The 72,089-nt window shown below is 39.0% G+C and overlaps 4 protein-coding genes across 6 annotated transcripts in view; all 4 read right to left on the bottom strand.

Annotated features, from left to right (window-relative positions):
* Window positions 1-14,001: 14,001 nt before the first annotated feature.
* Window positions 14,002-26,647, bottom strand: LOC143860765 (zinc finger CCCH domain-containing protein 1-like). The gene is made up of 3 exons (XM_077371580.1): window positions 26,346-26,647; window positions 25,423-26,249; window positions 14,002-14,316 (listed from the first exon to the last, which is right to left on the bottom strand). Exons 1-3 carry the CDS (start codon window positions 26,380-26,382, stop codon window positions 14,215-14,217), a joined length of 966 nt encoding a protein of 321 aa, XP_077227695.1. The 5' UTR covers window positions 26,383-26,647; the 3' UTR covers window positions 14,002-14,214.
* Window positions 26,648-28,717: 2,070 nt separating this feature from the next.
* On the bottom strand, window positions 28,718-47,717 carry LOC143860556 (DEAD-box ATP-dependent RNA helicase 31-like). The gene is made up of 10 exons (XM_077371246.1): window positions 46,198-47,717; window positions 41,484-41,590; window positions 39,647-39,702; window positions 39,339-39,563; window positions 39,026-39,232; window positions 38,849-38,935; window positions 38,659-38,754; window positions 38,343-38,558; window positions 35,935-36,117; window positions 28,718-29,285 (listed from the first exon to the last, which is right to left on the bottom strand). The coding sequence occupies exons 1-10, from the start codon at window positions 47,403-47,405 to the stop codon at window positions 29,058-29,060; spliced, it is 2,613 nt and encodes an 870-aa protein (XP_077227361.1). The 5' UTR covers window positions 47,406-47,717; the 3' UTR covers window positions 28,718-29,057.
* A 3,836-nt stretch (window positions 47,718-51,553) lies between these two features.
* LOC143860619 (Integrase-type DNA-binding superfamily protein) lies at window positions 51,554-53,651 on the bottom strand. Its single transcript, XM_077371353.1, has one exon. The coding sequence runs from the start codon at window positions 53,014-53,016 to the stop codon at window positions 52,096-52,098; it is 921 nt and encodes a 306-aa protein (XP_077227468.1). The 5' UTR covers window positions 53,017-53,651; the 3' UTR covers window positions 51,554-52,095.
* Window positions 53,652-72,016: 18,365 nt separating this feature from the next.
* LOC143861981 (putative trehalose-phosphate phosphatase 6) overlaps window positions 72,017-72,089 on the bottom strand; it is a 14,874-nt gene continuing 14,801 nt past the window's right edge. For all 3 annotated transcript variants that reach the window (XM_077372964.1, XM_077372965.1, XM_077372966.1), the window contains exon 11: window positions 72,017-72,089. This exon is cut by the window's right edge and continues 455 nt beyond it. The gene's annotated coding sequence lies outside the window, so the exon portion shown is untranslated.

The raw sequence follows: 72,089 nt of genomic DNA, 5'->3' as shown, positions 1-72,089 counted from the left end.
CAAAAACAGAGCAAGTAATTATTTTTAACATTTTCTATTCCTATGCCTCCAAAATTTACTTCAAACCTCAAGGAATTTATAACTCAGACAAAACTTTTAAGAATGTGTAGACACCCCATTTTGACCGAACCCCTAACACCTCATTTTGATTAGAAGCATACCAAATTAGTGTTATGGGGTTCCAAATTATACCCTAAGGTATGTTAGGATATCCCATAGGTCCCCGTAAAATTTTGTCGAAAATCGAACGTGTTTGCTTAGTGAACGAACCGAAGCAATGAGCGTGGTGCAAATCCATAAGGGGAGTAGTCTACCTAGTTTAGGGGGTGGCCTGGAAAGAAAGAAAATCAATGTGTTAAAAAAGTAGAGGGGTGTCACTGGGCAGCTAAAAGGCCTAATTTTATTTCTTTAATTTTCCGTTAAAACTTTTACCAATGGGCCACCTTTTCTTATAAAAAACAAGTTTAAAGATGCAAATAGGGGTGCAACTTATCCAAATGAGGGCCGTCCGAAGAGGGGGTAAATATATCAATTTGTCTTTTACGATTAGACACCCCCCATAGACCAAAAGTGCAATGGTGAATACGCTAAATGGGGCTGTCTGAGGCAAAGTAGGGAGGGTAAAATGGATTACTTTACTACATATATACCGTCGACCAAGGCTTCAAGGGGGGGATGGGGGTTCTTTTTCATAAAAAAAAATTCAGCAGAGAAGAGGGAGAGAGCAACAACGAGATCTGAGAGGGAGAAAACTCTCTTCTCCGGCCCCATTCCTTGCCGGAATCCGGCTAACCTCCGCCCACCCCTACTATTAGATCTACCTCCTTTACCCCCACTATCACCTTATTTTATACCTTCATCTTCTTCTATCTTTACTCCAGCCCTAGATCTAAATCCCACTCCTCATCTTCTCCGGGAGACTCGCCGAAATCCGGCCGTACACCATTGAATTCGACCGTTTTAAATCTAGATCTATGTTTTCCCCTACCTCCGTCCATCCACCACCATCTTAAAGCTTAGATCCATCCATTTTTTCAGCTGAAACCCTCTTTTCCATTATCGCCTTCATCGCTACAACTTCCGGAAGATTTCCATGGAATCCGGTCACCTTGTTCCTTGAGTCCAATCTTTACCTCACCAATGCATTTCCGCTTTTAGATCTGTAAGAAGGAGGAGTTCTTCTATATTAGGGTTTATGGAGCTTGTGAAAGAGTTTTTTCTTGCAGAAAAAGGGGGATTCTCATTTTGTTAAAACAGAGAGAGAGAGAGAGAGAGAGAGAGAGAGAGAGAGTGAGAGTGAGAGAGAGAGAGAGTGCAGAGATCACCTTCTCCGGTCAAAATTGCCGGATTGCGACGAAGATCCGTTCGTTTCTGCTCTTCAAACTGCTGTGTTGTTTCCTCTTGCAAGATTATTTCTTCTTCTATGGCTCATTTTCAGTTTTAATTTCATTAAACCCTAACCTGAGCTCCATCATTTCCAATCATCTTCTCCGTCGGATCTCGTTGGATTCCGATCATCCTTGCCGGCGGTGATAGTTCAGAAAAGTTAATTGTAGATTGGCTTGCTAAGGATTCAGGTTATAATTACAATTCACTGGCTGAAAGTTGCGGATTTGTTGATTCTAAGGTGCAGTGAAGGTACTCTTGTATTTTGCCCCCTGTTTTGGTATTTCAATGTTACACTGATTCTAAACAATGATTTTTTTTAATTAATGATTATTATATGTTTGAAGAAGGATTGAACAAAATGACATGCTTGCCTGCCCTCAGTAGAATGTTTACCTTCGGCTAAAATTCAGTCTATTGGATTGTAGGGTGGTTTATAGTTTGTGTAGAAATATTGACTCTTAATAGAAATGCTTTTCTTAATTGGAATAGTCATATGTTTGTTCCTTTATATGCAGCTTCGTTCTCGCATTTTTTCTAGTTTCATTACTCATGTTTATGAGCTGCTTTCTTGTGTTAATTAGTTCAGAAGCTTTGGCTTCATTAGATATGCTTATGAACTATGTCGTGGCTTATAAGTATATGACCTGGATTTGTGTTTTGTTTCAGTTTCATTACTTATGATTTCTTTTAGATTTTTACATAAATTGATGCACTGTGTATTTGAATCACAATTCAGCCCAACATATATCAGGTGGTTATTCTTCTTGTATATGTGTGAAATCATGTCTGTCCATGCATATCTGTGCTGTCCTATGCTAACAATTGTGATGTTGTTGCTATGGAAATTTTAGATACACTTCTCTTGTCCATAGATGTGTTAAGCCCTTCCCTCCACTTCGTTCTTTACAAATTCATTTCTATTTCAGTCTAGCTCAAAACAGGAAGTTTAATCCCATGTATGTTCGAGTTATAGCTTATCACTGTTACTTGCTTAGTAGCTATTGGTTTTTATTTTTTGCATTCCTGGGAGTCTTGCTTATGTATGTATGCTTGGGTTTTAATCTGTTAGGGGAATATGAGTCTCATCGGCATAATTTTTGACTTTTCATATATTCTATCTAACTGTAAGGGCGATGAAGGCGTTGGCCCATCATTTTAGGGGACTTACTAAGTCCTAGTAGCATTCTCCCCTCTTTTATTTAGTAGGCTAGCCCAGCCTTTTAGATGTCTTTAGACACTTGTCCCTTCATTGCGAGGGCGATGAAGGTGATAGCCCAAGCCCATCTTTTAGGGACCTACTCGGTCATAGTAGCACTCCCCTCTTTTGTTTAGTAGGCTTACCCAGCCTTTTAGATGTTATAATCTTTTTTTTTTAGAACCATTCCCTCATTGCAAGGGCAATGATAAGTTTACTTAGAACCCCATAGGAGATATGCTTTGTCTCATTTGTTTTAGGGATGTTTTTCTCTTTAGAATTGTTTCATCTGATTGATGTTTCATTTGTTTGTGATCATGCTAGTTTACTTGTTTGTGACCACGCTGGTGTACCTGTTTGTGAGCACACTAGTTTACTTGTTTGTGAATCACCCTTGTGTACTTGTTTAGTGTCTTTATCTCGGAATATGTTCCGAACTACGTTGGCTTGATCCCTTTCCATAGGGTACGTAGTGCAGCTTGTGATTCACATACCAGGTCCAGCCAAACTTTTAAAAATAAACATTTTAAACATTCAAAAAATACAAAACTTCTTCAAAACCTTATTTAAAAAGATCTTCCTCTAGAGTTAGGAGTCTGTCCTAGCTGTTTGGGGTGTATTAGAGTTAGGAGGCTGTCTTGATTTGTATTGATTTGGTGTGTCCTGTCGTGTGAGTGTCCCTAGAGTTAGGAGGCCTCGAGTTGATCGGTTAGACATTTAGTCAAACCGGTAGCTAGACTAGGAAGCATATAGTCAGCCCATGGTTTTCCTTAGGTTGCACAGCCTAAATACACATAGGATGTAGGGCCCACCTGCATTAGCTTAAGGCTAACTAACTTGCATTAGTTAGGGCATATAGAGAGTCCTAAAAATTACAATTCACCTGAACTTAAGAAATCATGCAAAAAGCTTTAAAAATCAGTCGAGTCTAGTGGATCGAGTCTAGGATAGCGGTTCTAGATGGTTAGGCATCATAGTTTAGAATAGGGCATCGAACTACGTTGACTCCGATTCTTCCCGAGGCCGGGATACGTAGAGCAGCTGGGATGGATGGCCATCTTGATCCGAGTCAAGTCGCATTAGAGTTAGGATTTGTCTTATCCTGTCATATATATAGGATTGATTTGTGCTTTATGTTTTGATGTGTCTTCTTACTTTCTTGTACTGATACTATACCTTTAGCTGTAGCCTGCATGTGTATGTCCACCAGAATTTAGACACCCATTAGGCATATCACTCATAACCTAGCTTTGCTTAGGTGACACATTTTTCATTTTATTTTGTGTATGCTTATTTCTTTATTCTCAGGAAATGCATGCTTAGGTAGACGATTCCTGAGAATTGTTCCTATTTCATATGATTTTTACCCAAAATTCTTTGGATTTAATAATAAATGGCATAAGAGACCAAGTGCTTGCACTCGGACGAATTGGAGGCGCTCTTCGGACCTTCTCCATTCGCCACGAACCCATTCATTTCTGGTTATCCATGGTATACAGAGCATATTTTTTTAGGGATCCATGGCCGTATACCATGGGTGGCGACTCTGAGTTTTGTTTTTGTTTCGAGAGTTCCTTGGTAGAGCTCTCCTTCACGTGTGGATGATCCAAGAGGCCGTTGGGGGCTCGTCCCCCACCTCTCTCCCGGATCGGGGTCCACAGAATGCCATCAACTACTCAACTCGGCCATGCTCTGACTTTATCAATTTTTATTATAAGCTCATAGCAATGGCGATAGAAGAGGCTATAACAATGGATTGATAACATTTAAAAGAAAAGTTACCTATACTATCTGTATCCAAATAGGTTGCAAAACCTCACATCAACAATCAAACAACAGAACAACTCCAATTTTGTTACCCAATAATGCATACATTAGATCAACCAATCAATATAACATCAAATCATGCACAAAAAATAAAAAATAAAAATAAAATAAATCAGATATCAAATCCTATTCATCATGATATAAATTTTAGATAAAACATCAGATCTTATCTAAAATGATACGTGTAACTAATCAAACATCTATTCTCATATAAAATGCTATGAACAACAGATCGAATGCCTAATTACACATATTTGATACAATAACACCATATATGAGAGCATCAAAATCATAACATGAATTAAAACCTATCCTAAAGTATGAATATCGGCAAATAAATTTAATTAAAAATTTATACGAGATAATAATATAACATTACTTTAAGCTTCGAATGATAAACATTAAAGAGATCATGAAAATATCATCTCAGATCTAAGCAAAAATTGTGAGATTATATAGAACAAGTAATCTTTTCTGCTTTATGAAAAATTTCAGAAAACAAAAACTGAATTTACAATATTTTCGGTACATTCTTCACAAGAAATTAAAAAAATATATACCTGAATTTACGAGAGAGATTGACAATGAATCAACAGCAAGCTAGTCATAGCTCTGATCTTGATTGCTTTTTTTTCTCTAATTAGGCGAAATTTCTCCTTGCTTTCTTCTCCTCCTTTGCCAATTCGAACAACCAAAGCAAAACAAAAATAGATCCAAGATACTAATGAAAGGAGCAACAAGAAGCTTAAAGACAAAAATTGGATCTAGAACTCAGATCTGAGCTTGAAATTAACCAAACTTAGCTATTACTCTCTGAAATCTAAAGTTTTAACAAGCCGATCTAAAAAAAAAATCTTAAGCCTTAATCTAGGTTTCAAGATAAGGAAAAGATAGAGATGATTTTGATGGTAACAAAGGGAAGAACCGATGAAAAGAAAATGAATACAAGCAGCACTGGCTGGATTCCGGCCAGACTCCGACGATAATGATCAGAGAAGACGAACGGAATGGGTTACGATTTCAGATCTGCTCTCTCGCTATTTCTTTCTCTCTCTGGAAAAAAATAAGAAAATGAAAACCCTAGATCTGAAATGAAAGCCCCCTCAAATGAGAGCCCTCACTGCTATTTATAGATGTATCCCATAATTTTTGGTCCTTCAAATTATCTTGGACAACCCTTTAAAATATATTTTTACACTTGCTTTCAGATAAATGTGGTGGTCCACAAGAAGAATTTTTAATGAAAATAAAAGACAAATTCGCGCCCCCTTAGTTGTCTGGGACAACCTTCTTACTACAAAAGATGCTAACTGGACAACTCCCAGACAAGATAAACTACCCCCCTTCTGCAACATTATATATGCACTATCTCATTAACTTCACTCGTTCGCTAAGCGAACCTCAACAGACTTTTACGAAATTTTAAAGGGACATATTAGGGATCCTAACTTACCTTATGGCATAACATGGGACACTAATTCTATTATTTGAAAAGGTTTTTAGTTAAACCACCTAATTGGGGTTCGGTCAAAATGGGGTGTCTACACCAGCGAGCCGAGTGCGGGTCCAAGCCCAATGACCCGTAAAAGTTTCCTGCGTCACTTTGACCCGGCCCATTTGACCCGTTTCCCCATGATTTAGAGGGAAATGATGTGATTATGAAAGTTTTTATATATAGTGTAAGTCCTTATGGTGAGTATTGTTTTTTCAAAAAGTACTGTATGGCTTACATCGTACGATGATCCAAACCGTACATTTGATGGGCCACAATGTAAGTAGGTTGTGTGCCAAAATTCATTTCCATAGGATAATTACAACCCTCCAATCAATAAATGTTTCCTAAATATGCCGTTCCCCTAAACTGCAGGGCTAGGATCATTGCATTGAAATGTGTTTTTTGGGAACATCCTATTTACGATGTGGCCCATCAATTGGACGGTTTGGATCATCCTATGGTGTAAGTTAAACAGTTCTTTTTTTTTAACAGGGAGTGTAAGAAATATGTTTTTGGTTTGCAAGCTTTGTCACAAAATTCTTGTTACAATATATATGGTGTAAGCCCATGTAGTGAACTATTTTTTAATAAGCCGGTAGGGGTCCCCACAAAACCCCAACTAACCTATCAAAAACTGGAGTGAATATTTTACGGCTTACACCATAGAATGATCCAAACCGTCCATTTGATCATTCCCAAAGGATGATCGCATCCCTACATTCTATAGATAAATGACATATTTTGGAAACCTCGTAACTGTGTTGGGATCATCCTATGGAAATGATTTTTGGCATACAACCTATGGTGTAAGTCCGTACAATCAAGTATTTTTCAAAAGAATTGTACGCCCTGTATCATAGGATGATCCAAACCGTCCATTTAATGCGCCACAATATAAATTGATTGTTCCCAAAAAACAATGTACATATGATAATTCCATGCCCTTCTTTTAGAAAATCCTATTAGCTGAGGGCATTTATGTCATTTTGATGCTAGAAGTTTGGAGGGCTACGATCAGCCGATGGAAATGATTTTATGGGCACAACCGATTGATGTTGTGTTCCATCACATGGACGGTTTGGATCAACCTACCACCCTCTATAGATCGGAGGGCTAGGATCAACCTAGGCCTCAACCCAACCCAACCCGACCCGAGTTACACCCCTAACGATGATGAAAAAACTACTTTTCCTTATTCACTATGTGAGGGTCAAATTACGGAAAGTTTGATATTACGAAAGACAATTTTTTTCCAAACAACGAAAAAAACTTATCATAAAAGTAATGGAATACAGTAGGTCAGCCCTTACGAAACAACAAAAGACACTCAGGAACGAAGAGGATTGATCTTCCCTCTAAGAAGATCGATCACGTTAGGAACCAATTCGGGTTTGTATAAATATGTGGGATACAATTTGAGACATAACTATTACAATTTTATCCTAAACATTGCCGCTGTTTAAATTTTCTAAGCTTTTCTAAGCCTTTAGACCCACTGTTTATTTGATTTCCTTGATATTTTGTGTTTTCATTTGATATTGACAAAGGCTTAGTTGAGTTGAATTGAGTTGTGTATTGAACTCGAGATTGACATTTTTCACAGCATTTTGCTTTATTTTACATTATTTTGTGGCTTTTCCATTCTCTAGCACCCAAATTGTAATCATATATTAGAAATTAAGCACGTAATTTGGAATGCTTGATGATTGGAAAGAAGGAAGAGTAGTTGTTACTTCTTGGCTATTGAAGAGGCAAAGTTAGAGAATTTTGATAGAGCAAAGCCCCAAAATGCAATGTCTGAAACCATTTATAATCCCACATGCATACGATACCAACAAAAAAAATTTATTACTCACCACTTGACATTTCGTAAGGGATGACCTACTCTATTCCATTACTTTTCATGGAGGAGTTAGAAGGACAAAAAAAATGAATTGCCAAAGTGCCCGTCAAATAGAAAATGAATTCCGAAGTTTTTGTACAAACTTCTTGTTTTACTTAAAATTCACAACCATCTCTCCTATTCTGGACAAGTAGATTCAATCCCCTATAGTTGAAAGCTTTGAAGACTATGTGGCTCTCCACCTTGTGATTTGTTTTATGTGTTCGGACCATCTCGTCCCTTTTTTTTTTGCAATAAAGTTGGCTACCATTTTTTTTAAAAATGAATTGCCAAAGTGCTCGTCAAATAGAAAATGGATTCTAAAGTCTTTGTACAAACTTCTTGTTAATACACATGTTGAAATAAACAAATTGAAATAAACAACGAAAGACACTTTTTTTCATGAAAATGTCAAATTACTTTTCCTTATTCACTGTGCTTTTTTTTAAACCAAACTGATCATAAAGAAACTTTTATCTTTTTACCTTTTCTTTCCATGCAAAATTGTACGTAAAACAAATTTTATGCCCATTTTTAAGGTTTGTAAAACAAATTTTATGCTCATTTTATTTTTACGCCCATTTTAGGGAGCCTGGCTATTAGTCATTGCTCTTCTACCACTTCATCAGTCAATTGATATGCAACTACACATTTGTGGTACCTCATGCTCGGAGCATCTTCATCTTAGGCTTCTTTCTATCTTGCTTTTCAGAAGTTGCCAAGTGGGCTCCATAGCGATTGTTATGTTAGCATAGTATGAATTAAAATTCATACGCATTATTATCTTGTTTGCTAAGACTCTTAGTCGCACGTGCAAATGCACGTGCCTTTTTTACTAGTTACATTAAAGCAAAAACAATACTGCTCAGACTTCATCCTATTTCCTTTTAGCTATCCCCAAACCATTTGATACTGCTATTGGATGGGCTACTTCTAAGGCAGACGTGATGACCCTTCAACTCTACCTACGAAGATTGAAATATACTGAATTTCCCAACATTGCCTCCAGACTTACATACTTGTAAAAAAAGATAGAGCGAATCTACGGAAATGCCTAAGCAAAGGAACAACTCCCTCAAGCTATGGCTGAAGGAAGAAACTAGAAAGCAAACACACTGCTAAATAGAATAATGTCTTGCAAGATTTCACTATCCCTAACTTTCCATTCCATTTTCCTTTTCAAACTAAAATTGGTCATCTGAGTTAGGGACTCTCAGAACTTAGTACCTAATAAAAGAACTCCCCGTCCGAACCACTTATACGCCTAAAAAACAGTAGGACGACCGCCATACTTCACCCCTACCAAGTGTTCCTTCTGTCCTTAAACAAGGATAAATATTCTCCCCTTCTTGTCCGATGATTGAGATCGTAGATGATTCGTAATCTGCCTTAACCAATAAACTTATTCCAATTGAGTATTGATTTTTAACCGAGTACTGATTTTTAACTTAGGACCCCCTTATTCGTGGTTCCCTATGTCAAGACCAACCTCCTCGATTCCTTTCTCCCTTTCCTTGGCATCCCTTTCATGTATGGGAAAATACATTTCTCCAGTTTTTTCCATATTTTCATCATAAGCAATTCCGAGAACATCGCCTATTCTTAAAAACTTACTAAATTGTTTCGGCTCTTGAGATTCAAGAGACCTTAATATATCACTAAGGCGTCTGCTTTTTCCTTGGATATCCCCATCAGGTCCTCTCACCTCCTTGACGATGGATTCGATATCTAGAGCTAGAATTCCTTGATAATCAAGATTATCCTTGTCCACAGATGCTTCCCTCTCCTCCAAATCCGAAATAACCAACTAATTTTTCTCCTCCCATAGTCTCCTACGGGTACGCCTCTCTTTGTCTAGAATCTTGCTGAACATAGGAAGTTCCAGAAGGGGCACATGAAGATCCATCTCACTGTTAGATTGAGAGGAGAGGAGGCAATCGGAGAAGAGCAACTCGCCTCTTTCCTCTGCTGCGCCCATTGCTTCTTAAGAGGGCTTAAGAGGATTTCCGCTGGAGTATGCGATACCTTTCAAGCTAACTTTTCATTAAAAGAAATATCTTTCAAGAGGTCGAGGTCACCCTCCTCAAAAGAGAAGGGACTTTCAGGAGTCCGAGATAAATCATTTCGAACCATCGGAGGGTAATAAGCCAGCAAGGGAAATCTGGAGGCCGATTCCTAAGCCACTTTCTTATAAGGGAACCTTTAAGCTTTTTGTTCAACGCAGATAATCCCCCTCGAGTTGCTAGGACGCGTGCATCTTTTCTAGATTTTCCAAAAGAAATACCTTTTGTTTTTTTTCGTAGACACTTCTCAAACAGGTTTTTACTCTCGCTAAGATGTCGAGATTTTAATTTTAAGGAATTCCTTTCATGGGCCGAAATAAGATTACAGCTGTCTGCAACGACCTTTCTACCCGCTTTTTTTTCACCATAAAGCATTGCTTTTGAGGCTTTGTGGGCCCGCTTCCCTCCATCCCTGATTTCAAGGCCCCTCAAGACAGCTTCCCTACTCTCTGACAGATTAGCCGACTCAGGTTCTGCATTCTCGTGATAACCAAGATCTAATTCAAAATTTGAACTAGGGCCCGCCAACGGCTCCCTGACATCATCGGAGCTCTCAACACTACTCACGACGACCTTTCCCGGCTCTGCCCCCATCGCCGGCAAGCCCTTTTCAGCGGATTGGGATTCAAAACCGACAAAAAGAATTAAGTTGTCTTTACTGTTGGATTCTCCCACTACTGACATCGCCATGCTATTTATACCTCCTTTAGAAACCACCTTAGCTCCCACCAAATAAACAAAGAAATCAATTCTTAAATTCAGGGAAGAGGGAATGGATTTCCAGAGGGATGTCAAGATTAAAGCAGAAGCATAAGTCAAACAATGGTCATGGTTGCCATAAAGTTCAGTTTGAATAACCTGACCCAATTGATTCCCAAGAATCGTCATTTTTGTAGTGGCCCATGCGTGAAGAGGAATATCGTAGAATCTGACCCTGATAGTTATGGCACCAGGATTATATGTCGAGAACCAAGGATTCAGAGAAGAAAAATGTAAGCTCAATGGTTCTCACGTTGGCAATCTTCTATGTTTTGATGATTCCAAACACAAGTTGAAATGTGTTGTATTTCTAACGTGTTTGATGTTTAAGTGCATGTATTGAAGAATCAAGCATTTCAAACACTTAGATCAAGGAAAACGACATGGATCGAGGCTTGTACATCCTTGAACACCATTTGAAGCCAAAGGATGAAGAAGGCTTGGAGCATTCACGGAGAGATCTTGAAGAGCCAAAGAAATGGAGGTGATCCATGCAAGAGTTCAAGACTTAAAGATGTGCTTCAAAAGTAGAAGATTTGAAGGCTTAAGTCTTGTGTTAGATTGTACATCTAATCCCTATTAGGTACCCCACCTTGAGGCATAATGGAGTCACCAAACAACTGACCCAAATTGGAATAACAATCCCATCTATGTGTAATTTGGAAGCCCATGAAGCCCAAAAATTATCAGCATAAAAAATCTAGGAAATCTGCTGATTTAGGCTTCTCGGAACTCAGAGAATATTCTCGGAGCTCTGAGCTCGGAACTCCGAGAAAGTTCTCGGAATTCCGAGAAATGGTCCAGGGACTATTTTCCAACTTCTGTTTCAAGTCCCGGAACTCCGAGAAAATCTCTCGGAACTCCGAGAACACTGTGTCGGCAAAAACAATTATAGCATTTTGAAAAAATTCACAGAATTACGACTATGCCCCTGTAACGGTCATATGTGGGTTTTCTCTATATATATGTGTGTTCTCTATGCCTTAGAACACATCTCTCTCATTCCTAAACATGTTCTAAACATATTAGAGAGTGGTAATCACCCTTGTGCCTCAATTTGGGAATCTAAAGGGATTAGACCTAGGCTTGAATTTGTACATCATTTCAAGAGTGGAATTTGTGTGAGCTTGAGAGCTATCTACCCTTGAAGAGGGAAGTTGTAATTTTCTATTTTCTTTCATTGTATTTGGGCAAGTGTTCGGAGAAGCGTAGCCCTCTCTCCGTGGTGAGGATTGCCACCAAGGTTAAAGCGATTGTAATTGGCACCGGTCTTCGCCAAGGTTAAGAAGATCAACATAGTGAAGCCATCAACGGGTTTGGTTTGGTGGAGTGAAGTAGGCCTTGTGTGTTTGAGGACCGAACCACTTTAAATCTCGGGTGCACTCTTTCTCGTCTCTTGCTCCTTTCTTGCATTGCACTTTAGCTTTAACTTACTTGCTTAAATTGTTTTATTTTTTGATCTCGTCATCCTTCATTAGAGAGTTTTAATAATTGGGTTGAAATTTCAGAAGGTAAATTTTATTTTTATAAACCTAATCTCCTTTTAGGTTGCCACTTGGGCCTATCATTGGAATTTCAAAAAATATTCACCCAACGCCTCTGCACCCCGCCTAAGAATAGAAGTAGCCTGACACTCTGATTCAAAACTAAATAAAACATCCTTGGCACTAATAGAGAAAGGCTTTAGTAGATGCTGAAGGTTCCATTGTTTTTTCACCCATTCCCACACGTCTTCAAGCATCTAAAATCCCAATTTAAGGTGGCCAATAAGGCAGCGGTTCAAATATCCTTTTCTTTCCTCTATTAATCAATCTAGGATATCAATTGCTAAGTCTCTGCTGGTGGCAGCCTCAGCCTTGGATTTCTTAGGCCTCCATACCAGATTAGGATTATTGTTACTTTTAGGATCACCCTCTCTATTTCTCTTAATTGAGCATTTTCTACACATAGACCGGGTTCCAAAGTTTCGGTAGCTACATTTTGGACACATCCAATCAGTAGCATTTGCCATCATCCGTCTATTAGATTCAGTAGGTCGACGACCCGGGGCGCTTCTAGCCCCAAAATCCAACCGTCTCCCCCTCGTATTTCTGTCCTCAATGCTTCCCAGGGATCCTGGGATCTTGGACCGGCCCAATTTGGTCTAACCACATTGATCTCTTGGCCATAAGCGAGTAGCAATCTCCGGTGGCAGGGGTTGGAGATCCCCAGGGAATCAAATATTTCCAAGACTGAGTAACCTCCATCAAGACAAGTAAGAAATAAACCTGATAATCTCTCTAGATTGAGACCACACGAGCAGAAAAACGATTCCGATGGAGGATTAGATTCAATAAATCTCGGAGGGCTGAGATGACAGCTTCTAAAAACATCTCTAATGGTCATCTTCAATTCAACTTGCACTGGTTTTTGCTGCTACATGTCTCTCTCTCTAACAACAAAGCAGTTTATGCTTCTAAGTTCAATCAATCTCAACCGTCCTGTTTTCTCTTTTCTTTCACTAGTAAAAGTGCACGTGCAATCAATTATGAAGAGACTAAAAAAATCAACGTATTGGAATTTCACAAATTTTGTATTAGCAGAACAAAAATTGCTCAATGATATTCTTCAATTAGTGTTTCATTAGAAGTTGGTAAAGAAGTGAATAATCAGTTTGGCAACATAGATGCAGAGAAAGAACTCTATGGCGAGAGAAGTGAAACTTAACTTATGTTGGGTCATCATAGTAAAAAAACAAGATTTATCATTTCGAGATTCAAGAAATTGAATGGGAGTTTTCACTTGCAGTGAAATTCTAAGTTCTGTTGATCAATGAATGGAATTCATAAGAGGCATTTCTGTTCATCAAGCATTTCTTCGACAGCTATTGTATAAAGTTTTGCAAATTGGGCATAAGTTCTTCGACAGCTATTGCTTTATACAGGCAGCATGTGAATTGTGTCTGGAATCCAAGAATTCCAATTTGCTCGTTCTCCTTGCACCCAATCTAAAAAACCTTTTAACAGACATTAGCAACATAAAACTATAACCAATTATTTAAACTCAAGACAATACAATCAAACTCCCACCAACTTAGAGGGAAAAAAAGGTACACAGCATTTTTAGGAATCATAACATTTTTAGTAATCATAGGAAAAGCTATGAACGTCACACACAATTGGCAACATTATAAACACTCATCCTCTTTGAGTAATCAAAAACTTAATTGATCATGGATTCAAGTGGTTTGATCTGTTGAGCAATCAAATCAAGCTCTGTTAATCTTGGTTGATGGACCTGATCGACAAGCATTGCAACTCCATTGTCATTGGCTATGCAATTTGATGGTGGTAGTTGTCACATGATAACATTTCATTTGTCCAAGAACGTAGAATCCAACATTCGCAAGATGGAAGGTACATGGTTTGTTACTTTATACAAACTCTTTAAATCACCTAAGATACCACACAGACATGAAATTTCAATATCGAGCCAATGGACTCAATTAGGAGAAGCTTTTGTTCAATTACAAATGCACATTGATTCATGTAATTAGAAAGTTTAGAAGAGGATAGAAGTTTCCTTTCTAAAACAAAATTTATGTTACATCAATGAAAATCACCCTTCATTTTTTCTCTGCCATCTTTTTCCTGATCTCATGAGCCGTGTTGAAGATGCCCAGGGTTGGCTTGTTGCAAACAAAACACTTCTTGTTCTTTGAGTGATGCTGTGATCAAAGAGCAAAGCTATCAAAATTCACAAACAGATAAACAAAAGACGGGCAAAGGGAAGGATATGAGCAACTTAATGAATTTTGAACTTTGAGTCACATAAACAAGATCTGAATATTATGGACATATGTAAACCTTCAAAAAAAAATATTATGGACATATGTTACAATCCCAATGGAATGCAAACAAATGGGCAAAGCAGTTCATTGAGTCACTCCAACTTAGAATTATGGTTGAAAAGGGATAACAAAGTACCACATTTAGGCTCTGTTTGTTTCAGTTTATGACACCCTTAACCTATTATTGGACTCAAATTTAAATGTAATTCTGAATCCAATAATAGGTTTAGGGCTGACAATTGATTGTTATAATCTGAAATGAACAGGGCCTTAGCTCATCAGATTCTTCCAAGACGGTGAAAGTTATCCTGCTTAGAATTTTGGGGAATAGTGATAAATTCAGGATGACAGCATTTCCTAGAAACAAACTCATTTTAAAAGTGACCCATAGATTTGCACTCTGAGCGGGCAATTTCTACAGCCCATGCAGCATGGAAATGTCTTGAATAGGCACGCTATTATAATATTGAAGCAGGCAAGAAAATAAAGCGAAACAGAGTTTTAAATGAAGATAAAATATCCATCCCAAATGATCCTCCAATTTTGAATTTGGCTCAAATGAACCTTGGGATTTTGAAATAACAAAATAAACTTAAGCTGACCGTTTAGAGCAAATGTGCAGTTTACTCGGCAAAAATGGTTCGTGATTTGGTCATCTATGGAACATTCTTCTGTCAATTTTGGAATTGAATGTATTTTAATATAAGATGAAGCTAAGGAATAGTTATGTGACTCTCAGAAGTAGGAATTTCTCTATTGCACAGCTCTCTCGGCAGGATATGCAGAAAACAAAGGAAAGGCCATCTGGAAGGGCAGACATTCAATGCTAGCTGCTCCTTGGGCACTTCGGCGTTGTTTTTTATGAGATGGCCCAAGCTAACACTAAAAAGCTTTATTTTTATTTTCTCAATATCATGACAGGGACTAATATGGAATAACCAGATCTGCTAGACAGTGACGTAAGGCTATAATCAAGAGTGATTGAATAGTAAGGTCTTTTAGATAGTGACAATAGGTATATTCTAGTTTACATGTTCAAGATTGCTTTCATTATTATCAAATGAGTTATAGTATGAGTTTGTTTTAGCGGCTTCTTTGTATTGCACTATCTTTTCCCTAGGGCTGATTAATAGATGATAATGCCTATATTTTTACCATGCATCAAAGCATATTTTTGCCCAGTGAGTTAGGCTCAGAAACCAAACACTTTTTCAGCTGAAACCCTTCAAGATGTTAGTGAGCTGTGTGGAGATTCGCAGATGCCTCTGTGGCACTGGAACTGTTATTATTGGTAGATGTTTAACATTATTGATCAAGAAAAAGAAAGTTGCCCATCGTCAGTTCTACTCTCACTGTAAAAATGGAAGGACATTCCGGCTACGAAACTTATTGGCTGTTGTGTTTTTTTTTTTTTTGAATGATAGAAGACTTTATTAATAGGGAGAAGGAGAAAGATCCGAGACCGAGGTAGTCTATACAAAGTTATAAAAGCAGAGAGGAGTTGCCCATTGTCAGTTGTAGTCTCACTGAAAAAGGGAAGCAGCTGTACTCAACCAACCCCTAAGCCTGTCCCAACCTAGTTGGGGTCGGCTATTATAAAGGGCGGCCCAGTGCATGAGGATCCCGCCATTGCGGGGTTCTAGGGAGGGCTAGATGCACGCAGCATTACCCCTGCTTTGCAGAGAGAAGCAGTTGTAGTCTCACTGAAAAGGGGAAGGACAAGCTGGCTATGAAACTTATTGGCTGTTGTTGTTGTTTTTTAATGATAGAAGATAAACTCATTGGCTGTTTTTTTTTTTTGAATGATAGAAGATTTTATTAATAGGGAAAAGGAGGGGGAAAGATCCCAAGACCCAGGTAGTCTATACAAAGTTATAAAAGCAGCGAGGAGGAGTTGCCCATTGTTAGTTGTAGTCTCACTGAAAAAGGGAAGGACAAGCTGGCTATGAAACTTATTGACTGTTGTTGTAGTTTTTTAATGATAGAAGATAAACTCATTGGCTGTTTTTTTTTTTTTTTGGAATGATAGAAGATTTTATTAATAGGGAAAAGGAGAGGGAAAGATCCCGAGACCGAGGTAGTCTATACAAAGTTATAAAAGCAGAGCGAAGGAGTTGCCAATTGTCAGTTGTAGTCTCACTGAAAAGGGGAAGGACAAGATGGCTATGAAACTTGTTGGTTGTGTTGTTTTTTTTTTTTTTGAATGATAGAAGCTTTTATTGATAGGGAAAAGGATGGTGAAAGATCCCGAGACCTAGGCGGTCTATACAGAGTTATAAAAATAGAGAGAAGGATTTGCCCATTGTCATTTGTAGTCCTATTTTATTAAGGATTTGCTATCCTTATCCCCAGAAGAACCGCCACTGACTCTGCGTCGTTTGATTCAGTGATTCCAATTGGCCCTGAAAACACCCATATGGCGGAACCACTCCCATCTCTTAAAACACCACCCACTCCTGTGGGCCCTGGATCGCCCATACTTGACCCATCAAAGTAGAGTTTCAAGAGACCTAGATGGGGGGGGATTCCATCCTGGGGATGGCATCTCGGCGAACCGACTACTTGCACGTATCTCTCTCCATCCATGCCATAAATCGAAAGCCGAAATGAACTTAAAGTTGGGGAAGATCCTCAACAATGAAATGGTCAAGTTGATCACCTTAGAGAAAATGAATTGTGAGCTCTTAACCAATGTTCCCTGGAACACGGTTCATTTCGGTACGTGGTACGGGTACGGGGTACGATGGTAGCCCGGTACGCAGTACGATGAGGGTATGCTATGTTGGTTCGCTATTCGGGGCCGCGGGTCAGTTTGGAGCACTAATTCGGACTCTCTCTCTCTCTCTCTCTCTCTCTCTCACACACACACACACACACACACACACACACACACATATATATATATATATATATATATATATATATATATATAATTTCATATATTTTTATAAGAATATTATTCCATAGTACACATTACATACATTTAATACAAAAAATATAAAAACCTCATGTATGTCATTCATATTTTTTCATAAAGAAAGTTCCCGTTGGCATATATGAATATCCTTCCATAGTCCATACTACATCCATATAATAAACTCAACTCAACTCAACATCCATCTAATAAACAAAATATAAAAAAACCTCATGTATGCCATACATATTTTATTAAAAAAGAAAGCTCTAGTTTTAATCCAACCCAAAATATATAAAATTTGTAGCTCTTTCTCCGTCTCTCCCTTAGTCTATATGCATCTCTCTCTTTCTCTCCCGCGGGTCGTTGCGGCCAGCGGGTCATAATTTTTGACGATCCAGGTCGTTAGCGAACCACGTTTGGGATCGTGCGACCCCGGATCGCGGGTCAGAGGGCGGATGACGAATCCGGTAACTATGCTCTTAACCACGCATTTGAAGACCCGGGCATTCCTTTCCTTCCATAGAATTCATATAGTGGCTAACAAGACTACCTTCCAAAGAATTTTTCCCTTCTGCCACAAAGGACAAAGAACCAACACTCTAGAAGATCAACTAGGCGAGTTGGAAATACCGAGGCCAAACCAAATCTCCTAAGGATTTTACTCCACACTTCTCTGGCAATCTACATCGAAAGAACATATGGTTCACCATCTCACCAACCTCTACACAAAGGGCAAAGTGGTCAATGATGAGCATAGACCATTACGCAAGCGATCCATGATGAGGGTCCAGTCGAACATGCAAACCCTGGGAGTAAAAATACTCCACACTTTGGCTTGAAGCGAGTATACAGGGCTACAGACGATGTGATGGTAGAAAGATTTGACGGAGAAGACCAAAGGAGTTTCAGATCCAAACACTTTTATCCGAAGAGTTCTTTTAATATAGAGGGATTCCAATATCTCCAAACATCGGGCCAGCTGAGCTGATCAAATTATCTAACAAAGAAGTTACGTCTAAAGTTTACCTTCCATGAGATTCTTCCCTCCGTCCACTCGAAGCAATCCTTGACAGAGACATCCTTATCCGAGGCTACCCTGAAAAAACTCTGGGGATCGTTCCATTTGTGTAGTTTCTTCACACCACTTATCATAGCAAAACTTTATCCTCTCATCCATGTAGAATCTGAATCGAATCCCTTCGCTATTTTTTTTTTTTTTGCCACAAAATGTTCCTCCAAATTGTCAATCCAAGGAATCTATATCTATTATCCGATATCCAATGGTCAGGGACGACCCATACTTGTTTTTAATAACCTTGACCCACAGTTCATTTCTCTCCTTCCCATACCAACATAGCCACTTCCCGAGGAGTGCATTGTTAACACCTTTCAATTTTCTGATGTTGAGGCCTCTAGCTCTTATAGGTTTGCACACCTCTTCCCAACAAACAAGGTGCATCTCTTATCGTTGGAGCAACCCCATACGAAAATTCTTTGGATCTGCTCAGTACGCTTAATAAGGCTCATGAGGCATTTGAAAACGGATAGAGGTAGATCGGTATATTGGCTAACACAGCTTTGATTAGAGTAAATCTACCTCCTAGTGAAAGAAAATTCCTCTTCAAGGTGACCAATCTTCTCTCCACCCTTTCAACTATCGGATCCCAAGGCCTTTTCCAAGGCCTTCCCACACCCAGTGGTAGGCCAAGGAATGTTGTCGAGTATTGGTCCACTGAGCTCCCAAGTAGCCCTGCTAGCCCATTATTCACCTCATCAGAGATATGTATGCCAAGGAGTGTGGACTTTCAAAAATTAGACCTCTGACCCGTCACCACTTCATAACACCGTAGAATAGCCTTTAGTCTTAACGCATAATCTACTTCAGGAGAGCTAAATACCAAAGTGCGCCTACAAATTGATGATGCGAAACCCCCAGCCGTTGATGTCCTATTCGGAAGCCGCAATCAATCCTTGATTTTTCCCCTTGTCAATCATTCTACTAAGTGTCTCTGCAATAAGAAGCAATAAGAAACTGGAAAGGAGATCTCCCTGTCTTAGCCCTCCGGTTGATTAAAGAAAAAAAACCTTTAGACGAACCATTCATCAAGATGGAAAACTAAGCCGAGGATAAACATGTCTTCCTTGATGTTCGTATTCGTCATTTTGTCTTGAACTAAGTCTTGATATCTTTCCTTTCTACTAAGATCTAAACTTCAATTTTCCATGTTCAAAGAGGAATTGGTTCAGAGGTGTGATCTTGACCTGATCTGTGTTCTTTTCTTGACTCAAAATTGTTGCTTGAATAATCCTCAGACATAGATCTTCAAGATCCATAGAGAACTTGCAAAGATCTGATCGAGATCTATGGAATCCTAAAACTACTTCAACAGACAATTTCATACTTGAGATTCCTAAGAGATCTGAGAGTTGAGGTTCGATCCCAGCTTACCTACCAAAAAAGAGAGAATCGAGAGTTATTTCACTAGAACACAAGCAGATCTCAATATCTGCTTCTGACCATGAGCTTCCTTTTCTGGCTCAGTAAGTCCATGAAATTAACACGACAACTAAATGCAAGATTTGTGGATCCTGTTTGTTTTATTTTTGGCAACTATCATTCGCATTGAAGCTCAACCTTGCTGTCTCAAGAATTCCTTTTGATCCTCACGGTTTTTAATCTATATGTTGAAGATAGTGGAAATAGAATTTGGAGAGTTATCGTAATTTTGGGGTTGACCTCCTCGGTCGTCCTTGTTATGAATGAAATTTGCAACCATTAAAAAAAAAAAAAAATTTGGAGTTATATGCAAGTTCTAGAACAGGTCTCAATTTAATTTCCTGTTTCCTCTGTCCTGGAACTTTGGGAATAAATTTGTCCATGACTCTTTCTCCACTCTAAGTAAGATCAGTTTCATGATCGGTCACTAATTCAAAAAAGAGTTCAAATATTTTTTTAACTCAGCAAGCTCCTGTATTACATCGACTGGACTAAAAGGCCTGAGCTTCAAATTTTTAGAATGTCCAAAACCAGACTGATGCGTAGCAGAGTCCTATTGGAATTCGAGTGGCACATTGAAGACTCGGGAACTTAAATCGTTTATCTTACATCCTCAGCATCAGTTCAGGAATATTTCAAACTTCTTAAAGACACAAGCAATTCAATACCTAGTATTTGCGAGTTGCGTCGGATTCACCACATTCGATGCTCATAGCTCAACAACCAGCCGACTATATTCTTGCAAGCGCCAATGGAAACCTGCTTCGAGTTGGACCAGATCTAGTATTTGCGAGTTGTGTCGGATTCACCACATTCGATGCTCATAGCTCAACCACCAGCCGACTATATTTCTTGTAAGTGCCAATGGAAACCTGCTTCGAGTTGGACCAGATCTATTAAATTCCAATTCGATGCTGAAATTTTGTCCGTCCAAGTCCCAGTGGTAAATCCAAACCAGTTCGGGTGATTTCAGCTACTTCAGTGATGCACAATTTCAAGACTGAGTTGTGTTCGGCCAGTTAGCACAATTCTCAGCAACACACACACTACAAATTCAAATGAGTTGATTTGAATTTCAAGGCAACCAGAAGCTCTACTGATTTAATTTTACGAAGGACCTACAGCAGCTACCTTGCTCTTGGGATGGATTAAAGTCCTTATTTCGGCTACACTCTTTCAATTTTCTGGATTTGGTAGCAAAGAGTACACAAAATTAACAGCAAGGGGCTCTAACATCCCAGCAGAAGTTTGAGTGACAATTTCAGAAGTTCTGAAAAAAGTACAGTGCTTGGTTGGGACTGTTTTTTTTTTAAAGTAAAAGGGCTCAAGCTTCTGAGCAGTGAAATCAGCTAAGTATCAGGACCATCACAGCCTCTGACGAGTTCAGCAACTCTTTGAGTGGACAGAACAAGTCCCCTGGTGATGCTGGACAGTGACCAAGCAATTAGCCAAGCAGAGTTGGTAGAAGTTCCTGTTTTTGTACATCAATCACCTCCTTCCAGCAGGCCCAAGTGATTTGAATTTCAGGTCAAGTGAAGGAACCGAAGCTGCATGAAGAGTGAGACCTTCAGTCTATGTTGGAACTGATCAAGGTGTTCAAAACTGCAGCAAAGCAGTTCAGACATCTACTACGAATAAGTTCTTGATTTGATCCAGAGTTTGATTCAGGTTTGACATGGAGAATACATTTCAGTTCCAGATTGGGCTTAGGTCACAGCAGTAGCTCAATCGTGGGACAACAGCAATTTGTGGATAGAAATTTTACCTCACAGCCAGAGTTCTTTATGCACTCTGAGCAGCAAGCAATCACACGACCACCATTCATCCATCCACAGATGGAGCCTCCGTATGTGCCACCTTTTGAGGTTACTTATACTACCTTGATTGTAATGACGATTGCTTACGGTTGATCCTACACCCTTGAGGCATATCATACATACTATGGTCGGGATCACCGAGAGACCATTTCGCTTATCGGGAGATGTTTACACATTATTCCAGGAGTAGGAGGGCTGGGAGCGTGAACACTTTGACATTGGTGAACCTCCATTCCGTAGATACGAGGAGGTGCGCGGTCTTTTCATGAGGGAGTATGTTCCCAAAGCATATCAGCGGAGACGTGAATCAGAGATCCGTTGCAGGGAGCGTGATGATAGACAGTTGCTTTAGCTGGGGGATTGTCTACGGAAAATGAAGGGTAAGATGAGACAGCAGAGCAGAGTTATCTCTCCTCCTTCACCATGTGATGATGTTAGTATAGAGGAGGAAGAGGCCGAGACCACGACCACTAGCGTTGATTCACTTACCGAGTGGCCAGCAGAGTCAAAGGACATTACCACCACTGATCTAGTAGAGGAGGACCCTATGATCTGTTTAGATAGATACATGGCCAGAGTTTGGTGAGCAGGAACGTCTCATTGAGGAAACGTATTCTGAGAAGGGACATGATGATGAGAACCACAGTGGGACAGAGTGCTACTGAAGCATTGGATGACCAAATCAAGTTGAGTGGTCAGACAAAGTTTGGCCCAGAGCTCACTTTGACAAAGTACCACTTGGAGACGATCGACGATCAGGATCTTATTAGGAAGGGATATGATACTGGTGTAGACGGTACAATGGATGACCACGATGAGTTTAGTGAGCAGATTGTGTATAAGATAGCAGAGAATTGGGCAGAGAATTATACAGTGGTTAATTTGGAGTTCGCCTTGGTAGTGGTGGATCCATTTCTAGAGCAGAGGCCTTTATGGAAGAAGCCATCCATTTATGAGAGATATATAGCAAAAAAAACTTCTATGACATCAGAGACGGAGACAAGACACCATTAGAATTGCTCTCGTACAGACAAGAAGTGGTCGTGATGATATAGGTGATGGGCCCTGAATACATGGGCTTGCAAGAGAAAGCTTTGTATTTGATCCCGGCACCTGCGTTGCACTTTTCTTTGGCCGGGTAGAGATGTATGACATCCCAGCTTGCCCAATGACCTAAGTCTATACCCCTTGTGTCAGAATGGTACTGAGCTTATGGACAAGCTCTTTTCTGAGGGGGAGGATGATGTGGACCGGGTCCCGACGAAAGTGTAAAAGGGGTTAGTATAGAATAGGTGGGTAGTAGGTGATAGTGTGTGGAGGTAGGCTTTGTAAATATGTCGTAGTGTGAGGAAATTTGTGTAAGGGTATACGATTGTAATAAGAATGAAAAGAGAGGGCTGTGAAGTGAGGCATATTGTAAAAGGGGAAGGGCTAGGCATGAATTTGTTAAGCAGCTGTTGAGGGGCTGTTTTAGCAAGGAGGAACTGCCATGTCAGCAGCCGAGTTGGCTGACAACTCAACCATTGGATCTAGTGGGGGACCATAACAACCAGTCCTCTCCTCATGACACACATAGAATAGGGGACCGCATCTGCTGAACTTTTCTCCTATTGACATGTGGTGTGAGAACTCAGGTCCCAGCTGGTCATGAGCTGGCATTGGGACAGCAGGCAGCAAAAGAAACACCCAAGGTCACTACCTCCCTCTATAAATAGAGGATAGGGAACTCATTTCAGTTTTTTTTGGGACATTGTGTTTTATTACCTTCCAAAAAGAATCAGTTTGTTTTGGGACGTTGAGAAATTTAATTTCCTGCTCCAGTTGGAGATGTGTCTGGAGTTTTGAGAAGAGAGCTGGAGAATGGAGTTGAGCTCGAGTGGAGTGAGAGGAGAAATCCCTTTTTTTATTTGAATGGTAAGAGGAGAAATCCCTTAAAAGATCAGGTCTTTCTCTTTTCTCTTTCAGATTGTATTTTCCCGCTGAAACGAGTTTTCCTCCTAATAATACAATTCAGCAGTTTTTCTGTTTACTGTTACATTGAATGTCCTCTTCTTTTTCTTGATCTTCCCTGTATCTTGTGCTCTTACCTATATACTACATATACACAAATCTCTCGTCATCATTCCTCCTTTGACAAGTTTATATTCAATTTCTACCTGTTTTCTTGAACTCCAGTAAGTTCCTTTCTTTCTTATCATTACTATCACTTCTTGTTGCTTATATGAAAATCGTTGATTCTTAGAAATTAATAAGCTTCTACGAGTTTGCAAGATACAGATGAAACAGTTCAAGAATGTCACTAGCCAAACTGAAGAACACTTAAGATCTATCTTTCAAATGGTTCACAAACAGACCTAACGTTTTGCAACACTTCTGCATCTTACTATCACTGTTCCAGAATCTCCTGAGCCCAACCTCTGTATTCAGTCAGGCTAACTAGAATTGCTCATGAATTCTGTATAAAAGTCCTCTCTATTCAGTCAGAGTGTGATCGAGTAAATGAATGGCCACGATAAATCCAGACACATACCATATATAAGGCAGACAAAAATTGAGAATTTGAGAAAGGAAACAAAAAAGTGGATGTAGCCAACCCTGTATCCTTTCATTAATTTGGTCAACAATCAAGAAGACAAAGGAAAAGAACATGAAAGTTCAGCATTTCAATACTGTTTAGAAAAGCATTCCTCAAGAAAACCACGACCGACTTTTCAAGGAAAAAGTGGTCCCTTACCGTCCATTCTATGTATGATCCCCATAAAGAATCCAATTATCCAAAATGGATTGATAGATAATTTCCTACTATACACTTTATTGAAACCATTACAACCTATCCAAGCCCCCAGAAGATATCAAAGACCAAGTCTAAGACACTACTAGCCTACATTGACCCCCATCAACTCAAAAGGTGATTATTATCCCTTATAATTTCTATTTCTAGGAGCTTGAGTGGCCATCCTTTACTAGAAGAAATTTAAATTTCATACCAACACCCCAGTGATCATCCACACTAAGAAATCGTTGCAGCGATAACTAGTTTTTTCAGTGTACGTTTGTCAACCATGATGGATTTATTAGTGTTACATGTTGGATTTCATCATCCCACCACGGATGGAACTTTTTAGTAACTGAAGGTTGGATCGGTGAATGGTTACGAACAAACTAGTTTGATCCATCACTTAGTGAAACCAAACACTCCATCACTTTCATGCGATGGTGCCTTCAGACCCAAAGAATAGGGATTGCACTGCATTAACTCACCCAGAAATCGAAGGCCTTTAATTTGTTTTCTTGGTACACCAGTTACAGATAGAGCAATGATAGGAATTGATTCCAAAGTCGGTACATTGTAACCAGAGAATAAACTTCAAAGAACTGAACGCACGAATCACTATACGTAAATTATACTGCATGAGCTACACAATAATAGCTAATGTGTTAATATAAAAGGGTAGATATTACAGATATAATATGATTCCACAAAAGTAAGCATAGAAATTGATTGTTCAATCTCCTAAACCTAAGTAAAACAATAGCATTAGAAGATACATTCCCAGACCTAAATAAAACAATAACATTAGAAGACATTCCCAGACCTAAATAAAACAATAACAATAGAAGATAAATTCCCAGAGCACACAACAACAATATTCACACTTTCCAAATCATAATTCACAACCACTAATAATAGGGATACAAACCATGAATTTGTCAAAAACAATTAAGCAAAATAATAATAATAATAATCATACCTTTAGAGCACAATGCTCACAGAAATAGTGCTTGCAGTTGGTAACAACAGGATCCTCAAATGGCTGCCTGCATATGAAACACGCAAAGGGCAACGAATTGTCCTCATCATCATCGCTCAGCCCCGCCCCATCCACGTCATCCACACCCATAGCCAAATTCCTCTTCCTCACCATCTCAGCTTCCTCCCATTCCCTCTCCATCTGCCACCCAGACTTATAATCCCCTCTATCATGCATAAACTTACATGAATCCCCAAACCCACAATACCCAGTCTCCTTATAATCCTTACAAATATCCGGCTGGTAATCGAACCGCATTGACGTCCTAATGTGCGCCGAAGCCCTAAGCGGCCCATGTGCCCCGCCCGCCTTCTCGCCAGCTAAAGTCTGCTCTCTTCGAAACCCTGCCTTATAATCTGTGTATCCATTAATTCCTCTGTACACCTTCTCGTCTAGGGTTTTTGTTTTCCCTTTCAGAGAGTCCTCCGCACGCTTGAGAGCCCTCTCTCGGATCGCACGTGCATCTCTGTCGAATTCAGTTTCGGTTTCTAGGGTTGCCGTTGCTCGGCTATCGTGTTGGAGTTGAATTAGGTTTGAAGATTCGAACTGGAAAACCCTAGACTCTTCGTTCGATTCTTCTGATTCTCCTTTCTTCCATGAAGATCCGGCAGATGAGAAGTGGAGCTTGTTGTCGGATTTTTGGGGTTTTTTGGGCTTACGAAAGACTGAAGGACCCTCGGATTTGTCGTTTTCTTCTTCGTCCTCGTCTTCGACCGTCCGTTTTCGGATGTTTTTGTTCTTGGATGGTTTTCGGAAGAAATTGCAGACTGCGAGCAGAGAAGAAGAAGATTGATTTAGATTAACAAATGAAGGGGGTAAAAAAACAGTGGGGTTTGGAATTAGAGGAAGAAGTGTAAATTTACCTGGTTCGGATGACTGGGGTTCCCCGGAATCTGCCATGTGAGTCGAAAGAAAGTTTTCTACTTCTTTGAATTCGACGTTCTTAAAAAGAAAGAGCTAGGGTTTAGAAACACAAAAGAGGATTTTGCGCTCTGATTCGAAGTTTCGGTACTACGAGCTATTAACCCGCGAAGGAGAATCGAAGAAAACCCTAATTTTTGTAAGCTACGAACAAAAACATACGTTGGGATCCTTTTTATGCTCTCGCAAACAGAGAAGATGAGAATAAAAGCAAATTTTATAGTTGTTTAAGTTTTACACCCGGAGGGCGAAACTTCTGTTTAATTTCATGCATGTACCGTGTGAGGGCGTTCCTATTTCTTCCGTGATATACAAGTCAATGTCCGGTTGAGTTGGGTTGGATCCGTATCTAGGCCCGGTTAGTCCCAACCGGTTGTTTCGCTACTTTGGAAAAATATTCCGTGGAATATTTGCGAGGCATGGTTAGCAAAACTCTGTTTTAAACGGAGTTTTAAAATAAATAAAAACCGGGGTGTGGGCCGTTTAATACTTTTACAAAGAATAAAACTCTGTTTTTTCAAGACAAACGTTTTAAACACGTTTTTTTGCCTTCCAATTTTACAACCACCATATTTTGTAAATGACAAAATTTTAAGAGATAACGGTTTCTACACATACACACAGTGTAGATAAGTTATATGCACACTAGCTTAAAATACAATGGAGGGCATATTGTTTGGTTGATCCAAACCATTCATTTGATTGGCCCTAACATAGATAGGGTGTCCACAAAAAATCAGCTCCATAGGATTATCTCAACCTTAAGATTTGTGGTGGTAAAATGGACGTGTATAAACCTTCACAAATCCGTCCATTTTTTGCCTCCACGGTTCGAAGGGTTAGCATGATCCTATGGAGCTGATTTTTTGTGGATACCCTATCTATGTGAGAGCCAATCAAACGAATGGTTTGGATCATACAAACAATGTGGGCCTCCACTGTGTTTTAAGCTAGTGTGTAGATAACTTAGCTACACTTGTGTGTAGAAACCGTTTTCTCAAATTTTAAACTCTTTTTCTTGTGTTTCTGTTTTTTTTTACTGCTTTTTTTGAACCAATACCATATTAAACTCGAAATTTTGCCGTCCCTTTTCTGTTTTGTTTTTTTTTTTTTTTTTTTTCAGAATCACATTTTGATATGGTTGTGACTTGTGAGAGATGGGACGTGGGAGAGGGAGAAACTTGAGAGGATGGGGGAGTATTAAATCTTAAAAACCAAGGAAAACAAAAATTCAATTTTAATTAGTTCATTTTTTTTTTTGAGGAATGATAAACTGAAGGGTGCTCTGCAAAAATACCAACTACAAGGGCGCCCTATTGGTCCTTTTTTAAAAAGTACATTTATTGTTCTATTTGTCTGGCCACTTTCATACATTGTTGTTCCCTTATTTATGCACTTTATTGGGTTTGACCAATGGGGGCGCCCTGGTAGCTGGTTTTTGCAAGGGCTCCCTTCAGTTTGTCACTCCTTTTTTTTCTATATTTTTTACCGATGTGATACAATGGGTCAAGCATTTGATCGCTGATTAAAGGTCGATTGGTTGTCCAGCAGGTGTCTTTTTAGAAATTTTCAACTAAATAAACAGATGAAAATAAATCAGGACCAGAAATACTTTTAGGCAATGTTTGGATGCCAAGAAAAAAATTTCCATGGAATTTTACTTTATCAAGTGTTGAGGGCTATGGAGGTGCATAGTAGGAAAGAGTCGAGAAAGGGCAAGAGCGGGGAGCATATAATTTCTCGAGTGAAAAAGAACTTAAAAGAAGGGGAAAAAAAACTATGGAAAATGATATCAGTACAACCATGTTTCGATATTTTCACTAACTCATCTTGTCCTTTAGTATTTAAAGGGCGGCCAAATGGTCATTGCAGTTCCCAGAAAGCTCTCACAAGCATATTAAAAACCAAAAGACAAGCTGGGTTTGTGCAATTATTAAAACATGGTTGTGCTGATATAATTTCCCAAAACTCAAACATAAAATACAATATATTTTTTTCTTTCACTTCTTACCCTCTCCTCAGCCATGCGAGCTCAAGTCTTTTCATCTCTCCTCCCTAGCCCGCTCTCTCCACTTGAGAAACTAATAATTCGTGGAAAAAATTCGTGGTTGCCAAACATGGCCTAAACTTTTCCCTGCAAAATTTGTTACAAAAATAAAATGCAAGCTAGCATAAAGAAATATTTGAAGGAGTTCCTTTGTTTTAACTGAACAAAACTGACAGCCCATACCTGTCGTCAACATGTTTAATTTCAAAATCAGATATTTCGATCAGAGAAGATAAATTCCATCTACAGAGAGCAAAATACTACGTAAAGGCAGAGAAGCTCATGAATATTCTGTATTCTTCTGAGTAGTATTTCGTCTTTCAAACAACAGTGCAAAAAATCATAACCAAAGGCGAAGAAGATACAATATAATTCTATAAGGAAGATACAACAGAATTAGATCTGTACAAAAAATACCTTCCATAATATCAGAGCATTCAACCTTGACGGGAGCGGCTCCTCGGCAATCAATTTTCGCACTCAAAATCATATGAGATCAATGCCATTTTTTTTTCACTCTTATGAGGTGGTCAATTGCATCAATATCGTCGTCCCTTAAAATTTGTAAGCGGAATTAATAAAAGTCAGGGCTGGACTTTCACCAGCTCTATTTAGAGCGCAAACCTGGGATGTTCTTGAGGCCCATCTTGCCGAGGATGAGCTTGGGTATGGCGGGGGGGTTGTCAAGCCCCATGCTTCGGCTGAACTCGTTTGCTAGCTCCACGAGCCTGACCTTATCTCGGCTGACGTTTTTATTGGAATTGTAGTAGCCAAGCCATGCTTGATACGCTGCTTCTTTGTTCTTCATCTCTACTTGAGATAATGCTCTTTCTACCTGCTTGGACCCACAAAAGAATCGATTATTATGTTATGCTTTAATAAGAGCACAACCTTCAAAAGGAAATATCTATAGGAAAACATGTACATATAAATGAGAAATTGCAACAGTTTAATATCCATTTCCTTCGCCAGCACTCAAGAGTATGTACATAAAACAAAGCAAAGTTTTTCTTCCTATTTTTCGGGCATTTTCAACAGTGATTTCCCCTAAATACATTCAATTTGAGATTTTATGGCATGTGAGTTTTGATGGACACTAAATTTCACTTGGAAGCGTAGGATTGTTATGATGAAATCACATAATAGTATGTTATGTGAGCTTTATTTGATGCCCCGCTTAATGTGTTTCTACAATTTTTCTCTTTGATGGGCAAAAAAAATTACGGTGTTTCTCCAAATTTTTTCCAAATTTTCTAGATGGCCGCAGTTTAGGTTCCTTGATTGATTAACTTGTTGAAGATGTTGAACCACCAACCACTGTGACAATACGAGAGGAGAGATGAGACGTCTGATGTTTTTTTTTTTTTTTTTGAATGGTAACAGAAGTCATTAAAAGAAGACTGAGAAGGTCCCCCTACAAGAACAAAGACACAGATACAAACCAAGAAAGACAGATACAACCCCACAATTATACAATTAGGGCGGTAAAATCAAAAAGCTCTAAAACCTGCTTAGAAACTCCATCTTTTGCCAACTTATCTGCCATAGCATTAGCAGATCTTCTCGCATGCTGATATAAAACCGAAAGCCCTTCCGATATGTCTTTTATCTCATCAAAGAAACGGAGAAATCTCCACGGAAGAATCAAAGTGCCCCTGAGCCATCTTATAACATTAAGCGAATCACCCTCTACAATGCAACTGCCTAACCTATTCCTTTCCATACACAAAAAGCCTTGATGAACTGCTCTTACCTCTGCTTCACTCGAATCAGCTGTTCCGATCGGACCAGAATAAGCCTTAACGACCTCTCCGGCGCAGTCTGTCAGGACACCCCCTATCCCAGCTGGGCCAGGATTACCCAAACTAGAGCCATCAAAATTTAACTTCAAGAGTCCATCAGGGGGAGGACGCAAGGCCGGAATAATAACATCAACCTTTTCCTTACTATTACAGACTACTGTCCAACCCTCCCACAGTTCGAAAGCCGAAACAAATTGGAAAAGCGGAAGAGCCCTAGCCCAAGAGATAGTTAACGCAATGGCCTTGATAAACAAAAAATAAAAAGATTTAGCTTTACCTTCGAAGGCTCTATTATTCCTTTCGATCCACAGAACCCACAAAGTGGCCATCAATGAGAGCCACCATAAAGCCTTTCCTTTTTTCCTCCATGGATTACAGGGCCAGCCTTCAAATAAATCTTTAAGAGTAGAAGGAAAAACCCAATCCATTCCAAACCTTGCTAGAATCCTACCCCATACCTCACAAGCAACTTTGCAGTGGATGAAAATGTGATCCACCGACTCCCCTGATTCGATACACAAAGCATAATGATCAATAATTAGCATATTCCTCTTTCTCAGAAAGTCCATCGTTTGGATCCAATCGCATATCGCTGGCCAGCCGAAGAAACAAACTCGTGGAGGAGCCTTGATTTTCCATACCCTTGCTACCATTGGATTTTCCTGATAAGGAATCAGGCTCTTATAAAAAGACTTAACTGAAAAGAAACCGGAAGAATCTAAAACCCATAGCCTTTTATCCACCCCTGATAAACTGATGTAAGTCTGTTCAAGGACCTGAAAGAAACTGAGTACCGAAGGCATTTCTCTATCAAAGAAATTCCTCCTAAACAGAGGTTTCCAAATAACTTTACCAGCTATTCTCTCAAAACAATTTTTCACTAACGCTGACTTATCACCAGCAACTAAAAAAAGATCGGGGAATAAATCTTTTAAAGGGGAAATAAAGCACCATCGCATGGACCAAAAGGAAATCCTGTCGCCAGAATACACTCTATATCTGACACCTCGATCGAAACTGGAACTTAAACGGAGAATATCCCTCCAAATTGTCACTCCAAGTTTGCAAAAGCAGTTTAAAGAAACCCAGTTACCTGATGCAACACCATATTTTCCTGATATTACTTTAGCCCATAGTCTCGATTGCTCCTCCCCGAACCTCCATAACCATTTCCCCATTAATGCTTGATTAACCTGCTTTATCCTTCTAATACCGAGGCCTCCTCCTTTGACTGGCTTGCAAACATTATCCCAGCTAACTAAAGCCAAAAACCTCTTCTTCTCCGACCCCCCCCCCCCCCCAAAAAAAAAAAAAATCTTCTCTGAATCTGTTCAATACGCTTAACAACATTCATAGGACATTTAAATAAAGATAACTGATAAATGGGAATATTACACAAAACTGCCTTAATCAAGGTTAACCTTCCTCTTTTAGAGACCAACTTCCTTTTCCAAGTATCTTTCCACAATGGGATCCCATGCACATTTGAGAGGTCGTCCCATCCCCAAAGGAAGGCCCAGATAAGAAGAAGGCAGCCTTTCCAATGGGCAACCCATGAGATTGGCTAGGCTAGAGGCTTCTGCCTCTTCGACATTCACAGCATACAACCTTGATTTTGAGAAATTTGATCTTTGCCCTGTTACTATTTCATAACATCGGAGAATCGCCTTAAGGTTGAGAATCTTCGAGACCTAAGGGGAGCTAAAAAGTAACGTATCGTCCGCGAATTGTAAATGTGACACCTCGTCCCATTCTGGCTACACTTTACCCCTGAGACCAGACCCAACGATCTTCCTTTCTCCATCAGCAGACTCAAAGCTTCAGCTACAATCACAAAAAGAAAGGGAGATAAAGGATCCCCTTGGCGTAAACCTCGCGAAGATTTGAAAAAACCTTTTGGAGAGCCATTAATAAGAATGGAGAACCAGGCCGAAGATAAACAACTTCTAACCCAACCCCTCCACTTAATACCGAAACCCATCCTTTCAAGAAAATAATCCAAACAGTGCCATTCCACTCTGTCATAAGCTTTTTCCATGTCCAACTTGCAAATAACACCTTCCTCACCTGATTTTGCCATCCAATCCACCATCTCATTTGCCACCAAAGAGCAATCCAAAATTTGTCTCTGACTAACAAAAGCACACTGATTCTCGGAGATAATAAGAGGAAGGACCACCTTTATACGATCCGCCAATACTTTTGACAAAACCTTATAAAGACAACCCACAAGACTGATAGGCCTAAAGTCAAAAACTTTCACAGCACCTTTAACTTTTGGCAAAAGAGCAATAAAAGTGGCACCGGTTCCTCTTTCCAACTCCATACCATCGTAAAATTCTCGAAAAAATGACAATATATCTCCCTTCACATTCTCCCAACAAGCCTGGAAGAAAGCGAGGCAAAAACCATCCGGCCCCGGAGCTTTGTCACGATTCATCGAAAAAACCCCACACTTCACCTCCTCCTCCGAAAAGGGCCTTTCCAAAACCGAATTATAATTCTCATCAAGAGATTTAAAAACCACCTCATCTAGCCTAGGCCTGACTAATTCTTCCGACGAATATAACGATCTGTAATAGTCCACAATTTCCTTGGAAATCACATCTTTGCTGAAAGATAAAGTTCCCTTAACCTCCAATGCCTCGATTCTATTGTTCCGCCTCCTAGCACTTGCAATGCTGTGAAAGTAAGCAGTGTTTTTATCACCTTCTTTTAACCAATTTACTCTGGACTTCTGCCTCCAAGATATTTCTTCCTGTAATAGAAGAACTTTGTGTTCCTCCTTTACTTTTCCCAGATTATTCAAATCCTCCTCTGAAGCTAACCTTTCCTCGTCAGCCAAAGAAATGTCCTTGATTCGATTTTGTAACCATAATTTTCTCTTATAAATTGCCCCTAACCTTTGGGAGTTCCACTCTTTGAGTCTCTTTTTCACAAATCTGAGTTTCTCCCCTATAATAAAATCTGCCGCCCCTTCAACCTTGCAGGATGCCCACCATCCCCCCATCATCTCATCAAATTTCGAAATTTCTAACCACGCTAAATCGAACCTGAACGGAGAAGGACCCCAGGAATCCAGTCTTGGATCCAACAAAAGCGGGCAATGATCAGAATCGGAATGAACAAGCGCCTTCTGGCACACTTCCGGGAAGAGGGATATCCAATCGGGGCAAAACACAAACGATCTAAACGACTTTTACTGGAATTTTTGGACCAAGAAAATTTAGCCCCCATCATTGGAATATCAAACAATTCATTCTCAGCAATGAAATCTGAGAAATCAACCATATTCTGAGTAGTTCTTCTACACCCCAGCCTTTCTTCGACACATCTAATTTCATTAAAATCTCCCCCCAAACACCAAGGATGATCCCATTTACTTCGAACTATAGTTAGTTCCTCCCACAGCTTTCGCTTCTCCACCCTATCTGTAGGACCATAAATATCGGAGAAAGTAACCACTACCGCTTCTCCCACCTTTCTGAGAACTATTGAAACAGAAAACTGGCCTAGCCAAGAATCTTGGATCTCCCATTTTGATTGATCCCACATAACTATTATGCCTCCTACAGCTCCAACTGCATCCAAAGATAAGCAATCCCAATTCGCATTTCCGCCTAAATTTTTGACTATAGCTCTGTTAACTACCCCCATCTTCATTTCTTGGATACATACTAAGACCGGCTTATTAATTTTTACTATTTCTTTGACCTGAGCCTTTTTTTCTAAAGACCCCAAACCGTTTTCATTCCATGATATCATCTTCATGAAAAATCGGATGACAGAGGTACACTTCCCCTAGGGCAATTTCTTCTATGACCCCTTGCATTTCAAACATCCTGCTTACTAGCTGCAAAGTCTCCATAATTCACATCCGATTTTAATTTTGCTAACTCCCGTAACAACTTCCTGACCCCTTCAATACTTGAAGGATCTGAACAAATCCGCTGATCCATTTCTCTACCCTCCGCAACTCTGAACATAGTCCTCAGTTGATCTTCCGGTCCTGAATAAGAAAAACCCAAAACTCTGCCAGTGGAAATGATATTGTTCACAAAAATCTCTAAAATTTCAGATTTAGGGTCAACCCAGGAAATGGGTCTTAGATTTTTCCTCCACTCCTATGACTAAAGCTAGGCTATCCTTTTCAGAAGTGGCTCGGGTGGGTGACTCACAACCTCTATATGCTTCCTCATCCATATTCTCCCATCTATCGATCTGAGCAAAACCAACCGTCGGATGACTGGAACAAAGAGAATTTAGGCCCTGCTCTGTTGATTCCAACCATAATTGACCATGACAAACGCCCTTGAAAGAATCAAAACCCCTGCGGGCCTCCCCGAAGTTTTGAACCGATTCACTTGGAACAAGAGAAAGATTGCCCTGTTCTGTAGATTCCAACCCATATTGACCCTGACCCACCCCCTGTAATGGAATAAGACCCCCTTGATCATCTCCTAAACTTGGCCCATCATGGGAAACTTCAGAAAAATCGTCGGAAATGTTGACAAATAGACGAGAGTTTCCAGAAGTGTCCTTGTCGCCATGCAACACAATACTAGATTCTGGATGCTTGAGAAAAGGCTCGACAGATACCGACATCCGAATCAACGGTGAAGATGGACTGCACGCACCGCCTTTTAAAAATCCATGATGGACTTCAACCCTTTTCGATGACCACGCCACCTGAAGAGGCGAAAGCCTAGCAATATAATTTTCGGGAAAGCCCATTACATTTCGCGGGCTTCGGGAATCCCACAAAGCAAGATTAAAAGATTCGGACGGAGGGGGACTCTCCAATCGAATCAACGGAGATGCAACAGCATAGGGAGTTGAAAAGAGAAAAGCTGTTTTCCGCCGAATGGGAGAGCATTCACCGCGCGACACGTCACCCAGCCACTGTAGCCCAGAATCTTCGTACATATCGCTTGACACATTTTTCAAATTTCTCACGCTATCACTGTCAATAGGAGACACGTAGCCGGGTTGGTGAAAAGAGGAAGAGGCGCCTGTTAGCCCCACTATTCCCTGTTTGCTACCAAGCGCCGCCATCTTCTCCGACGGACCCATTCCATAGCAACTGAGGGAACCCGACCAAGGTTGCTGAAATAAAGCTGTTGTTTCCTCCGATTGTCGAACATTGTATACAGAAGGGCGAGTGAAATTTCTTGACGCCATCACCCAATATACTGTCTCATCGAGACGTCTGATGTTCGATTCGATGAGAGAGCTTCAGGCCATGCATTCAACTTTTCCTTCTCTTTAAAAATTCACGCTTTAAAAGATTTTGGAAATAGGTTACTGGCTTGGGCATTTACTTACCCGCTCAGCTAGTCATTTCATAGAAAGGACAACAGGCAACTTTGGGGGTCGAGACTTCTCACCTCTGTATGAAGATTCAACATCACAAAAAAATAAAAGGTTACCAGCCCTTTCATTTCAATCTATTCCATTCTGCTGAATAGAATGGCTGTGCAAGGGTGATGAATCTTCATCTGTGGTTAAAGCTAGACACCCTATTCAGTAAACCATATGGACATGCCAACATGTTCAACTTTCCAAGGTCTCTGGATCTTACATCCTGTGTGTGCCCCCCAGGCCCACAGGTATGTATGTTCTAAATTACATTATGGTTTGGTTACTGAATGAAGAGAAATGGAAACTAAATAAAGTACTCACTTTCTTTCTGGTGTCTGGATCAGTTGGAGGGAGTGAAGCCTTTGTTATCGGCAAATCCTTGACACTAGATAAGAAGAAGTCCTCCCATGGTGCTAACAACAATATGCCATTCCCTTCTTTGCCTTTCCGACCAGTTCTACCAAGTCGATGGATATATTGTTCTCTATCAGCAGGTACACCTAACTGCAATATCAATAAAAGTCAAGGGGAAGATTCAATAACCACGTTAGCAAAAACAAGTCATGAAGTTATGAATCTCAGCTGGGATTGTTCCAAATATAGCAGCTCAGCAAAGCAAAAAAAATACAAACGAAAACACATCCCAATTTCATGGCTGGGTGATTTCTAATCTTGCTGAGAATGTGATTTCTATATTTAAGGTGTTTAGATTACATGTCCCATCCAACTCCTGTAAAAGAATAGCTATTGTTTGTTAGGTTTTTTCATGTCCTCAGAAAGTAACCAACTATCCACGGAAATGTTACGTATATACCCTCACACACTGATGTGAGGTTCTATATATCTCTCATGATGACTTGATATCAAGAAGAAGACAATTTTAAATCTGTAACTGTTTTCTTATTTTTTACTCTTTTTTGAATGGCAACTTTTTACCATTTTTATTTAAGAAAACCTATAAGAAAAACTTGATGAGAATAATATCAATAAATTATTGAGATAAAAACCAAAAAAAAAAAGAAAAATTAGGGATTTTAATTGCCTTCTTCTCAACATGAAGTAATTGTTACTATTATTGAGGAATTGTCGCAGTTCTTGTCTCAAATGACACCAGATTCAGCAACAGTAGAACAAGGAGAAAAAAGGGAAAAAGAGAGACCAATGAGGTGGAGACATTTAGAGAGAACAACAGCGGACTTGGTGTCAAAGCTGATGACTGAATTGTGCATTGGAACAAAGATCCCTCCTCCAACCCCACACACCTTCCAAAGCCGATCCCATAAATCCTATAACCTTTGCCAAAACACTTCTCCAGATGAACTCCAGTTTCTGAAGTCAAAGCAATCTTCAACCCATCATATATATATATATATATATATATATATATATATATATATATATATATATATATATATATATAGAGAGAGAGAGAGAGAGAGAGAGAGAGAGAGAGAAAACGGTTCCTACACATGTGTAGATAAGTTATCTACACACTAGTTTAAAATACAGTGGGGGCCACATTATTTGGGTGATCCAAACCATTCATTTTTAAGGCCCTCACATAGATAGGGTCTCCACAAAAAATCAGATCCATAGGATCATCCTAACCATTCGAACTGTGGAGGCAAAAAATGGACTAATTTGTGAAGGTTTAAAGACATCCATTTTACCTCCACAAATCGTAGGGTTGGGATGATCCTATGGATCTGATTTTTTGTAGACACCCTATTTATGTGAGGGCCTTTAAAATGGATGGCTTGGATCACCCAAACAATGTGGGCCCCCACTGTATTTTAAGCTAGTGTGTAGAGAACTCTCTACACATATGTGTAGGAACTGTTTTCTCATATATATATATATATATATATATTATTTTTTTATTTTTTTTTGATGACGTAGGATGTCCCCACCCCCTTCGGGAGTAGGACTATTCAACCCATCATATATCATCAAAACAAAGACAAATAGAGTTATTTACAGTCAAATAGAGCTATTTACAGGCCAGTCTCTCTACACTTGCGATCTGGATATTTTGAACAATTTTGGGTTGTTCGGTTAGGGTTGTGTCTAGTGGTCTAAGATGGGGATGGATTGTGTTTATAGTTGAAGAGGAACAAGAGGGAGAGAATTGTAGCCAAGAAACCAATGAAAAGATAAATGAGGAATCTCCAGTTCCCATGGCGGCCAAAAAACGATATGCCTTTCTGGTAGATGTCTCTCCCTGTCTTTCAATGGTCGATGCAAGAGGAGAGGAGAGGCGTTTTGTGCGCGCGCGCGCACACACACACAGAGATGGCACAAGAACATAAGAGGGGGTGAGGAGTGAGGGGTGAGGGGTGAATTGGCCCAGCCCGTAGGCTCTCACAAAACACCAAGTCATGTGCTCATAATTAACGGGCGAGTAGACGTCAATCTCCATAATACAACTTAAGGAAATGTTAATCAGCACTAATATCATGTCCTGAAACAAAAGTTAAATAACCTACGAATAGTCACATCACACAATTGTACTGTCAGAAGAAAGGTTATTTTACCATCCAAAAAAAAATAGTTTTTTTTTTCCCTTTTGAAATGGCACATGTATTAATAATAGAGAGGGGAGAAAACGTCGAGACCGAGCTGGTCAAAAGTACAAATGAGGAACAAGGAAAAGGAGCAAAAGAGCAAAAAAAAAACGTAGGCCAATGGATTTTGATTTCTAAAGCAATACAAATCATGCACCGAATCACCTGTATGACGAGGGTGACATCTGGATAATCAACTCCACGTGCAGATACATCAGAAGTCACAAGAATGAGGCCTTTAGACTTTCGGAACTCATCAGAAACCCTGGTTCTGTAACTCTGTGGCTTTCTAGAGTGGATCTCCCGCACATTCAGGTTCAACTCGGCAAGAAGATTGGCAACGAGTCTTGTGACCATTGCAGTTGTACAAAATACAAGAACCTGCAATTGTCTCAAAACAAACCAAGTTGTAAATTAAAAAAAGCCTGGAAGGGAATGCAAAATAGATTATGATAACATTAGCCAAAATAATAATGTCTACCTTATAGTCAACATCCTCTGAAATATGTTCTGTCAGAATACCATAAAGTATTGAAAAATGCTTGTCTAGTGGAGCGACTAAATGCATCTGTGTCACCTGAATCACGACCCACATTGAAGTATTTAGAGATAAAGGAAATGAATGGTCTGCAAATTATCTTTTCACTCACACAAATGGTTAGTATGAATACCTGTGAGTGTGTCTCCTCACTACCCTCTTCAACGGTATTAATAAATTCATGGTCTCTTTTCAAAGCAATGTGACAAATTTGACGGACCTGTATATCAACCAGCATATTAGAGCTTCTTTAAGCAACATAAAATTTACCTTTCAAAAAAAAATTACAAAATGTAAAATGGAAAGTTACCTCTTCTGGAACTGTAGCGGAAAATAGAAGTGTCTGTCGCTGCTTTGGAACAGCAGCAATGATTTTCTCAATATCTTTTCGAAATCCCATATCCAATAAATGGTCAGCTTCATCAAGTACCAACACTTTTACACCCATTAGACGAGTTGCGAATCCTGGTGTATTCTCAATATGATCTTTAAGCCTTCCAGGTGTGGCTACAAGAATCTGAGGATTAAAATTAGTGGGAATTAGTATAATAAAGTCCGAGGTACTATTGCAAAATGACATGATTACACTTGTAGTTAGACAGAAACAGAGTAAGAAAAATGACCTGGCAAGGGTTTGCTTGCATGCGTTTTTGTTCTAGAGCTAATCTTGTGCCTCCTATTACAACTTGAACACCAATAGACGAATGATACTTCAACAGTGCATTAGCCTCTGTAGCAGCTTGACTTGCAAGCTCCCGAGTTGGGCATATAATAAGAACGTTTATCGGGGGCCTTTTTTGATCACGGTCAGGAGGAGGCAGTCTTACAACAACTTCAATTGCAGGAAGCTGAAATTGAGAAAAATTTTGCTGTTAGTTAAGGAAAATATCCTCAATTTAGAAATACAGGAGAAGAATGGCATGCCTTTTACCAAAAATGCTACAGTCTTTCCGGTGCCCGTCCTTGCCTTCGCCAAAACATCCTTCCCTACAATATCACAAGCATCACTACCATTACTCTGAAATATGGATCTAAGACACACCAATTGGTTCTTTTATCCCTATAATAGAATTACACATAAAACTTGCCCACGGATTAGGGTCTACAATATCACAAACAACACTACCATTAGTCTGAAATATGGATATCAGACACACTGACTGGTTCTGCCAGACCTATTATGGAATTACACTTAAACTTGCCCAATGCCTACAGATTAGGACTCCTCAAGCAGTCAAAGCATAGCAAGACTCAAATAAGTACAGAAGATTTGACCAGAAACCATTAAAGAATTTAAATCAAACGAGAGAACAGCACATGCTATGCATATACATCATTCATGCATGCTTTTATGACAAAGTTTAGGAGGTAAAATAGAGACAGATGCACAAAGCTATAAATGTAAGGCACTTGAGAGCTACAAACAAATTTACATCTATAAGGTATTTAATAGCTATACAGAAATTTACATTTATAAGGTGTTTAATAGTTAAAAGAAAACTTTAAAATTTTTAAGGGTTCAAAAAACCTCTGGAGACAGTGAAGAAATGTAGCCAAGTCATATGCCCTAAGGAACTTGCCTCAAACCCCGAAGAAATATTGAGGCACATGAAGCATACTCCTCAGGTCTGAGGAAATTGAGGCACATGAGGCCTCACATGTCCATCTAAGATGGCAACATTTTAACTTTAGAAAAAAAAAATTTTCTTTTTTTGAACTTTAACCCATTCTGTGTTTAAGTAAGTGGTTGTACGAAGCCTTTTTTACAAACCAAATCACCATTATTTGACATTTAGACAGGAATTAGTGTTTTCCGAGCAAGGTTTAGAGAGAAATTATTCTCACAGTACTCATCAACCAAATCACCGAGGTCATTGATTGATCATTTATTTTGAAATGGGTCATTGATTGATCATTGTCTTTGTTTTAAGGATAAATGATAATTAACACGAAGATTTTTTCCAAACACTTCAAACAAATGTACAATTCACTTTTATAGTTTATTTATTTCATATCCTGTGATTTCCACTGCATTTAAGTTTTGCAACATGTATAGTTCTTTCAATTCCTATGAAATTGTGAGCAACAGTATAGTTGTGTACCCATTTAGGTGTCCTTTACCAAAGAGAATGCACATGCCTAAGCATCAAAGATTTGATTTTCTTGTTCAGAATGCAATGTTATTCACCAAATGTGGATCGAAAACTACAATCTGGTCAAGTGGTCACGTTCACCATTAGCACTTTCATCCATCTAAGAATTTCTGATACTGGTGAGTTGTGACTAGCCCACTTTTTTCTTAGTGGAATTTTCATCATTGACTGCAGACACATTAGCTCTTGTTAACTGATAACTATAATACAAATCCAAGCATTTTTACTAAATTCTCATAGTGCCCAAGATGATTGAAGTGAAATACATTAAAAGTGACCGTGTCAATGCTTATTTTTCTAGACATTCCAGGCAAATAACAAGTTGAATTCTAAAATTAACTACATTGGGGATTTGGAAACCAAATAATTAAATGTAATACAGTAGATCATAAAGTATTCAACACAATTGGTTGTAAATCATTACAGGAACCAGGATTAAAGAAAATAATTGTATTTACAATTACAAAAATCTAACCATAGAAGTGTTTCCTATAATGCTAACATTAAAAGAAAAAAAAACTTGATCCATACACAAAAAAATTATGCATTCAATCCAGAACCTCAAATTAATTTACGTTCATTAAAGGTTATGAAGTATATTTTAAAGCAATCAACCTTTAAGTATGACGGGCAGAGTTGCCTCCTGCACCATAGTCATCCTATCATATCCAGCTGCTTTAATTCCCTTTAATGACAGGGGAGATATGGAACACTGATCAAACCTGCATGGAATCCATGCAATTAGCGAGGTTAAAGCACAGTTATACACAGTCCAAATGCAAAAAAATGAGTGCTCGGAATCAAAATTTATAGAACATTTGGCAAAAGAATCATAAATTCTTTTTTAATTGCAACAAATTTTATTAAAAAAGGCATCGCCGGGGACCGAGATGGTCAAATACGAGCAAAAATGATTCCAATTTTTACAGATCTTCAAAGAATAAGGAGTCATTTTAGAATCTTGACTGTGCTCGGGAAGATTGGTCAAGATTTTGAGTGAGACAAATTTTTATTGAAGCAAATGATAAAAATCAAACAATTAATCTTCCTAGAACTCATCATTCGGCATGACAAGCTCTCTGAGATTTCTATATATTGTTCGATTTTTAGTATCCATTTCACAAGCAGCATTGACATAAATGAGACAAGAGAAACATATCATAATTAAATTAATTAGCCTCTCTTACACTAGCGATTAATGAGAAAACAATTATGTATGAATCATATGTATAGGATGTTGATCATGTTCAGCAAGCAAAGTGAGTTAAGTAGCAAGTCTAACTGTTAAAGTCAATAATGCGCAGCATATTGACTTCTTGACTGACTTAATGGCATATATTAGGAACATAAACATGAGCACAGCAGCTATTCATAACGATCAAGCTCAAAAACAACATCACAAATGTCATGCTGCTCATGCATGTCTCACTGTGAGTGGCGTACCAGATATATTGATAAATCACGCCTTGCACATAACATAAATAAAAATGCATGTTCTCATAAAATCCTAATTCATAACTACTCACTCCACACGAATAAAGCAATCACATCATGGTAACAATAAATGAAAAAATTTAACTAATAAATAAATTTTCATATTACAATAAAAGGGAAGTATGTCTATAATCCACACAAATACTTGTAAACTCAGACCAAATTCTAATAGAAGATATGTACCCCATTGTTAGTAATGATCTCTTTAGGAAGTATGTATGGCTAAAATCCACATGAATACTTGTAAGCTCAAGCCAAATTCTAGCACACAATTATGCGCATTGCGGAAGCAGAGCGCGGAAAATTCCGACTCTGTTTTCCACTTGTACCCATACAAGTTTACAAAATGATGAAGATGCCCCAATAGGGGTTAAACCCATCCCGATCCTGTCTCTCCCTCTCTCATCTCTCTCGCTCTCTCTCACAGTTGCAAACCCTAGCTCCTACCCCTCCTCCTCCCCGTCATCTTTACCCTAATCTCAATCTCTCTTTCATTTCTGACCTCCTAACCCTAACCCAAAAATTAAACCCTTACCCTAACAGATCCCAGCCACGAAGCCAGAGAAATTCTGTGAAGAAATTACATCGTTCGGTTCTTCAATTACCATTGAGCAGAGGAACACCAGATCTATTATGAAGAGAAGATTGGATCACTGGTTGACAAAAATCAACCTATTTGAGCCCAATGGATCGGCTGTTAGTACTTGTATCAGCGGTATTTTAGTCACTTAATCATCCTTTAAAATGGTATCCGTAGAAAGGCAGTTTTGTCCCAGATGATTATTTTAACAATTGATGGTTGGCATAATCAGATGCCATAATAACCATCAGTTGTTCCATAATCCCAAACGAACAGGGCCTTAGTATGTCTATAATCCACAAATACTTGTAAGCTCAAACCAAATTCTAATACAAGATATGTATCCCATTGGCCATTGTTATGATGATCTCTTTAGGCATAGGAGTTGACTCCTCAAGAGTATTTTCATTCTTTTCAGTGTCAACTTCCACTAAGCTTCTCATGTTGGTCAAAATAATCTGTACCAAAGCTAACATGAAGGAAGGTTGTGGTTTTGTTTGACTTGAAGTTGAGACATATATAACCCTTACAACAATCACTATAGCCAACAAATATCCAGTCCCGCAATGTAGCATAAAAGTAGTATGCATAATCAAGTACTTTTTAAAACTACTCACAGGGATAAGTACCAAGGCCCAAACGTGACAGTGGGGGAAAATATTAATTACATAGACCGCCACTAGAAAGGCTGCTTCTGGAGGCTATGAGAAGCACAGCTGGTAAATATCATCAACAGTGAGTTTCAAAAAGATATATGTATCATCAACAGTGACATTTTGCATTGTGATTTTCTCTAGACCGCTCTATTTTGAGCAGGTGTTTTTTTTTTAATCGAATTTTGAGCAGGTGTATAAGAACATGAAGTTAGAAAAGATAGTCCATTATCATGCAAATGCCCAAACAGTGTAGTGAAGTTACTAGTCTCCACTGCACTCCAAAATTGCCAAACCTTTTCTTGGGATAATTTTCAACAAGATGTGGTGAAAACAATCCTAGAACTCCATAAGCATGCTTCCGAAAAAGTATTCACTTGGCTCTATTACAGTCTCCCACATATAAAATGTGGTATCTTTTACCGGAACAAAACAAGACAAGTCTGGCAGCCCAAACATCCAACTGGGCTAGCCCTTAAGGAAACTTGGCAACTTTAGCAACCGACCTAAGCAATATTTGTGATGTTTTCCATTTCTGAAACCCATGCATATTAAATTCAGATTATCTACAACAAACTGGAGAAAATATTTTACATTCAAGTGTTCATATGATCTTTTGCAGTAAATTTTTTGATGACATTTTAGTACATGTCTGCCTATTTCTTTGCCAGAAAATCATGTGTGCACAACAAGTTTAAAACTCTAAACTTCTCCAAACATTATTACCTCAAGAACAATACGAACCCGTCCACAAAACAAGAACATGAAGTTAGAAAAGATAGTCCATTATCATGCAAATGCCCAAACAGTGTAGTGAACTTACTAGTCTCCACTTCACTCCAAAATTGCCAAACCTTTTCTTGGAATAATTTTCAACAAGATGTGGTGAAAACAATCCTAGAACTCCATAAGCATGCTTCCGAAAAAGTACTCACTTGGCTCTATTACAGTCTCCCACATATAAAATGTGGTATCTTTTACCGGAACAAAACAAGACAAGTCTGGCAGCCCAAACATCCAACTGGGCTAGCCCTTAAGGAAACTTGGCAACTTTAGCAACCGACCTAAGCAATATTTGTGATGTTTTCCATTTCTGAAACCCATGCATATTAAATTCAGATTATCTACAACAAACTGGAGAAAATATTTTACATTCAAGTGTTCATATGATCTTTTGCAGTAAATTTTTTGATGACATTTTAGTACATGTCTGCCTATTTCTTTGCCAGAAAATCATGTGTGCACAACAAGTTTAAAACTCTAAACTTCTCCAAACATTATTACCTCAAGAACAATACGAACCCGTCCACAAAACAAGAACATGAAGTTAGAAAAGATAGTCCATTATCATGCAAATGCCCAAACAGTGTAGTGAACTTACTAGTCTCCACTTCACTCCAAAATTGCCAAACCTTTTCTTGGAATAATTTTCAACAAGATGTGGTGAAAACAATCCTAGAACTCCATAAGCATGCTTCCGAAAAAGTATTCACTTGGCTCTATTACAGTCTCCCACATATAAAATGTGGTATCTTTTACCGGAACAAAACAAGACAAGTCTGGCAGCCCAAACATCCAACTGGGCTAGCCCTTAAGGAAACTTGGCAACTTTAGCAACCGACCTAAGCAATATTTGTGATGTTTTCCATTTCTGAAACCCATGCATATTAAATTCAGATTATCTACAACAAACTGGAGAAAATATTTTACATTCAAGTGTTCATATGATCTTTTGCAGTAAATTTTTTGATGACATTTTAGTACATGTCTGCCTATTTCTTTGCCAGAAAATCATGTGTGCACAACAAGTTTAAAACTCTAAACTTCTCCAAACATTATTACCTCAAGAACAATACGAACCCGTCCACAAAACAAGAACATGAAGTTAGAAAAGATAGTCCATTATCATGCAAATGCCCAAACAGTGTAGTGAACTTACTAGTCTCCACTTCACTCCAAAATTGCCAAACCTTTTCTTGGAATAATTTTCAACAAGATGTGGTGAAAACAATCCTAGAACTCCATAAGCATGCTTCCGAAAAAGTATTCACTTGGCTCTATTACAGTCTCCCACATATAAAATGTGGTATCTTTTACCGGAACAAAACAAGACAAGTCTGGCAGCCCAAACATCCAACTGGGCTAGCCCTTAAGGAAACTTGGCAACTTTAGCAACCGACCTAAGCAATATTTGTGATGTTTTCCATTTCTGAAACCCATGCATATTAAATTCAGATTATCTACAACAAACTGGAGAAAATATTTTACATTCAAGTGTTCATATGATCTTTTGCAGTAAATTTTTTGATGACATTTTAGTACATGTCTGCCTATTTCTTTGCCAGAAAATCATGTGTGCACAACAAGTTTAAAACTCTAAACTTCTCCAAACATTATTACCTCAAGAACAATACGAACCCGTCCACAAAACAAATAAGTTTGACAATAAATTGTTTGTGTGATGGTCTATAGAAAACGGATAATTGCAACTCAAAATCACAAGCATATAAATCAAACAACAAAATTGAGTCAAATTAGAAATTCAAATTTCTACAAGACAATGCTGAATTTCAAGCGCTAAATGCAGAAAGTAGTAACATACCTAGTCTGACTCAGGTAAGAATCGGTTGTTCCGGTCAAAGTCCTTGGTGTTGTCTGTGCACTGTCTTCTTTGGCTGATGCAAGCAATGAATTTGCACTCTTAAACACATCAGTATCACTACCTTCCTCACTCTCTTCACCGCTTAGAATTCCATCTTCAGAACCCGAAGTTATATCCTCGTCATCATCACTGTCTTCCTCCACGACTTGAAGAGCTTGTCTTCCAAAAGCCGTCCTTCCTCCCCGAAAATTGCCACCTTCTCGTCCTTTTCCATATTTCGAATCAGAATCCCTCCCCCCTCTCTTCGTCGGGGGAGAAAATCCAGTTTGGGACCCATTATTCCTCCCTCTTCTTGAAATGATAGCGTCCTCATCAGCCGATTCGCTATCATAATCCCTCGCTCTTCTTTGAATGAAATCATCATCATCAGCCGAATCGCTATCAGGTTGCCTCTTCAAACGTGAAGAACCCCGCAAATTCCTCGACCCTATTGAACTCGAAGAACCCCTCAAATTCCTCGACCCCATTGAGTTTGAAGAGCCACGCCTTTCCCCAATGGGAAAATCATCAGAATCACTATCTCTTCGCCTCTTCGAAGATGAAAATCCCTCTCTTCCACCTCTCTGATCCTTAAATCCCTCTCTTCCACCTCTCTGATCCTTAAATCCCCCTCTTCCACCTCTCTGATCCCTCGTCGACAAAAAGGAATCCCTATCCCTTCCAGTACCCCTACCCCTACCTCCACCTCTACCCCTATCTCTAGTCCTATCATCATCCATATCATCACTTTCGCTACTCAATCCAACACGAAGAGCATCCGTTTTCAGATCACTGACCCAATCACTGAGCTCAGCCTCGTCCTCAATCAGACTCTTCCCTTGCCCGCCTCTCCCGCCGAAACTTCCAATCTGAAATTCTCCTCTCTCCGGCCCTCGGCCACGTGAGAATTCCGGATTCCGACCTGTCCTTCCATTCCTAGACCGCATCGGACGGCTAGAAAACCTCCGAATTCCAGAAACCTCTTTACATTGCACCGGATAGGGTGATTTCGCAGAGAGACATAAGTATTTCATCTTGAAGGGGAAAACCCTAGTGAAAATGGACATTCCACGAGAGGGATGAAATACGGAGCCCAGTTTCGTGCGGGAGAAACCCCCTGCTGAGACTGAGGAGTTGAGCAATCGAAGGGGTAGAAGCTGCGCTGTCATACTAGCTTCGAGAAGAAAAAAAACCCAAACCCTAACCCTAGTTCTTGCTGAAAACTTAAACAAATGAAGAAGAAGATTAACTTGACGGCAAATGAAGGTAAGTTAGGCGTAGTTTTTGGTCCATTTGAATGGAAACTTAGAGAACAACGAAGAAGGGTTCGCTCTTTTTCGGATTTCAGAGAGAGAGATGTGGATGGGATTTTTGGGTTAGGGTTTGGGGTCGCGAGGAAAGGAGAGAGTGTTTTTCACTGCTTTGTTCGTTTTAGGGTTTTGGTAGGGTTTAAGAGCTGCTCGTCGCGATAAGATTTTGGCTCGGCCTATAAACTGCGGAAATGCTAAAAGAAGGTGGCTGTTAGACTCTTTCCTAAAAGTTGCCTTTTGGGGCCCACATTTGGTTTTTGAACATAATCATATCCGTTGATCCTAATGGCAACTAAGATTCCAGCCAATTACAGTTAATACCAACTTGATCGGATGATCTTCGATTCGTGACACCACGAAATATTTAAGATTTCGTTAAGAAATGATAATGGCATGTTTGTTTTTCATTTTAAAAACCCGATTGCGAATCCAAAATTGATTATTGCACTCGAATTTACGAGCTAGGTTCGTTTTGGATTTGAGAATCAATTTTCAGTTCAAAACTAGACTCAAAATTGCGTTTAATAATGCCCCCTGGTTTACTATTGAATAGTCCCATGCCAGTGGTACATGTCGTGTGGGACCAATGATCTCTGCCATTGATCTAGAGAAGACTACTTGATAGACAGCTAAATATTTATTGCATTCAGGCGATCCAATGTAACCAAACCCGCAAAATATCAACCAGTGTTCGTTTCAGATTGTCACAACCGATTGTGAGCCCAATAATTGGTTGGGGGGCTCACAATAGGTTGTCACAATCTGAAACGAACAGGGCCTAAATCCGTCTTTGTCTAGGATTTTAGGATTCAATTTGAGTCCAAAATTGAGAATTGGACTCAAAATGGGGTGTATTCTTCAATTTCAGTATGAGTATTCGTCTAAAATTATTGAGATATTTCGATTGAGAGTAAGAATACCATGCTCGGGTTTTTTTTTTTTTTTTTTTTTCCATTTTATGCAACTGTAACCTTTCATAGAAATAGTTAAAAGAGCCCTATTTTTGCTTTTGCAAATTGCCTTAGACGCCCCCTTTTGTGCTTGTTTAATAAATTAGGGTTGTGCATCTGCATGGGTGAGTGAGCCTATCTCTTTTGTAGGCCTCCCTCCTCCAAAACTCCTTTTCACTTGTACATAAACAGGCTTCTTTGTTTGCTTAGATCGATAGACCGTTGAATAACCCTTAATTATATGTTGTTAGTCCTCAGTTTCAACAGAATCACAATGGTGACTTGGCGAGGGAAAGTGCAATGGAGCTTGCTTGTTCAATGATCCAAACCATTCATTTTTTTGTCGTTGTAGCCTAAATTTGTGGTTTGTAAAATCGACAATACAAAATTGTAAATGACAACGATGCAAAAATCTCTATAAACTAGAAGGTTAGAGCTGTTTAGTGAAAAATGTTTTAGTAGGTGACCCATCCATTGTGCACGAGATTGATAGTTTGAATCACCAAATTTGTGTAGAGAAAGATGGATCTCACGACACTGGAATATTTGCTTCTGAAATAATGAAATCAAAGTTTACGTTTGCCCAAGATTCACAACTGAAGTAGAAGAATAACAATCACCAAGATGTACTTCAATATATACGTTCGAAGAACAAGAATACAACATAAGAACAATAAAAGGATGCCTTCAAAACATAGAGAAAATGGGGCAAATTAGCACTATGCTTCAAACACAAGCATGCACACATGAAATCCTCAATGCAGGTTTCTTTAGTTGAGAATCTATACAAAAAAAGGAAAAATGAGAAAATGGGGATTAGCTTAGTCAATGGAAAATCGAGTTAAAGATCTTGGGACAGGTGGTGGGTCTGAAAAGTGGAGGCTTAATGACTTAAGGAAGTGGTGGGCTTAGAGTTTCAAAGAAGGGTTTGAATTTGAAATAGGAGGAAATTGGGAAATTGAGGGAAAATGAAGCAAACATGTGTGACTCGCATGTGTACAAACCATAGTTTTAAAACTCCCCTGCATCTCCGGCGACTCCTACGAATCGACACCCTTCTACCATGGTTGCGTTTCGTGTTGCACCGCATCCACATTCCGCGTTTCGCCCTACATAGTCAATAAAATCTCCATTGACTCTCCCGAATTATGACCGTGTCAACTCCTTTGACAAAATATTCAGTCGCGTCAGCCGAGTACTCGACTGCGTCGTGCCGAGTCAACTAGGATTTTCTTCAGCCACATTCCGGGCATTCGCATTTTTAAACAACACCGGTACAAAGTAGGCAATACCCTTGAACATAAAATTATATTTTTGCCCTCACAACATCTTTCAAAAATAATATAAAATGAAAACAATACAAATAACCTCCCAAAAAAAAACATTTTAAAATTTAACAAAATGCAGATCCCACAAAAAAAAAAAATAGTATAAACTGGCATTTTTACTACAAAAGCAGAAAAGGGGAAAAATGGACGCACTTCTCATCATAAGTAGAAGATGATATTTTTCCAAGACACTCACCCACTCTCACGTGAGTCACATGTGCTAACTAATTGGTGATCATGTTAAGCACTCATAATTGCCTTGAATGTGAGTTGGCTTCTTCAAGCTATGGCATAATCAAATACGATTTGGATTTTCTCAAGGGAAATGATAAATTCGCCCCTTTTCTTTACATGGGACAGCTAGCTCCAGTGTACTTGGCAATAAGGCCCGTTGAATCCTTCCCACATGAAGTACATCAGCCCCTATGCTGCCATAGATAGTAATTAGATACACTGTAGCTGGCCCTCCCAAGTATAAAAAAAGGGCGGATATATCACTTCCCCTTTCTCTAGAAAAATGATTGAAACCACTCCCACTTCTTTAACATGACAGAAAGAGAAAGCCCAGTGATATTTTTCGGCTACTGATGTGAATTGAAAGGTAATACCTAAAATGGCAAATGGGCCACTTTGTTGTACCTTGATCTAGCTTAATGGTACCAGAGGTCTCACGTAGGTTTTTCTTAAGTAGCACTTGCCATCTTTTTGCAGCCATCAGATTTTTGTTCACCCTTTCACTTTAGGGCTCATTTGGATTGCGGAAATTTCTGGAAAAGTTTGGAAAAGATTTTTTCCACAATTTCTCGCTTTACCATCAGTTGATTGCAAACGAAAAAATTAACTCAAACCACCTCAGTTCAAGTCTTTATGTAGAGGGACCTCCAATTTATTAGCATCAAGGTTTAAAATTTCGGTTTCGGTAACCGTTTCGGACCCCACAAAAAACCAAAATTTGGTAATTTGGTTCCAAATTCCGGACTTAAATTTCAAAATTTCGGACTGAAATTTCTGACTGAAATTTTATAACACTTTTTAAAAATAAATAAATAATGTCATTAAACCGAAATTTTGGACCGAAATCCAATGGCGAAAAATTGAATTTCGGAAATTATCGGTTTCGGTCCACACCGGTATCCGAAATTTCGGATTTCGGTCGAAATTTTAAACCATGATTAGGATATCCCTCTAAAAAGCCCATAACCTCATTTCCTTCAAAATCATGTAAACAAAAAAATCCAAGGAAAGTAATTTTTTACAAAAAAATGTTTTTCTTGCAATCCAAACAAGCCCTGTAATACCGCCACTCCCTTATTTCCAATATAAACACTCCTATCTTACTATCACCCTCTTTCATTAGCTGTTGATAACTTGTAGAGAATTTTAACAGCCTCTAAAAGCTAATTAAAAGAGTATGAAATGAAGAGTAAAGGATCCTTGTTAAGAAATGGGATTGCAGACATCAGTCCCATTTTTTTTTTTAATAGCAAGCAGATATCAATCTCATTACAAGTTATTAGATGGGATTTTTTTGGCTACTAGATGGATCACCATCCACGTGGCTGCTCTACGGTTGAGATGTCGGCCTCGCCGATCGAGATGGGGCAGCACATGGTTTTCTATGTATCACGAGATAAAGAAAATGACCCCTAACCCACCTCATTAGACCACTCATGCATTCCGTTCCAAATGCGTTAAAAAAAAAGATCTGAAAAGCAACAACATTCACTCGTTCAATCCCAAAATGAACTTTTATAAAAGCACACCATAGATTCATACATGTATTTGTTGAATAGTAACTACCACAACACAAAGCGAAAAAAAAAAAAAAAAAAGTGGAAAAACCACCCCATGTCCTTAAAGGCTTAACAACATTAAATGGTTACTGCCCAAAGTTTCAACTTTCAAGGATGCTCAGAGCCAAATTCTAACTACCACACCATATATAATGCTTCACACACGCGCGCACGAGCGCCTACACACACAAGGAACCAAAAAAGTTCTCTGATTACATGTTTGGCAACCATGAGCGGAGTGAGTGGACGAAAAATAAGGAAAGCTAAACTCTATTTTTAGTAGAGTATTTCTTTCCCCTCTCCCACCACTTCTAATATTCCATGGGAAAATTTTCCATGAGGAATGGAAGATTCAAGGGCCCTCTTTTCTGCAAGGGCTGGAGAAGGGCCCTTGAATAGATCCACGTCATTTTTCTATTCAAGGGCCCTTCTCCAGCCCTTGCATAAAGAGGGCCTTGCATCTATCATTCCTAACTTTTTAAGTAGCAAGGACTTGCCAAATTAACTCCGGATCAAAAGAAGGCATCCTTGCCAATGAACAACCGTCGGATTCCGAATGAGCCCCACTCATCTGACCCTCATCCAAGAGATAGGGCGAAAACTCATCTCCTTTACACCACCCCACATCGGATTGAGAGGATGATGACAACATTTCGTTACACCACTCCTTGCCCGAACATGACTGAGATGGGGGGGACTCCTTCCCTTGCTCGTGCCCTCCGCTAGCTTCACTACTTGTACTACTACTAATATTAGGATCTTTACCTTTCCCTTTTCCTTTCTGTTTCCTTAATCTTTGAAAAATCCCTTGAATTTTCGCATCGACAGATGATCTTAGAGTGTTAAGCATGGCACTATCACCAAAACCACACTTAGTTCCATCTATAAGATCAGGGAAATTCAAACGAGCGTATTCTCCACGTAGCTTATATGCTGCCCGATCGTACGCAAATGCGGCCGCCTCGGCCGTATCGTACGTGCCTAACCACACCCTCATCCTATTTTGAGGGAGTCTAATCTCAGCCACCCATTTGCCCCAATGTCTTTGCCTCACTCCTCTATATAACTTCTTCCTACTAGTATTTGTATTTGTATACGAATTCGTAAGTACACTCGTATAGGAAGGGTTATGGATTATATTGGTGGCAGCTAACGGCGTGAGACTAACGGCGCCGTTAGCCCTGCTTTCGTCGCCGAATCTTTGAAGAACATCCCTCTGACGGAGATAGACGGAAGAGCCTAACGGCTCCGGAAGTTGTGGGAGAACGGGATTTGTGGGCGGGAAGTGAGAGAAGATGGAATCTAAAGCGTTCGTTCCTCCGGTTATTAGGATTTCCGACAGTGATGAGCGAATGTCCACGTCACTGGAGAAGGAAAACGGAGTGCTTGTTTCGGCCATGGAAAAAGAAAAAATTGCTGACGTTGCACGGATTTTCTAACGGAATCCGGTGACGGAAAATAGGGAGATAGAGGCAAAAACAGAGAGAGAGAGAGAGAGGGTTGGGATGATTTGCAGATTGCACTGAAAAATATGAGTGCGAAAAGGAACTAAAAATCGATCCTTTTCAATTCTGCAGATCAGGGAAAGGAATTCTAAAAGTGTAATTAGTAGTAGAAACGTCTCAGATCTAGGATTCCAGAGAAAGCTACCTCGATTAAAAGTTAAAAAGATCGGGAAAAAGAAACAAGAAGATTCCGAACAAATGAACAGAGATTTATCCAACTGAACCCTAAAACAACCGATGAAATCGATGGATCAATGAACAGATCAAAGAAAAAACCGAATCTGTGAGGAGAAAGCTCGAGATTAATGAGTGGATTTCGAAGTAAAGGGGGAGATGGGATTGGAGATTTAAAGTCTTGCAAGAAAGCGGAAGATTTGGGGATAAATTGGTGAAAATTCTCGGCGCAAATGGGAAGAGGAGCGTAGAAATCTCAATGGAGAAAACGAGGAGAGAAATTTTAGACGATGAAGATTTTGTTTGAGAGGATCTCAGATTTCTTCTATTCTTATCTGCCTCTCTGCGTTTCTGCTTCTCTGCTACACCCCCTCCTGTTAATTTATAAGAGGCTCCCTTTTTTCTACCTAAAATACCCCCATTACTTCCTCAATATTAGCATGTGGTCTGATTCTAGCCAAAATTACCATAGTAATATGTTATGTAGTTATGTAGATGAACAAAGTACTGTGGTATGCCATCTTTCGCAAGCCAATGAGAAAAAATATTAAAGGCAAACATATGCGTGGAAAGATACCAAAGTAAAGTAAAGTAATAACCTACCAAAAAAAAAGATACCAAAGTAATAGGTGCGAGTCACTCACACTCTCTCTATCTCTCTAAAGTATGGAACTTAGAGCTTAGTAACAAATATCATCATGAATTTGAATTTATTGCATTTTTTATTACAAAAAAGTCATTTTTTTATCTAAGGAATATTACCATGAATTAGAATTTATTACATTTTTTTTATATCAAAAAAATCAATTGTTGATCTAATCTAAAATTTAGGGAATGATAAATTCGCACCCTTATAGGACAATTCGCACCCATTTAAAGGAGGGTATGTGCATGGTTTTAAATTTCGAATCAAATCCGAAATTTTGGATTTTGGTGGAGACCGACACCAAAATCGATAAAAACCAAAACGGTCATTTATTTCGGCTGAAATTTTGGTTTTTCCGAAATTTGACCCAGAAGATCTGTTTTTTTTAATATTAATTTAATATTTCACCGAAATTTCGGTAATTTTGGCTGAAATTTAATATTGAATAAAATATTGGTTTCGGGTTTTGTACTAGATTTTGACCAAAATTTTGAAATTTTAGGGTCCGAAACCAAAATTTTAAACCTTGGGTATGTGACAGATTTTAACCTCTTTTAAAGTCAATTCATGTTAAAGGTGTGCAAATCATCCTACAGGGGTGCGAATTTATCATTGCCCAAAATTTAGTGTAATAATTTGATCTTTCACCATAAACTATAGGCAACCATGGCCCGCAGTAATGCAGTTGCAGATTGGCTCGTGTTGAATAAGAGAGAAATGAATAGGGGTGACTTCACCTGACTGAATATCAACTTATCAAATCCATGCAATGCTAAAGTATATAGATAGTATCTCTCCAATTGCCACCATACGTGTTCCAATTCAAGTGCCTAGTAAAAAAGCAAAGAAAGCATAAGAATGATACTTTGGTAAAGATCATGATAGAGTTGACTAATTCATTACAGAAGGAGAACATTTTCTTTTGTTATCAATAGGTGTAGCCCAAGAATCTCCTCTCAGGTTTAGTTGGGTCTAGTGTATTGCACTGCCTTTTATCAGAAAGAAAAAAAGAAACAGTATTGGCATAATTACTAAGTTTCGAATTTTCAAAGTTCAAATTTTTTTATTTCTTAAAAAGTAATCTTAGTTGAACAAATAATGGGCCCGCCTTGGGATAAAATAGAATATCTTCTAAAATCACATTATTAATCTATATATTCTCGTTCATTTAAAGGCTCTTCAATCATTACAATATGGTTAAGATTACATAATCAAGAGAATTTTGTGGTACCAAAAAAATCTAAGGTGAGGCAAAGATGTGACAATTAGGATTGATTAAAAGTAGCCAGACCCACCACTATAATAATGTTGTGTAATATCTCTGTATGTGTTACAATTGACCAAAAATACCCTTTTAGGGTTAATATTTTAAATAAATGTCATCTTCACTAAAATTATCATTGATGGCCACACACTAAAATGCCAAATGGGGTCTCTCCGCACGGCTAACACAGCATCGGAGGAAAATCTGACTGGCGAAAGGTGATCCCCCCCTAAGTTGGAAACCCGATTCAGTATCTTCATTAGATTTTAGATCTATTTTTTCGAGCAACCAATAGACCATCTCTCTTCGTCTAGACTTTCCATCACATAGTATTGGTCGAGCCAAAACACTTCGATCAGCCTTGGTTGCATTTGACCGCCGAAGTTTGCCAGGTTTTGCTTTTAATATATAACCCTAAAGTAGATTTTTTTTGAAGAAAGAAAAAATGCCAGAATCTACTTCTCATTCCCAGTGGTGGGATTTTGATTTTGCCCAACCAAAATACAATTTTATTAGAATTTTTTGAATTAAATTTATTTTATTTCTTTCATTTCCTTTGAGAGGGAATCAGAATATGAAACGGAATGGGAAGTCGAATTCAAAGGCAGCTTCACTGCCACGAAGAAAGGGTCATTTTTAGTCCATTAGCCAAAGGTGGAGCAGTAGAGATCGGTAATCGATGTGAAATGTGAGGTTTTGAGTGGGTCCACGTTGCGTTGGTTATAAGTTCGCGGTAACTGATAAATTCGCTCCTTTTTCTTACTTGAGATAGCCCCCTCTAGGGCCATGGGAGTGACAAATACTCTAGAGGGGCTGTTCAAAGTAAGAAAAGGGTGAATATATAACTTCGCTATTTCGTCTGCCTCCACGTGGTCCCCACAACCGTACCCTAGCTGTAAAGTGTAAATCGATGCCTTTCCATCGGAGCTAAAAAGCTACTTTTCCTCTTTATTACTCCCAGCTGTTGTATAAAGCTTTTTGATGCACGTCTTTTCTTTTCATTTCTCTTTATCAGCTTTTGCTTCACACCCAGCTCGGCTCGGCTCGGTTGAGCTGACTTAACTTTGTACAAAACCAAGAGGGTTAGAAAGTCCCCGCCCTTGTTAAATCTGAACCGTCCATGATTTGGATCTCATATCATATGTTGGCAGATCACACTTATCGTCCGTTTGTAACGTCCTATGTCACCATCACTCTTTATGCTCTCTATGGTTGCCAGGTTTTTTTTGTTCCCCGGGAGTTATGTGGGAGAAAAAAATACCATGGGAGATAGGTGGAAAAAAAGAGTCCTGGAAGTATCCTGGTAAAATAAAAATCCCATGTTTGGTTATGTGGGAGAAAAAAATACCCTGGGAGATATGGTGGGAAAAAAAAAACCTTTGTTTGGTTGCTTGAACTGTTGGGTAGAAAAAAATTCTTCTCAAGCTTATTTTTGGTTCCTGAGTTTATTTTTGTTTCTAGGGTTATCTTGGGATGGGATGAAAAGGCAATCATTACAAAAGTGGGATTAAAAAATTCACCACACAAGTAATCATTACAAGAGTGGGATTAAAATAAACCTAGTGCTAAAAGGCAACCAAACATGGGATGGGACCAAAATTTAACTTACTCTCCCACAAAACTCCCAGGAACAAAAAAAACCTGGCAACCAAACAGAGCATGGGATTTTATATGGTGGCCAACCTTTATATGAAAAGGTCGGAGAGAGAAAACCATACCACTCTTGATTTTTATCCAACAAAAGCTTTTTTTTTAAACTTTTTGTTGGATAAAAAATAAGAGTGTGGAGTTTTCTCTCTCCACCCTTGTTTCTACACGGTCAACCACCATATAATTTCTCCTCTCTTTAAACCTGGACGGTAAGAAAAGCTACATCTAACATTCTACCTCCACGATTCCTTGTACAAGGGTCTAAAGTTTCAAACTCTGTAAATTGAGGTACGGAAATGATATAGACACCTCTTGTATGAGTTTTTATATGCACTATCTTTCAAAGTTTTAACTCTTCTTTATTGTATTACGGTCTGGTCATACACATGGCATTTGCTGCTGGTGATTGGGAACCTTCGATCTTGTGGGCTACCGCACGATTAATATAAAAATCTTTCATCTATATTTTTCTAATCATGTTTTGTAAGGCTTATTAAAAATCTTTCATCTATATTTTTTTAATCATGTTTTGTAGGGTGTTATGAATCCGGATCGGTGCGTAACGTGATTGATTTTCTTTGAGGGAAGATCGGCCTCTTGACCCACTTCGAGGGAAGGGTATAGAATAAGAGCCCAATGATTACAATGCTTGAAAATAGGAGAATAGATCACACTAGTAACTAACCTAGAGACATGGACTAATGAAACTGAGCCACCTAAACACAAACCCAAGTGGACTTTAACGTGCCAAAGAAACACATCAGCTTTTTATTAAGAGAAAATAAAGGAGGGAAATATGGTAAAGCTAACTACCCATGTCTCCCATATCTCGCTCCAAGTGGGACCCAACTCAAAGCACGTAACATTCCACCCCTCTTGGAATCAACCTTGTCCTCAAGGTTGAAAATTAAGCGCTGGCCCGTTGGCGAAAGATGTGCGCAGAACCTGTTACGTTCACCCAAGAACTTTGGTGAAAATAATCTCTCTTCCCAATTCTAGCAGAATTAGAGAAAAGAAGCCAAGGTTTGGTCTATTTTGAGGAAGACCGGCCTCCAATTGGAACACAAAGTGCTGATGAACACAATGAGCCAAAGTGATTTTACGTCAATAAAAGTCCCCTTCCATTATTCATAACAGTTAATTAACTACACGGAGTTGTAAACGGGTAACTAACTCGACTTCATCAGTTCCTAAATAAAAGGCATATCTAGTGATTCCCTAAACAACCGAACCCATCAGCTCCTAAATAGAAGGCACTAACCCTATCACATACAAACTACTTTGACCAAATCTAATTCTAACGAAATGAGCCCGTTCCAATTTACTTATACTTCTTGACACGTCATCATAGCATAAAAATGAACAAGTCCACCCATTTTATGCACGTATCATTCCTCTCCTCTTAGAATCGACCTTGTCCACAAGGTCGAATCATTGGATAAAATTCTTCAATTCACCAGGGTCCCAAATCCTAATGTGCATGATTTTGTTGAGCAACACAACTGACATTAGACTTCCGTCTTCAAGAGTAACGGCCGTGATCTTTTGAACTCTACTCTCAAAATCCACCGTGATCAAACTAAAAAAGAAATGGATTTTTCATCTTTGTCGGCATCACTCCTCACACGTGTGTGAAGACCCGCCTTAAAAGTTTCCCACATAATCACCTCCCTCTCTCATTCCTTGAGGAGTTGATACCATGACTTAAATTCACCTTCCAAATGGAAAGAGGCCATTGGAACCTTTTCCTCAGGTGTTTGATGAAAATCAAAAAATTGATCGGTCCAACTTGTTGGATCTTTACCACCGTCGAAACACGAAAGGTCCAACTTCACATACATGGGTGTGCATGAGTTAGTGGAATCGGAATGATGAGAGCCACCATTGCCATTAACGCGACCTTCATGGATTCTAACAGGAACGTGAGAAGTCTCTCCAGTTTTCCTAGGAGATTGACTAGCGATTTGCTCCACACGTGCATTCAATTTTTCAAACATCTCCGCCATTCGAATCATTATGTTTTGCTGGCAGTTAAAAGCGACTCCATAGCTTGCTCTAACCGCTCCACGCGCTATCCATGCCTAAGTTCTGATACCACTTTGTTACGTTCACCCAAGAACTTTGGTGAAAATAATCTCTCTTCCCAATTCTAGCAGAATTAGAGAAAAGAAGCCAAGGTTTGGTCTATTTTGAGGAAGACCGGCCTCCAATTGGAAATAAAGTGCTGATGAACACAATGAGCTAAAGTGATTTTACGTCAATAAAAGTCCCCTTCCATTATTCATAACAGTTAATTAAATACATGAAGTTGTAAACGGATAACCAACTCAACTTCATCGGTTCCTAAATAAAAGGCATATCTAGTGATTCCCTAAACAACCGAACCCATCAGCTCCTAAATAGAAGGCACTAACCGTATCACATACAAACTACTTTGACCAAATCTAATTCTAACGAAATGAGCCCATTCCAATTTACTTATACTTCTTGACACGTCATCATAGCATAAAAATTAACAAATCCACCCATTTTATGCATGTATCAGAACCTTTCAAAATTCTTCCATCTTCTCTTTTTTTTTTCCCTTCTCGCTCACTTTCTTCTCTTCTTCAAATCGATCCGATCGTATTTTTCATCAAAGCTCCATCGTCGTGCTTATTTGGAACAATTGAGATTTTACGCACGAATGGTCGTGGATGAGGATCCTCTTGATGACGTACAGGCTGAGAAGAATGACAGATTTTCGGGCGACGAAGGTGATGACTTTGTCGAAATTGGCAACACTTCTTTTTTGCATTTTTCTTTTCTTCTATGTGCTTTTTTCTTTCTTCGTTTCTCCTCTTTTTCTATTTCACCGTCTTTTTTTCATCGTGCAGAACTTCTCAATTGTCATGCTGATTTTTTTCAAACCTTCCGCAAATCGTTTTAGTCTTTCCATCATTTTTCGAAACTAATGCTTTAATCTCCTGTAGATCTTCACGTATGGATTCCCAAAACTCCAAAGACGCAGTCATGGCACAAGATCGACGGCTTTGATACCACTTGTTACGAACCAGGATCTGTTCGTAACGTGATTGATCTTCTTTGAGGGAAGATTGGCCTCTTGACCCATTTCGAGGGAATGGTCGTTCTCCTTTGTGCGCAAGACACTACTGGAATAAATTTCTACGTTCCTTTATTATCATGATAATGGCTCTAATAAAATGAAAGCCTGACGATTATAATGCTTGAAAATAGGAGAATAGATAACACTAGTAACTAATCTAGAGACATGGACCAATGAAACTCATCCACCTAAACACAAACCCAACTAGACTTTAACGGGCCAAAGAAACACATCAGCTTTTTATTAAGAGAAAATAAAGGAGGGAAATATGGTAAAGCTAACTACTCGCTCCAAGTGGGACCCAACTCAAAAGCACGTAACATAGGGCCTGTTCAGATATAGGCCATGTTTTAGCCATATTAGTTCAGCAAATGGTAGCAGAGGGGTAAGGACCGAGGAGAGTGAGAGACGGAGAGAATCGAGAGGGCATGGGCGAGGAGAAGGTAAGAGGTGGCTGAAAAGCAGGGGAAAAGAAAGTTTATATTCAAAAAGAGAGTTTTTTGTTTTCCTTGTTTTTTTATCCATTTGGCCCCATCTCGTCACTCATGCCCTCTCAATTGTCTCCCTCTCCCTCTCCCACTCCCTCTTTCAACAGTTGGTAAGTTAATATTAAATATTCCATGAAAAATATTTCATAGTTGCCAAAATTAGCCATGGTGTAAAAATTTTCTTGGAATTTTTTCCTTAAAAATGTGTTTTCCAAACTTTGTCAACTCATTTTTTCATGGAATTTTTCTCCAAAATTATTTTTCCTAATCTAGCGAAATTTAAATCCCACTAGCCCTCGGAAGTTTTTCATGGAAATAATTTTTTCATAATTATATTTTAGATACAAATCAGCCCCTCAAAAGTATTTATCGATCAAATGCATGGGATCTGGAATTGGCTTGCAACTTGGAAACACCGTGTCACCCCTACAAGAGGTAGGAGGTGGACAGTTTGGATACGTGAAATGAAGAGCATTATTCTTTATTTTTAAATGTTGACCGACAATATGGGTGAGGAAACAATATTATCTCGGTGCCATTATTCCTACTTATGTAACAATCGGTTTGTACTTTTACCTAGTATGGGAAATGGCAACATTCTCCCACATGAGTCGTGTGCGTCTAATTGGGACTATACGTTTCTAGTGGACCGTCATGAGGCAACCCACACCACGTCGTGGGTGTGCGCATGCCATCCACAAGATTAAGCCCTAGAAGTGCGGTCTTGGAGATCAAGGGGCTAGAATCATTTGATCAATGTGAGGCACAATGAGCCGACACACCTAAACATGTTCACGTGGGAACCAACCGTGGTCAAGGGAAAAAATTGTTACATGTTTTTTTATTTTTAAATTTCTTTGACCCCCATCAAAATTGTAACATGCTTATGAAACAAATGTGGGTTGAAGTGACTGATTTTTCCGCGTGGAAAGCGAAGTCATACCCAAGCCAAGCCAAGCCAAGCCAAGTCACAGGTGCCAATCACTAAATCAAATCTCGAATAAAGAAAGGGTGATGATATTTTCACCCCCCTCTGGTACTTGCACACCCTCTTATAACGTTATTTGACATAAAGTTGCTAACTTTTCACGTCAAATCAAGTTATAAGGGGGTGTGCACGTAATGCAGGGAGGTAAAAATATCATCTTCCTAAAGAAATAGGCATACGTCTCTGTTTTGATGGGGTCAAAGCGTCATTTATTTAACTAAAAAGGCAATATAAGAGTGAAAGCTACACCACGAAGGAATGCAAAGACCACGGCAAAGAAAAAAAACCAGCACAACAAACAACCACCGTTATATTTGAAAAACCAGCACAACAAACAACCACTGTTATATTTGAATGCAAAATAGCAAATACTCTCTCTCTCTCTCAAGGTTCCCAAATATCCGTCATATCATGGGCGATACCAAGATATGGTTATTGGTTCAATAGCCCCGATTTTCTACACCGCAAAATTGTACTTCGTGAACACAGTGGGGCCCACTCAATTCAGCTAATGCCATTAAGGGGTCCCACCCTTTGATGGTAAAATGCAAAGGGCTCACAATATTGGCCAATATATTATTACAAATTTTTATTGTAATATCTCTCTCTCTCTAAGCTCTTCAAACTGTAAAGGAGACCTTCACATCAAGGTAGGGACGTTCGCTGACGTGCATTAAAGATGAAAAGGTAGAGTCCAAAAGGCAAATACGGAATCACGATCTCTCTGTCTTTCTCTATACTTTTACCGGGCTCGTGAAGAAGAATAGGTAGCCAAAACTCAAAAGTCGTAAGCATGTGAACAAAACCTACTTTGCCAACAAAAGTCTACGTCTCACACACTGTTGGATTCTTCTAACGTAGAAGACCGACATTGGAAAATATGCTTGCCCTATTCCCTGTCCAAACGACTAGAGGGAGGAGCACTTCATCTTCATCTACTCTTCCAAAACTGCCCTCCACTACACGCTACGACTCATGAAATTGACCTAGCATATATCCATTAAATGAGTTGTCCGAGTCTCAATCTATTTCTATCTATTGTTTGTTGATGTGTGGGAGTTATGTTGGAGTCATGACCCATCCATAGTGGGGCCTAGTTGATGAACGGTCTGGATCATTGGTCTTTTTCACATATATACTCATTATCTACCAATACTATGTACACCGGGAAAAGTTGGGTGGCGCCTGAATTTATTTTAAACATTTTAAATGTAAAAGTTACTCTTTACTATCTAATGCTTTGGATCTTTGGTCTCCTCATAGTGCATTCCCTTTACTTGTAATAAATAACATATTAATTATCGGAAGGAGGTACATTTTTTGACAACTCATAGTTGGGCTCAACATTGTTAGGGTCACTGACTGGATAAGCACGTGCCAGGTACCGAAAGGTTGAAAATCATGATCTTACCTATAACTTAGTACAATGGAGCTTGGAGCTGGAATTAAGAATCGAAATCGGCATTTTATTTTGATTCCTATTTTGATATTTTGTAAATGGATTAAAATTTTCAAAAAAAATAGAACTAGAATACCACCTCTCGAACAAGAAATTGATCACAGCAGTGGGCGGAGCCAGGAAATTACAGTTGGGGGGGCCAAATTAATTTACACTTGTCTGCATTGGTCATTGGGGGGGCCATGGCCACTAAACTAGCTTGGCATGCATGGGTAGCCATGCACCATATAAAGGAATTTTGCAAGTCATGGGGGGCCCTCAAGCTATATGTGCCTCCGCCCCTGATCACAGCATTTCCACCCCCATCCCATCCGCATCTATTCTACCCATGTTTTAATTTCTTCCCCTCTATTTGTTACTTCTAGGTAAGCTGTGATTAACCTCCGACCACTGAGCTAGAGGCCCAATCCCCTTTTCTCCTCTATTCCATTCATCTATTTTAACCAAATATCCAAAATTGGGGAGAATGCTTATTCACACTCGATTTCATCAATCAAAACTTATCCTTCAACTCTTAACCCCGTTCATTGTAGTTTTCGGAGTCCAATATTCAGTTTTGGATTCAAAATCGGTTCTGAAAACAGGGTCTTCATATAAGAATATAATGCAGAGAGAGTGGGTAGGGAGGGCATTTTTGTCATTCCACTAGTGAGGTCAGCATATTTCGATCCAACAAAACAGGAAATTAACCAGTTCGAGGCTGTGCAGTTTTATAGCAACATGGGGGTATTTTCGTAACTTCACGGTCTGTACGAAAAGGTCAGACATTGGAAGTATCTGCCTAAAGTCTTACACCTTACCGTGTGGTCCTGCATCACAGTGGCATGACACGAAGAGTCTTCGAGGCGGCATGAGAGTTCTCCTTATCCCAATAGTGGACTGCCACGTGTATTGTTTTTTTTTTTTTTTCTTCATGCGAGGGTACCCTACGAGGACAAAATTAGAATATCGGAGATCTTTCCCCTCCAACTTGATAACCCACCATCTCACACATGACAAACGAGAAGGTGAAACCTAATCCGGGCCCACCTCGATGACACTAGCGTAATCAATCTCAATCCTCCATTTGAAAGGCCGTAGTGATTAATCATTTAATCATCAGATTGATTAGATGGTCTCCCCTGTTCAAGAGCATACAATATGTAATTAATATTAGGTTTCCATGGTTGAATGATACGAGGACATGCATCTTTGATGATTGTCCCAAAAAGCAATGCTCGTATTTATAGCAAAGTAAGGATATTTTTATTTTCCTATCAAAACATATGCTTTCATCATGCTGATGTTTGATAACATCAGCAAATGAAAAAGTAAGCTTACATGTGGAATGTCACGGAAAATAGTAAAGCAGCGTCCACATGAATGGAAATATAGGTCATTCATGTCTTGGTCTCCACCTAAGATAGGCCGTACCCCAAAAATGGGTCCCACAGGTTGATCCTGACCCTTCAAGTTGTGATGATTTTTATATTACACCCTCCATTTTCAACCTCAACAAATCAAAGGATTAGGACAGTCCGATAGTGCTCACTTTTGGGTCGCGACTTATCTACGGTCTCACCGACATATGAATGGTCTAAATAAATCATTCGTGTGGTCCCATTGTACTTTTTATCGCAATGCACTCACATTCACCATATACAAACTCTAGAAAAGTAGATTGACATCGGGTGATATTGGAATCTTAGCGAGGTGCTCTATACCAAACAGGCTTGTTTTGGGGATCCGAAATTTCATTTGCTTTCTTAGAGTTACTATTTTTTCTTGTTCAGTATAAAGTTCTTACAATGTCTGGAGGAGGAAAGAAAGGAAGGGCTCCTCGAATGAAATTAGTGACCCATCGCTAAAATGAACGGACTTTAGAGTTCGTAGAGAGAGTTTCACTGCACGGAAACAATCATGAAGAATCATTATATCTTGGGAGACAAACGTTGTTAGAAGACCATAATTTTCAGCGTACCAAAGCATTATGATCATTAAATCAGCGATAGATAAAATCCTATTAGATTTTTTGCATAATCTCCAACAAGAATTTCTCATGAAACTGTTCACCGAATAATAATGTGGTGTCAATTTTTAATTTTCCAAAGATTTATTGCATAATTTTCAACAAGAATTTCTCATAAACTGTTCACCCATTAATAACGTGGTGTCAATTTTTCATTTTCCTCTTTTTGCCCATACTATGGGTGTGGTTGACAAAGTCTAAGGATCTTTGAAGATGGTTACTGGTCATGAAAAAAGTGTGCAGTCGGCACCAAATTCGTCCCAGATCAAAAGTGAAAGAGATGAGACCGAGTGGAACAAGGTGTGACTCACATTTATTGGTACCTGGCCCACCATTTTTTGGGGAACACGATTTTCTATTTCTTAGATTAGGTAGTCGGATTGGTCCTGTTTTTAGCCAGGCATTAATTTGGCTGCTTCACTTTCGGCCGTACAAGCTCAACCCTACACGTGGTTTAGGCCCTACGTTTTTAATAATCCTAATTGGGAAGTGATATATTCGCCCCCTTTTCTTCCCTCGACCAGCCCCATTCAGTGTATTTATGATCAGTTAGTTATGGAGCAGCTGTTGCGGATTCATCTGGTGAAGCGAATAAATGGAATTCCCACTCGACAATGATCCTGGTAATGCCCATTCCACGACCATCCAATTAAGGCATCATACCAGTAATAGTTTTGAAAACAAATCCCATGGCCAGGTTTAGTTAAGAAAGAACCACTTTAAGTAAAATAAGAGCAGGTTTCACAATAGATGGTAAAAAATCTACTAGAACATCTCCTGTAACTTAAGCGTAAAAGCGATAACCAATGAATGATTTGGTCTTCCAAGACAAATCTTATCATAATTTTAAAAATGGGGTTAACATATTCACATGGCAAGGGCAGGTTTGTGAATGAAAGATAATTGGATTTTGTTGCAATTTTACGCATTTGTGCGTAAACTTGTAATCTGAAAGTAACCCTTAAGTTCAATTAGATTATGCTAGACCTTGGGAAAATTCATCATTCGTTGGAACTCCTACCCGATTATAAAACGTCATCACTTTCTGGACGGAAGGTTATGTTGGGACCCACCTATATATCGATCGCCGTCCAATTGGATAATAGATTGGATGGGTTGTCTTGATGAATGAAAACAATCATCTAACGGTGTCCACGTGGCATAATTGGGATCGATGATCTGATAGGCCATCACAATGTGATCCACTAGGTCTAGGTTCAATGCTGATTGCAGATGCCAATTGCAAAATTGAGGTCGAACTTGTGATCTGATCATCGTTCATGTGGCAGTGGGTCCATGCCAGATGTGAAGGAAAATGATGCTCATCTGTCCCACCGATAATAGGAGGTTGCTCGAACAAATAATTATGATCAGTAGTTGCCTTGTAGAGTAGCAGGTGAATTAGAACTGAAGAAGCCAACATGTGTAATAGCAGTGAAGTAGTCTCCTTGTAGAGTAGTGGTAAGTAGTTTTTTGGTTGTCAACCGAAGTAGTTCCCTGGTGCAGAGTGTCATTACCAAAATAAGGGGACACTAGGGATGTCACTACCAATATAGTGGTGCAGAGTGTCATTACCCCTAAAAAAAAGAGTGTCATTATCAAAATAAGGGGAAAGTAGTGATGTCATTACTAATACGGAAGGAGAAGTAAGAGAGATAGAGAGAAGATCATTAAATCCTAGGACTCTACTAGCAAAGAAGCTTCTTTTTTCAAGTAATTTGTGGGGTACAAAAGTCATGTCACATGGGCATACAATGTTAGAGATTTTAAAATCGGTTCTTTGGATCGAGGAAAAATAAAAAAGTCCAGAAGCTTATCGGCGGGTGACCGCGGTAGCCCGGTCGACCACAGTTGTTCGAAAATCTATTTGTTGAGGCAAAATAGACGTGGCTTTTCACTTTCGTTTTCAAACTTTTTCGTGTCTTTTTGCTTCTCAACAGCCATGGATGATTTTTAAACTCAAGGGACACTTTGTGGGTAATCCAAAACATTTGAATCGCGAAGCGTTGCAATCAAATGATCATTATTCAAACCAACCTAAGGGATGTCTTGAAGGGATGTTTCTCTCAATGAAAAGAAATCAAATGCTCTATAAAAAGAGCAGAAATCTATCATTTCATTTATAGTTAGTGCTGCATTTTTCTTCTTCTCTTCCAATCTCCTACTCTCTTGTTTTTCAAAGTTGAGTTTTCATAAAACAGTGCACTAAATACTGTTTTCTGCAGAAACAGTTTTAGTGATTTCTCTAAGGCTTGAAGTTCTTAAAAAGGCGCTTTGGGTTTGATTCCGCTTGTGCAAAGCGTCATCAAACATTTGCAGGATCTTCCTATAAGGCTTCATTGTATCTTGGAGGCAATTAGCGGATCCGCTTTGCACACAACCGGTGGGGGCAAAATTTATCTTAAGGAAAGCGATTATGTGCCTTGAAGCAACTCTACAGATTTCTATCATTACCGAATTCCCACCAACATACAAGGCAAGTAGTCTCTTAGTAGTTTGAATCAAAGCATGTAACTGAACTCCACTGACAAATGATGTGATACCTCCAGACCAACCAAAACACTTAGGGTCTGTTTGGATACGAGGATCGAAGAATCTTGGATTTCCTCAAAATTGTAATGGGGGACGAGAGAAGAAAGAGACCAGCCGTCGTTTTCTAATTTCTCGCTCTTCTTTCTGATAGCAAGAGAGCAGGAGACCCTCCTGTGTTTCAAGGTTTTAGAAATCTCAGGTTGGGGGACAGATAGGGGTGGTTATTCGGTTAAATAACCGAAACCGAACCGAAAATTTTAAAAACCGAACCGAAACCGAAGCAATAAAAAATTCAGTTATTTCTGTTATTTCGGTTAACCGAATAGTGTGAGAAAAAGAGGGAAAAAAACAAAATCTCGGTTTCGATTGGAGGGCTAGGATAATCCAATCGAAATAATTTTTTGAGCACACCCTAATTAAGTTGTGATCAATCAAATGGACGGTTTTGATCATCCTACGGAGTGCCCGTATAGCACTTTTCTTTTTTATAAAAATAATGGTTTTTTATCAAAATTTCGGTTATTTCGGTTAACCGATTTTTTTTTTGAGAAAATCGAAACCGAAACCGAATAACCGAATTTCCAAAAAAAAAAAATCGAAACCGAACCGAAAAGGAAAAAAAATCGAACCAAACCGACCGAACCAATTCGGTTCGGTTCGGTTATTCGGTTATAACCGAATAATGAACACCCCTAGGGACAAATTTCTAAAACCTGGATTTCTTACTTAAAATTCAAGAAGCGCCTACAGTAGCTTGATCATGAACCGAGTTTTACACCATTTTCAATCTAACCGGCCTCTTGGATACGCGGATTTTAGAATCCTGGATTTCTTCAAAATTATAGATGGGAGACAAGAGAAGGAGACCAACCATCGTTTTCATACCCTTCTTTCCATCAGCAAGAGAGTGGGTGATCATCCCATGTTTCTAGGTTTTAGAAATTTTAGGATGAGGGAGAGATTTCTAAAACCGGATTTCTTACTTAAAAATCCAAGATTATAAAGAGAAGCGAAACAGGCCGTCTCCTTCTTCTCTCGTATTCCATCTACAATTTTGAAGAAATCCATGAATCTAAAATCTGCGTATCCAAACGGCCCCTTAGTAAACTCCAGAAATTGTGCAATCAAATTGAGGCTTAAGTTTCACCTAAGCAAACCATTTTCTTGAAATATAACTCATCTCACCAGATGTCATCAATTTCCAATTTCTCAAATTCCATTTTTCTTCATGGATACTGTCAATCTCCATCTGTTCTTTCAAAAACAACAGCTCATGAGACTGCCCGGTCAACCATGCATAGCTGAAAATCTAACTTTTCACCCCCCCATTGAAACCCTTTTTGCCTTTTTATTTCAAATTTCAAATCAACAGCCTTTCAAGTTCCCCTTTCTCCACGAATTTTGATTGATTATGATGTTGCCTCCATATGGGAAACCATCTAACGTGATCGGCTTGTCTAGATATCTCCTCAAAGACTAGATGCCTCTTGGACTTTTGAAAACTTGAATGGTGGATTTTAGATTGAAGTTTTTTGAATACTAGATTTGGTTTAAGCTATGTATTTTTGTGTTCTCATGGGAAAGGACCCATAGAATGTGTAGACGGTTGGACCGCGAAATGCCTTCTGCAATGGTCCCTAGCAAATCCCTAATTATAGGCCTTATGGGAGACTGCCTAGCAAATCCCTAAGGGCCCGCTTCGATACCTCATATTTTATATTTGGATTTGGATTTGAGTTTTGATTACAAAATGAGTAGATCTGATAGCTCATGTTGAGGGAGACAGAGAGGGAAGGGGGTACTTCCCACTGGAGGGGAGAGGTTGAGGGATAAAGAGGGTTAAAGAAATTGCCGGATCTGTGGATTTCCAATTACTTATTTCCATAGCATATTTGATCCGGATCCAAATTACAATGCAAAAAGGACTGCAAATGTCAGAAATCCAAATCAAAATCTTCTCGGCATCAAAACGGGCCCTAATTATATTTGTTTAGCCGCCCATTTGAATGATCATGTGTCACATTTAGGCCCTGTTTGTTTTAGATTATGACAACTGATTGTGGAGTCCCCAACCGATTTTTGGACTACACAAACAGGCGCTTATATTAGGAATTAACTCGATTATCAACAGTCTGTATGTACATAATTTCAAGCAATTGTGTTCCATGCATACACAAACACAAAACTATATGTACATAAAATCGACTTTAGTATTGTAGAGAACTAGAGATCCAAACTCTTCTACACTCAAGACTGTAGAAATATATAGAGCCCAACCAGAGCCTTGCATGCACGGGAGAAGGCCAACAAGAAAATTTTCTATTTACCTCAACATTAAAAAGAAAAAAGAAAAAAGAAAAACGACTTGAGAGCTCAATTTTCACACTTGTGAAGAAAGCCAACATGAACAGATTTTTAATTAACAACAATTATATTTTGATTGAGGACCTTCACAGCTTTTGTCTCCATTCATGAGGTGGTTGGTCTGACATGCGACAGACCAGCCGCGAAACGCCTTTGTGATGGACGCTAGCAAATCCCTCTTCATATATATGGTGCATAGTTTAACGAATTTTTTTTTTTTTTGGTAAGCAAGAAATCTTATAGATGCATGACAAACATTGAAGGAACCCTACACAACTAATAAGAAAGTTATGTGCTGTTTTATATATATATATATATATATATATATATATATATATATATATATATATATATATATATATATATATATGAGGAAACTGTTAAGCTCACCACACTTATGGTGAGCTAGCTTGCCCAATCACATGGGTCCCACATTTTGGGGAGTGATCCAAACCATTCATTTGCAAGGCCTTATCATAGATAGGGGGTGTACCAAAAATCAGCTCCATAGGATCATCCTAACCCCTCCATTTGTGGAGGACAAAAATGGGGCAGATTTGTGTCTGTCCATTTTTGTCCTCCACAAATGGAGGGGTTAGGATGATCCTATGGAGCTGATTTTTGGTACACCCTTCATCTATGTAAGGGACTTTCAAATGAATGGTTTGGATCATCCTAACAAAGTGGGCCCCCATGTGATTGGGCAAGCTAGCTCACCATAAGTTTGGTGAGCTTAAGCTCACCAACAGTTTCCTCTATATGTATATATATATATATATATATATATATATATATATATATATATAGAGGAAACTGTTGGTGAGCTTAAGCTCACCAAACTTATGGTGAGCTAGCTTGCCCAATCACATGGGTCCCACATTTTGGGGAGTGATCCAAACCATTCATTTGCAAGGCCTTATCATAGATAGGGGGTGTACCAAAAATCAGCTCCATAGGATCATCCTAACCCCTCCATTTGTGGAGGACAACAATGGGGCAAATATGTGTCTGTCCATTTTTTTCCTCCACAAATGGAGGGGTTAGGATGATCCTATGGAGCTGATTTTTGGTACACCCCCCATCTATGTAAGGGACTTTCAAATGAATGGTTTGGATCATCCTAACAAAGTGGGCCCCCATGTGATTGGGCAAGCTAGCTCACCATAAGTTTGGTGAGCTTAAGCTCACCAACTGTTTCCTCATATATATATATATATATATATATATATATATATATATATATATATATATGGAAAAAATTTCTCATGGAAACTTTTCCTTGGAAAATTAATTTTCCACCGTTTGGCTAACTAATTTTCCATGGGTTTTTTTCCCAAAAACAAAGATCTCCCCTGTTTTCTTGGAGAATTTCATTCCTACTGGACCCTGAAAAATTCAGGTTTAATACAGTATTGGTTAAAAAAATGTGGTAAAAAAGCAGTGGAATAAACGAAAACACAAAAACATGTTTAATATGCTTATAATTTTGTCATTTTACAAAATAGTGACGGTAAAGTTAGAAAGTTGGCAAAAAACACATTTAATACGTTAAAAATGTTTTCTTAAAAAAATGGAGTTTTTTAGGGAAATTATATCAGCATAACCATATTTTAATAATTGCACAAACTCAGCTTGTCTTTTCTCTTTTAACGGGCTTGTGAGAGTTTTTTGCGAACTGTAGTAACCTTTGACAGCCCTTTTAAATAATAAAAGACAAGATGAGTTAGTGCAATTATCTAAACATGGTTGTGATGATATCATTTCCCTTCTTTATTGTAAAAGTTTTAAATGGAGTATTAAAAGATGAACCTACAAAACAAAACGTGTATTTTCAAAAATAAACATAAAACAACAACGTTTAAAACGAAGTTTTGCTAACTATGGCCAGAACATTGACTACTTGAAGTAGTCAAGAAAGTGACATTACATAGACCCTTTTTTAGGGATTTGCTAAGCTCCATCGCAAAAGGCTTTTCACAGCTGGTCTGTTGCATGTCAGACAAGCCACCTCATGAATGGAGACAAAAGTTGTTGTCTTCATTAACAAGACCAGCCGCGAAAACCCTTTTTGGGATGGATGCTAGCAATTCCCTTTTTTTTTTATAGGTAAGCTGGGGTTAGACAACACACCTACGAGTGTATCATTATACAAAAAGGATATTAGATCACAAAGCATCACCCCTATCCCTAGAGAACATTGCATAGAGCCATCATAAATTTCTCAAAGCGACGCTTTCTATTTTCTTACCAAAGTAATCAACTAAAAACAACAACAACAGTTCCAAATC

This window comes from Tasmannia lanceolata, unplaced genomic scaffold (genome assembly GCF_043159265.1).
Source record: "Tasmannia lanceolata isolate RefF3 unplaced genomic scaffold, GAP_Taslan_0.1 ptg000037l, whole genome shotgun sequence".
In the NCBI taxonomy this organism is placed as follows: domain Eukaryota; kingdom Viridiplantae; phylum Streptophyta; class Magnoliopsida; order Canellales; family Winteraceae; genus Tasmannia; species Tasmannia lanceolata.
This window is presented reverse-complemented; position numbering and strand designations above follow the sequence as displayed.

Bases quoted from the DNA above. Each gene is read 5' to 3' on its own strand.
- LOC143860765 (XM_077371580.1), bottom strand. From the start codon at position 26,382: ATGGCAGATTCCGGGGAACCCCAGTCATCCGAACCAG. The intron at 26,250-26,345 runs GTAAATTTACAC...CTCTGCTCGCAG, and splicing joins ACCCCAGTCATCCGAACCAG to TCTGCAATTTCTTCCGAAAA. The intron at 14,317-25,422 runs GTATGATTATTA...CTTTGATCACAG, and splicing joins GTGAGCATTGTGCTCTAAAG to CATCACTCAAAGAACAAGAA.
- LOC143860619 (XM_077371353.1), bottom strand. From the start codon at position 53,016: ATGGCCGAAACAAGCACTCCGTTTTCCTTCTCCAGTGACGTGGACATT.
- LOC143860556 (XM_077371246.1), bottom strand. From the start codon at position 47,405: ATGACAGCGCAGCTTCTACCCCTTCGATTGCTCAACTCCTCAGTCTCA. The intron at 41,591-46,197 runs GTATGTTACTAC...GATTCCATGCAG, and splicing joins TCTTACCTGAGTCAGACTAG to GTTTGATCAGTGTTCCATAT. The intron at 38,936-39,025 runs GTAACTTTCCAT...GTTGATATACAG, and splicing joins CCGCTACAGTTCCAGAAGAG to GTCCGTCAAATTTGTCACAT.